At 46.0% G+C, this 63,176-nt stretch overlaps 1 protein-coding gene across 2 annotated transcripts; it reads left to right on the top strand.

Annotated features, from left to right (window-relative positions):
- The first annotated feature begins 5,175 nt into the window (after positions 1–5,175).
- Positions 5,176–42,973, top strand: GLTPD2 (glycolipid transfer protein domain containing 2). 2 transcript variants are annotated; one of them, XM_073623019.1, is made up of 4 exons: positions 5,176–5,433; positions 22,204–22,286; positions 40,595–40,785; positions 41,290–42,973. In XM_073623019.1, exons 1-4 carry the CDS (start codon positions 5,328–5,330, stop codon positions 41,813–41,815), a joined length of 906 nt encoding a protein of 301 aa, XP_073479120.1. In that variant the 5' UTR covers positions 5,176–5,327; the 3' UTR covers positions 41,816–42,973. The 2 variants fall into 2 exon arrangements, with proteins under 2 accessions (XP_073479120.1, XP_073479119.1); XM_073623018.1 differs by having other exon boundaries at positions 22,201–22,286.
- The last annotated feature ends 20,203 nt before the right edge of the window (positions 42,974–63,176 follow it).

Below are 63,176 nucleotides of genomic sequence, written 5' to 3'. Positions count from 1 at the left end.
ACAGTTGCAAGCATGACTCCCACAGGCAAAGGCATGATGGGACTTGTAGTTTCGCAACAGCTAGAGGGCCGCCCGTTTGAGACCCCTGCTCTAAGTGGATGAAGATGGTCGTTGGGGTCCTTGATGAGGGTATACAAAATTAGGCATTTGATGAAATGGTGGGACCCATCTCAGGTATGGAGTCCTCCCCGTTGGGTCTGGTTCAGTCTAGAGTACCAGAGTAATGTGGTAGGGGTCTGTGGTCAGTTAGTAAGTCCCTGAGGTGGTGTTGCGGCTGGGGACAGAATCTAACTTAGCATGTACCACAGATTCCAAAGTTGGGGAGATGGTGTCGTCAAGGATCTGCAATCAGTTATTCGTATTAGAGCTGGAGCGTTTAAAAAGTTTTATGTGTAAATATGGCTTTGAATTAATAAAAGGCCAGACGGCCATTTAAATCCAATACAGTATCAGTGTCCTTATTTAAGGAAAAGGGGGGTTGTAGGTACAATTTTGAGTTGGGCCAGTAAGTTATCTGAACTACCCTAGTCATGTGCCCCCCCCCCCCCCCCCCCCCGTTAAGGAGATTCCCTCTCTCTAGTTATCCTGTTTACCATTATCATGGAAAGTGAAAGTAAAAGAAGATCCACAAGTTTTGGGTTGTCCCCAGAAAAGTAATAAGGGGGAAATCTTCCAATAGAAACACTAGTTCTTGTGACCTGGGGTCCCCAAGAGATTCCCTTAACCACTTATCCACGCAAAACCATGTACCTGTACGTAATTTTGTTGAAGTGGTTATACCAGGGTGATGCCTGCATCCAGAGGCAGAGTACCTTTTTCTACAGCTGGCGGTCGGCTTTCTCAAGATAACAACCGATGAGGCTAATGAGCTGCTTGGCCATAATCATAAGGTGCGGGACGTCCCCCTTCCGCCGCCTTCCACCGCTATGCTCGGGTCTCCCATCCCACCAGGAAACCCGAGCAACCAACCAACACGTCCACCGGCTGGTCAGAAGACCAGAATGAAGCCGGATTTGGCTTAGATCGGGTCTCTGATGTAAAAACATGGAAGCGACATCACAACGTCACTACCGGTTTACTCAGCTGCCAATGGAACCGATTTTTTAAAAAATGTCAGTATTGCAAAACGCTGATTTTGCCGTTTTGAATACTTTGAAGTGCAGAGGAGGGGTTTGGGGTCTTTTAAAACCCAGATCCTTCCATAAAGAGTACCTGTCACAGCCTATTACTGTCAGAAAAGATGTTTACATTCCTCGTGACAGCGATAAAAGTGATCAGATTTACCTGACTCCTCCCACCAATCCAGTGCTGTCCCGGCTGTAGCACCACTCTCCTCACTCCCTGGTCCCACAGAAAACACTGAGAGCAGGGGGAGCCATATGCTCCTACCACTGTCAGTCAAACTCTGGTTAGGAGAGAGTGGGGGCTTACAGCTCTGTGTGTGTCTTTGGACGCACACAGCCCGGATTGGGAGCATGCGTGCACGTTTGCCCCCATGACACATGGCTGGCTAAGGTACAAAGAGAAGATGGTCTTGCCAGTGACACACCCCCATCCCCAAATTAAATACAATAACGAAGAATAGCGCCCATGGAACTTTAATCACTTCAATACCAGGCACTTTTGCCCCTTACTGCCAAGGACAATTTTCAGCTTCCAGCGCTGTCACACTTTGAATGACAATTGCGCGGTCATGCTACATTATACCCAAACAGAGTTTGTATAATTTTCTTCCCACAAATAGAGCTTTCTTTTGGTGGTATTTGATCATAGCTGTGGTTTTTATTTTTGAAGAAAAAAGTTTTTCTTAGTTTCTGCTATAAAATGTACTTTTCTCCTTCACTGACGAGCAGTGATGTGGCTGCACTGATGGGCACTGATGAGGCGGTACAGTTGGGCACTGATGAGGTGGCACTGATAAGGTGGCACTGATATGTAGAATTGATGGGCACTGATAGGTGGCACTGATATGTAGAATTGATGGGCACTGATAGGTGGCACTGATATGCAACACTGAAGGGCAACGATAGGCTACACTGATATTAAGCACTGATGGGCACTGATAGGGAGCACTGATGGGTGGCACTGGTGGGCACTGATAGGTGGCACTGATAGGTGGCACTGAGGGCATTGATAGGTGGCACTGAGGGCACTGATAGGGGGCACTGATAAGTGGCACTGCTGGGCACTGATAGGCGGCACTGCTGGGCACTGATAGGAGGCACTGATAGGCGGAACTGATGGGCACTGATATGTGGCACTGATAGATGCCACTGGATAGGCAGCACTGATGAAGAGCTACTGAGAGGCATTACTGATTGGCATCTGAAGGGCACTGACAGGCATTACTGGTGGGGCACCTATTGGCACTGTTATGGGCACTGATTGGCACTGTTATGGGCACTGACTGGCGTATTTGATGGGGCATAGACTGGCAGCTACTGGGCACTAATTGGCAGTTGATTGGCACATCTGATGGGGCTGTGCTGATAATCAGTGTGCTGATTATCAGCACAGACCCCCCCTCTGACAGGGAGAGCCGCCGATCGGCTCACCCTGTCAGTGCAAACAGAGGAAAGTCGTTTACCAGCACTCCCTGGTTCACGCGATGATCAACTGTGATTGGTCACAGCTGATCACATGGTAAGGCACCTCCGTCAGAGGCGCCTTACCACTATCGGAGATGCAGTGTGTACGACTGACACACAGCACCAGCGAACGCCGCCGGCATGTTATCCTGCTGGGCGTCATAGGACACCCAGTTAGGATAACAGAACCACTTCCTGTCAATCTGCTATAGGCCTGACGGGAAATGGTTAAATAAGGTGAGCACAAAATGGTCAATAAGACTATACTGGGTAAACATAGTTTATAAATGTATTAAAAATGTATAAATCATTCACCGTATATGGGATGCATAAACAAAGGTGCCAAACCCCTTGGCAGTGATAGATACAGCATACCAAGCGACCACATACATATATATTAGAATTGTTGATATACAGTAATACACAGGCATCATAAATCTCGACGCGTTTCACGAGTCACTGCTCGCTTCTTCAGGAGTAGGTGTAAATGCCGTGTATCTACAGAATAAAAATATCAATGAGAAATATATAACAAAGATAAATGTCATAAATCAAATATGGGAGTCCTTACACAAAGAGATCCCATACCCACATATGGACTAAGCCAACGTCTCAAAAGCTTGCTAAGGAGGCATTCGGAGGAAGAGTGGGGAACAGTGTCAGAGGGGGGACTGCCAAACAGGAGGTAAGAGACCAGTCTGTACAATATGCAATAAGTATAACCTCTTTTTAATTTTAAGAAAATAAGATCATCTTTAATATCACTTGAAGGGAAATCACTCCCAATGGGACACAGATGGTTAAAAAAAACAGACAGGGTTTATAAGCCTCCCTTATCTAACATGGAAAAAAAGAAACGTTTTGTCTTTAGTTCTACTTTAATAAAGGAGTAGAGGCTTTTCTCTTGCGGATCATTTTGAACACCCAATCATTTGCTAGGAAACATTTCATTTTTTTATTTCACTCACACAATTGGGTATTCAAATAAAACACAAAATCACCATATTTACTAATAATTACTAAAAAGATCATTTAGTTTACTGGATGAACAGCCTCTATTTCTTTGGTAAACCAGCACCCTTATGCTTAGTCCTGGTCTGAACAATGGCGGTGTGTCCATTAAGGGCGCAGGGGCGCCACCCCCTCTATGTAGAATTGATAGATTCATGCATTGCATGAATCTATCCATGGCCGCCGCCGACACCCCCTATTCAGGCATCCGGCCCCTTTTAGAACGCCGGGCGCCTGAATTACAGCAGCGGGGGGTGTGTTATGGAAGCACCTGATTAGAGCCATAGGCTCTAAATGGGCTTCAAGAAAGGTGAACTCGGAGTGCAGAGCATTGCACTCAGAGCCCACCCAGGTGTGTTAGAAAAGCAAATGAATATTCGCTTTTCTAACACTGAACTGCCTCTCCGCCAATCAGGTAGCGCGGGTCTGATACCCATCACCTGATTGGCTGAAAAGACAGGCGCTGCTATTGGACACCTAGCAAGAAGGAGGAAGACGAGACACACGGAGGACACTGCTCGCCGCTGCCTGGCCCGCCACAAAGATGGGGTAAGTGCCGGTCAGGTGGGGGTAACAGTGGCTGCATTTGATGGGGCACAATGGCGGTATTTGATGGGCACAGTGGCAGCATTTGATATGCACAATGGCGGCATTTGATGGCACAGTGGCTGTGATTGATGGCACAGTGGCTGCGTTTGTTATGCACAGTGGCTGCCATTGATGGGCACAGTGGCTGCGTTTGATGGGCACAGTGGCTGCTTTTGATGGGCACAGTGGCTGCGTTTGATGGCACAGTGACTGCATTTGTTGGGCACAGGAGCTGCGTTTGATGGGCACAGTGGCTGTGTTTGATGGGCACAGTGGCTGTGTTTGATGGGCACAGTGGCTGTGTTTGATGGGCACAGTGACTGCGTTTGATGGGCACAGTGGCTGCATTTGATGGTACAGTGGCTGTGTTGGATTGGCACAGTGGCTGCATTTAATGGCACAGTGGCTGTGTTTGATGGCACAGTGACTGCGTTTGATGGGCACAGTGGATGCATTTGAAGGGCACAGTGGATGCCATTAATGGGTGCAGTGGCTCCGTTTTATGGGCACAGTGGCTGCATTTGATGGGCACAGTGGCTGCATTTGAAGGGCACAGTGGATGCCATTGATGGGTGCAGTGGCTGCATTTGATGGGCACAGTGGCTGCATTTGATGGGTTTTTTTTTTCAGAATTTTTCAGTTTGTTTGCGCCCCCTCCAAATTTTGATCCCCAGCCCCCACTGGGTCTGCAGTCGCAGTGCAATCGCAGACAGGCTAAATGTAGTCAATGTAATATTTACGCTGGCCTGGCTCTCAGAAAGGCAGAGGTAAGAGGTTATATTTGCTAAGTTGCTCGGTGTGCCCCGCCAGCAGTAGGAGAGTTTTAACTGGAAAAATACAATCTAAGCATGAGTGTGTTTTTTGTGGGAAAAGTCTAAAAAAAGAGTTACTTGGACTACGCAGGTGGCCCCCAATTGAGTGTCAGAGTCCATGCGAAGAGCCAAGTGAAGTGATGAGTTGTAGTTCACTGAACATATCAATGGCATTTATATATCTCTTCCCACTAGGGCTGACCCTGCCGATCGGAGGGGTAAAGGTTGAGTCCTTATCAACTGCATTGTGAAAGACACAAGTGATTGTCACAGAATCAGGAAACGACGGCTGTCTCGGCATGGAGAACCTATAGCCCTGGAGCTAATCATGTCAAATTCGTCCCCTACACACATGGGTTGCCACAAAATCATTCGCCTCACCCTCCCGCTGTTGTTGATATTCCTTTTCCTCTACCTCAGCATAAATCGGCTCCGTAAGTAACCTTTGGGGTATCTCTTTTTTTTTATTGTAAGATTCAGGGATGATTCAAAGAACAAATGTCAACAGTTTTTCAAGAAGAAAAACATCATTTGATGACCAAAGGTCCACCTTGACCTTTAAAAAAAGGCCTGAGTGAATGTTAAAGTGTATGTAGAGGAAAAACATTTTTGTAGCCCTAACCCCCAATAGGGCCACTGGATTTTTAGGTCGCTCCCCCCCCCCCACACACACACACAGCCAGGCAACAGGAATGTTCACACTCTCTTCACAGGCTCAATAATCAGTCCAGGATTTGGTTTTGTTTATTTACATGGATAGGTAATAGTAATTTGAATATTTGCACTATTTCAAGAGATCAAGGGCACCCTCATCCCGCATGGAAATGTAAGAAGATTGGGATGAATGGGATTTTAATGGTGCGACATGGAGAACAACAATTTGTAAAAAATGTGTTTATTATAGAAAAAATCAATTAAAATCAATTCCCAAGTCTGTTCAAAAGAGCAAACAATGAAACGGAACTTTTCCATGAACTGACAGGAAATGTAATTTCTCAACTATTTTGGATGCTGTATGTATCCAAGTTTTTGAACATATCTGGTTATATATATATATGGTTGATCAACACTTTTCTGTTTAATTTTATGTTTATGAAAATGTTTTATTTGTTTTGTGCGTTCTTTTCTTTTTTTATATATTTCTTCATAGCCAAAATATACCTAATTTCTCCTGAAGAAGTTCTTTGCGAAACACGTTGAGCCTACAGGTATTTACTGTATATAAGCTCTATGTATTTTTTTGAAATATTGTTTACTATTATGTGGTGAATTGGGAATATATATCATTGTTTGGTCTTTTGAACAGACTTTGGAATTGATTTTAAACGATTGTTTCTATAATGAACTCATTTTATATAAATTGTTGTTCTCCATGTGGCACCATTAAAATCCCATTCTTCCCAAACTTCTTACATTTGGATAGGTAATAGGGATTCATGGGATCCCCAGGACTGAAGAACTTTGAACAAACACTTGAGGACTTGCTAATATCTCTGGCTGCTATAAACTAATTCCAAAGGTGCTGCCCACACATGAGAGTAGTGGTGCAGTTAAAATAGCAACAAAAAGATGCCAAACTAAAGTTGCAGGTGCAGCTCCTGGTGGAAATACCAATGCACAAAGCTAATACTACATAGCTCCCAACTGTCCCTGATTTCGAGGGAGTGTCCCTGATTTGGAACAATGTCCCTCTGTCCCTCTTTCCTCCTCATTTGTCCCTCATTTTGGTCTGATCTATATAGTTGTATAAAAAAATGCACTTTTTATCTTTCAAAAAGTGTTTCCAAGTGCTAAACCTTTCATCCAATTTCTAAATTTCAAAAAACAATATAATTATATATTGTTTTAACTAATTTTTTTGTATAATTCTCCTTTAAGGGGGCGTGACATGGGGGTGTGTCCTATGCCTACATACTTTTGCTAATAGGTGTCCCTTGTTTCTATCACAAAAAGTTGGAAGGTATGCTACTACTGTCCCAACCTAGAGGAATTTGGGGAGTTTCTGATTGTTTTGCGCTGCTTCTAAGCTGTCCTCTGCTCCCAGACATGCAAAATATTGTGCCTTACTGTCCTTTTTGTAGCCTTGGGGTATGTTGAAATGGAAGATACTTATAAAGTCCCTTTTAAGATGTTCCTTGGATCCAGGTGGCCACTGCACAGGCACCCTGCTTCACAGACTGGGTCCTGGGATTCCAGCTAAGCCTAGCTGAGACTGACCAAGGGAGTGAGGCTTCCAGCTTCTCCATCTCTCTCCCTCTCTCTTTCTCTCCTGGACTTCATCCTTCCTTAGGGGTGGAGCCCCCCAGCACAGCTGTCCTCTCCAGACGACTGGACCCTGGACTCTGCTCCCTGACTGCCAGTCTTCTGAATATTTATGGGTTGTTTCCCCACCTTCTGGGCCTTGCCTCCCCAGGGATTGGTGGAAACTCCATAAATATTAGGGCTGCATCACTGCTTCTCCACCCACTAGATTCTGGAACTATCCACGGAGTTCCATAAAACAGGGGGAAGTCGCAGAGCCACAGCCCTTGATGATCTACACAGTCAGAATACAAATTAACCCCTGCTCCTCTGCCTACTGAGGAGCCAAACTAAATTTGCCTACACTGTGTAACACTGAGGGTGAAATTTCTTTTTAAAGCCCAACTCAGGGAAACTTGAAAATTGTTATCATTGGTAAGACCTCACCTGGAATATGCAGTTCAGTTTTGGGCACTAGTTCCCAAAAAGGATATCAGGGAACTGGAGAAAGTGCAGGGAAGGGCACGCAAACTGATAAGAGGAATGGAGGAGCTCAGCTATGAGGAAAGATTAGATGAACTGAATTTATTCCCTCTTGAGAAGAGGGGATTAAGAGGGGATATGATCACCATATATAAATATATAAGGGGTTCATATAGAGAACTTGGTGCTTAGTTATTCACTTTACAGTCAACACTGAGGACAAAGGGGCACTCTATACGTCTAGAGGAAAAGAGATTTCATCTCCAAATACGGAAAGGTTTCTTCACAGTAAGAGCTGTGAAAATGTGGAATAGACTCCCTCCAGAGGTGGTTCTGGCCAGCTCAGTAGATTGCTTTAAGAAAGGCCTGGATTATTTCCTAAATATACATAATATAACTGGGTACTAACATTTATAAGTAAAGTTGATCCAGGGAAAATCCGATTGCCTCTTGGGGGATCAGGAAGGAATTTTTTCCCCTGCTGTAGCAAATTGGATCCTGCTTTTCTGGGCTGGGGTTCGCCTTCCTCTGGATCAACTGTGGGTATAGGATTGGGTATATGGGATTGTAGAAATTTTTTATTTTATTTTTTTTATTTATTTATTTATTTTTTTTATGGTTGAGCTAGATGGACTTGTGTCTTTTTTCAACCTGATTTAACTATGTAACTATGTAACTATATTTATAATGGGGCTGCATCCACACTGAAATGGTTAACTGCTCATCCAGTCTAGGGGAGAGTTTAAGCACTTTTAACTACCCAATCCTCCACTGCCCCAGCAGATGACACCCCCCCCATGATTCGGTGGTGGACTGTCCCTTGACATCAACCTGTCCAGTGCCTTGGTCTTCACAACATCAGGACCCTAGCCCTCTGGAGCATGGGGGAGGAGACACTGCAGGGACCAGTCTAGCAAAGGGAAGGAACGGAGGAGCAGGTAAGAAATTCTAGAACCTACAAGCAGCCCCATTGCAAGAAATAGTTTTCAAGGTTCCCATATTTGGCCTTTAAGTTTTGGATAGAGCGGGAACGTGTTAGATGGGAAATTCAAAATTTGAGGGTTATCTCAAAGCAAGAGGTGAGGGGAAATCTTCCACTGTAGACATCTGCTCTGGGGACAACTGTCTAAGAGGAGATTTCCTCTAGCTTCCTAATGTGGCACTGGGACAGGAAGTGAAGGGAAATCCCCCCAATGGTACAAAGACAGTAAAAAAATAACCTGAAAAGCTTTGAACTCTTCTCTACTATATCCAAAACAATAAAAAAAAGTTTTGGCCCTACATACACTTTACATCATATATACATACTGTACTTCCCAACAGTCCATTCAATAGGATTTTATGTTACATTTTAGAATACATACCCATTAGGCCTAAGTAACTGGACATTTCTAAAGGTGTAATCCTTTTAGAGCTACAATTTTTTCCATAGAACATTGCTGACTTAATCATTTATGACTTCTAATAAACCTGGGGGTGCATTGACTCCAAAGTCTAGTTATATTTACAGTAGTTTTACAGCTGATAGTAGGAGAAGAATATTGTTCCTAAAAGTGAGTGATAATCGGTCTTTTTCTAGTTAGTTTGTCTTGAAGAGCAAGTTGGGGTGGTGTGGGGGTTAGGAATCAGAATACTTGATTCTAAGTGGAACAAAGAGATTTACAGTACCATAGTACACAGCACATGGGATAGTGAGCCGCTAGACCAACAGAAACCCCAGCACTGGGTGGGGAGAGTTGTAAAGGGTAGAATTTTGATAGAAAGGGAAATAGTGCTACATCATTGGTATCTGTCAGAGGGATATTGCCTCATCATGGGTGTCAGTGGAAAGAACGGTGGCCCATCGTTGGTCTCAGTGGGGGGGGAATAGTGCCCCCTCATCGGTGTCAGTGGAAGAAATAGTGCCCCAGCTTTGGTATCAGTGGGAGGTATGGTGTCCCATCATTGGTATCAGAGAAAATGTGCCCCATCAATGGTATCAGTGATAGTAGGACTAATGCTCCATTTTTGGTATCAGTGGTAGGAATAGTGCTCCATTTTTGGTATCAGTGGGAGGAATAGTGCTCCATTTTTGGTATCAGTGGTAGGAATAGTGCTCCATTTTTGGTATCGGTGGTAGGAGTAGTACTCCATTTTTGGTATCGGTGGTAGGAATAGTGCTCCATTTTTGGTATCAGTGGAAGGAATAGTGCTCCATTTTTGGTATCAGTGGTAGGAATCGTGCTCCATTTTTGGTATCAGTGGTAGGAATAGTGCTCCATTTTTGGTATCAGTAGTAGTAATAGTGCTCCATTTTTGGTATCAGTGGTGAGAGTAGTGCTCCATTTTTGGTATTAGTGGTAGGAGTAGTGCTCCATTTTTGGTATCAGTGGTAGGAATCGTGCTCCATTTTTGGTATCAGTGGTAGGAATCGCGCTCCATTTTTGGTATCAGTGGTAGGAATCGTGCTCCATTTTTGGTATCAGTGGTAGGAATAGTGCTCCATTTTTGGTATCAGTGGTAGGAATTGTGCTCCATTTTTGGTATCAGTGGTAGTAATAGTGCTCCATTTTTGGTATCAGTTATAGGAAATATTGCTCCATTTTTGGTATCAGTGGTAGGAGTAGTGCTCCATTTTTGGTATCAGTGGTAGGAATAGTGCTCCACCCATCATTGGAGCACAGGTGTGTCAGGAGGAGGCTGTCTCTCTGGAGCTGCTGCAGATCCGTGTGAGAGGGGACTGGTGAGGAACTCTCTCCCAGCTCTCCTGGCTCCTTTCTGGGGAAGCCATGGAGGCCAGCAGGGCCTCTCCTGCTGGAAGCTCTCAGCCATCTCCTGGGCCATCAGGTAACATACCTGCCCCTATACAACCCATGGTTGGTGATCTCTCTGCCCCTGGTGAAGATGAAGGTTCCGGGGCCATCAGGGAGCGAGTGGTGGCCGGGATTAAGGTCCTGAATAGGGAAAGAGACAAGCTCTACAAGCTCAGAGCCGAGGTGAAGCGCCTGAGAAGGCAGCGTGAGGGCTTACATAGCCAGAGACGTGGATCCATGGATCCGGAGATCCAACTGGCCAAGGTTCGGGTGGAACACCAGGAGACCATTGTGGCCATGATGGAAGGCAGAGATGGGCCATTTAAAGAAAAGTTTTGTAATGAGAAAAGATTTGCGAGGATGACAAAGATGGAGGTGGAGGAGGAGACCCCCAGTTCTGACCCCCTGCCCCCTCAGGTAGAGGTAAGCAGCCCCATGCCTTCCCAGGACTCAGGAGGCATGCTCAGGGCCATCCAGGTAATGGAGTCTCCTATGCGGGGGGATCAGCTGGCATTTAATGATGAGGACATAACAGACAATGTGCCTGACAAGGTAAAGCCTGTCAAGTCCCTTATTGTGGATAAAACAATTTTTGTGCCATTCAACACTGTGACTGATACAGACAATGTACCCAGTGAGAGTCAGGCTGCTAGTCCTATCTGTAGTAATGCTGTGCCTGCTGATGCTGCAGTACAGCAAAGTTTGCTTTTAAAAAATGACATTCCAGCAGATGAACTACAAGATTCAGCAGAGCCTATTAACCCCCTTTTGGCTGAAGCTGTTTGCCCCACAGCTGCTGAGGACTCTACAGCACAGCTTCAGGAGAGAGCTGGTATTACATCAGAAACTGTGACTATTCCTGATGAGAATGTGAAGTTTTGTGTGACTGATAAAAATCATCCCAGTACCAGTGTGATGAACAATGGTCCCAGTTCAAGTGTGGACAGTCCTACCAACTCTGTTCAAGCAGTGAATAATAATAGTAATGTACAGACTGCTGTGACATCAGTGTGGGGCCTTGGCCCTGAAAAACGTACCTTTGCTCAGGTGGTACGCTCTGCTCCTGGTAGCTCTGCTCCCAAGCGGGGTTTTCCCCTACAGGCTTCCACTTTGAGCACCCCAGGATCTGGTCTTGGGTCTCTGGCTTCTGCTGGGGGTCCCAGACGTAATGTTGTTATTCTGAAATGGGAAGGTGGTGCGATCCCTCCAGCACGGCGTGCAGTGGTGGATTTGATTTTGGAGATGGGTTTTGGGGCAAATGATCTGTATGCCTTTATACATGTAGCTGGGACACGGGATTATACAGTTAGCTTCACCAGGCCAGAGGGTCTTGACCTGTTCTGGGAGAGATATGAGGCTCGGTGCAGGTCAAGACCTGAATGGGAAGGTCTGGCCCCAGTTGCAGTTTCTCAGAGGTCTACAGTTAAAAAAATCACAATTATCCTCACTAATGAGAGTGTCCCTGCCCGGGATCTAGAGGTTTGGTTAAGGAACTATGGGGAGGTTTTGACCAAGCCCAATAAAATCCTTGATGAGCGTAACATCTGGACTGGGGGTTGGTCAGTTACAGTCAGGTTGGCCAGGGATGGGAATGTTGTCCGTCACCTGCCCTCCTCAGCTTTTATAGGGAGGGATAGGATGACTGTTTTTTACCCTGGTCAGCCGAAGCTGTGTCACCGCTGTGGAGAAAAGGGGCATTTGAGTTCCTCCTGTTCAGCCTTGATATGTTCAGTGTGTCGGGGTCAGGGTCATATGGCTAAGGACTGCACCGAAATGATCAGGTGCAACCTGTGCCTGCGCCTTGGCCACCCCTACAGCAGATGTCCTGAAGCCTGGCACAATATGGAGAAGGAGGTAATTGATGACATGTCAAGGCTGGACAGGATGGAGGGTGAGGCCCCTGGTGTACCATCCTCCTCTGCGGTGACTGACTCCCCTGGTCCTGCTCAGGATCCCTCTCCAGTTCCTGTGGCCACCCCTCATGTGTCTGTAAGTATTCCTTCTGTATCTGTATCTGTCTCCCACCAGCCTACTGTACCCTCTCCTCTTGTGTCAGAACCTTCCAAGTCTGTGCCCCCTGAGTCAGTTACCCCCCAGGAGTCTACCCCTCCTAAGTCTGATTCAAAGGGAGCACCCCCCCCACCAGCAGTAGTAGTGGGTACTAAAAAGGTTGCTTCTTCCTCTGTGAAGAAGTCTTCTGTAAAGACTTCACAGAAAAAAGTAATAGATGAGGGCATCTCTGAAGCTGACCTGCAGTACCTGGAGGAGAGAAGGAAGGTTGGGAAGCGGAAGAAGCAGGTGGTGAGGACGGAACAGGCTCCAGTGCCTGTCTCCAACCGTTATAGGTCCTCTAATTGGGATATCTCTTCATCTGGAGCTTCTTCGGAGCGAAGTTCTGATTCCGAAATGGAGTTTGAGGCGGCCTCAAGAAAGAGAGAGGCTTCTGGTGATGAGCAGCAGAGGGGAGCTAAGAAGCAAACCACCCAATAACCCAAATGGCGGTTCCCCCTCCGTTAAAAGTGGTGACAATAAATGTCGCCAGCATTAAGTCAGTAAGAGCTCGTTCTATGGCCTTCTTTTTGTTCAGCCAATTAGATGCTGAAATTTTATTTTTGCAAGAGACTAGGCTCACCTCCTTGGCAGATATTCATATGGCCAAGAGAGAGTGGAGGTATGGTCCATCTTACTGGTCTCTTGCGGCCGAGCCTTACGGCGGTGTGGCGGTGTTGTTTAAAACCGGCATGGTAACTGTCCGGCGGGTTATTGAGGTGGAGATTGGGAGATGTATGGTCTTAGACGTCCTTGTGGGAGGGCAGGACCTGCGCCTAATTAATGTTTATGGACCGCACACAAAGTGGGACAGGAAATGCCTTTTTACAAGGATCAAGCCATTTCTTTTTACATCCCGGCAAGTGGTCTTTGGAGGTGACTTTAATACAGTAACTAGGCCCAAGGACAGGAAGGACTTCAAGGACAGGCTGGGATATGATAGCGTTTTTTTAAATAGTATGGTTAGGGATGCTGGTCTTGTGGATGTGCACATTAAGCACCTCCCGGATGACACTGGGTTCACCTTTCATCGAGGTAATAGTCAGAGTAGAATAGATAGGTTTTTTTTGAAGGAGACCTCTGCTTTCTCACCCCCAGTGGTGCAGGCAGTAGAGTTCTCTGATCACTGTATGCTATCTGTGGTCCTGAATGCTTCAGACGCCCCTCAGAGGGGCAAGGGCATCTGGAGATTGAATTCGACTCTACTCAAGGAAGAACATGTTAGACAATCCTTTGAGGAATTCTTTCAGGCACAGGTGACCATCCTGGACTTTTGTAGCAGCAAGGCTGAGTGGTGGGAGCTGACCAAAAAGAGGATTGCTGGATTCTTCAGGGGCCTAGCCAATAGAAAGCAGTTTAATAAATACATGACCTACCAACGTTTACGGAGGAAGCTGGATATTCTTGTCTCGAGAGGAGGAGATCCTGGGGCAATCTCCGAAGTGAAACTCCTTCTCAGGAAGTGTCAATATGACCGGCATGCCTCTTTGGTTCTGGAGAGGGACTATGGGAAGTACCACTCGCCTGACCCTTACCAGAACTGCAAACAAGGTGTAGCTGTTAAAACGGTCGTTGGCCTTAAGGACAGTACAGGTTCCTTGACAAAGTCCAGGTCAGGGATTCTGGAGGTCGTGAGGTCCTTTTATGCTGACCTTCTTGGGAGGAAAGAGCTTGACCGTGACAAGATGGAAAGCTTTTTGGACTCTACTCCAGGTCTAAATGATGAAGATGTCCCATTGATGAATTTGACAGAGGAGATCACAGTTGAAGAGGTGATAAGGGCAATTGAACAGCTTGCCATCAAAAAGTCACCTGGACCGGATGGCTTGACGGCTGAGTTTTACAAAGCTTTTAAGTCTATTCTGGCCCCACATTTGGTAGAGGTTTTTAACAGTTGCCTTGCTGAGGGGGTACTTCCCTCTTCCATGAGGCACTCAGCTGTGATTCTTCTTTCAAAGGGTAAAGATCCTTCGATGGTTGAGAATTGGCGCCCCATCAGCCTTCTTAATGTCGATAGAAAGATACTGGCAAAGATCATTTTCTGGCGCCTATCGTCAGTAGCAGAGTCTTTGCTTTCTCGCCATCAGCACTGTTCGGTCCAGGGTAGGTGCACCTTCACAGCAGTTTTAGCTGTCCGGGAGGCCTTGGAGCGGTGCAGGGCTGCAGGCTGGGGAAAGTATTTGCTGACATTGGATCAGGCAAAGGCTTTTGATCGTGTCAACCATGAGTACCTGTGGTTGCTCCTTAGTAAGTACGGTCTGCCGGGTGGTTTTGTCGATTGGTTAAAAGTCTTGTATGAGGGGGCAGAGAGCTTTCCTCTTGTTAATGGTTGGGTTGGGCAGTCCTTTGGGGTTGGCTCCGGGGTGCGCCAGGGTTGTCCCCTGAGTCCCCTGCTCTATGTGTTTGCAATCGACCCCTTCATCAGGAGGCTAGAGAGCGGCATGTTGTGTGGGGTGCCAGTGGGGCTTCCGGGTGAGCCGCCTTTGAGGGTTGTTGCCTATGCGGACGATGTGTCGGTGATTGTCACTGGGGCGGATGAAGCAGAGGAGGTGGTCTCTCTGACATCACGGTATTCTGAAGCATCAGGCTCCAAGATCAATCAGGAAAAGAGTGAAGTTTTCTGGATGGGAAAGGAAGGTGAGGGGTTTGATCTCCCGGACACCTTTCCAGTGCCCCAGGAAAGAATTAAGATTTTAGGCATTGAATTTGGACCTGGCGATTATGGCCTCAAAAACTGGGAAGGCAGACTGGAAATTGCCAATACTAAGGTGGTCAGCTGGAAGAGATGGAAGTTATCTATGAGGGAAAGGGTTGATCTGATTAAGACTTACCTGATTCCGATCTTCTTGTATGTCAGCTTTGTCTGCATCTTGCCAGTGTCTCTCTATGCTAGGGTCAGTAGTGTGTTCTTCCAGATGTTGTGGGGGAACAGACTGAACCCCATCAAGAGGAATGTCACCTATCTATCCAGGAGGGAGGGTGGCTTAGGTATGGTCAACCCAGTTCTTTTCTTTTCACTGCTTTTTCTCAAGTTTAATATTGGTAATATGCTTGCAGTGGAACCTCCTGGATGGGCAGGCATATTTAGATCTTGGTTTAGGCCTTTTCTGCGACTTTGGGAAGAAGGTGGCCAAGTGAAGAATCTCAGGGGTCATCGTGGTCAGCTACCAGCCTATGTCGCTCCGTGCCTGAAGTTACTACGGCAGTGGCGATTGTCGGCTGAAGATCTCAGATCGGTTCCGAGGAAAGTCCTTATGAGTCGAGTCTTGAGCGAAGTCTTTCATGACCCACTGGCCTTAAGGGATTGCCCAGGCCCAGTTTTGAGGGCAGGGTTAAGACTTATTAATTTGGACAGAGTACCCCCTAAATTCAGGGATCTGGCCTGGTTGTGCTTCCATGGGAGACTCTATGTTAGGGGCAATTTGAAATTCCGCAGTGGGGTGGATCGTAGCTGTCCTCGGGAGGAGTGTGCAGGTGAGGAGGAGACTATGGACCATTTTCTGCTTCATTGCCCTTTTAACATAGAGGTGTACAAACAGGTGGGGCGGGCCCTCGGTGTCCCTTTCCTCTCCAGGCTGGGTTATGCTGAGTGGGTGTACGGAGCATTCAATACTGGCGGGGTTTTTTGTTTAGATACACTTTTTCTAGTTAGCCTAATAGTCCGTTATTTCACTTGGAACGCACGGTGTCAGGTCTGCATTCGGCGTAAAATCCTTCCTGTTCAGGTGGTGGTGTATGACATTCTGCATGAGGTGGAGAAGATTCGGGTGCTCGAGAGGGACAAGCGGAGTCAGGGGGCTTGGTTGAAGGCGTGGAGGGGTTTCAAGCCTCCCTGACTGCCAGGAGTCTCTTTCCCGGGTGTGGCTGTCTGTCTCTTATCACCCTAGATTATTATTTTTTTGGATTAATTTTTGATAAATGGCTGCGTACATAGGTGATGGGTTGTGCCTCTTAGGCCCTCTCTGCTGCTTTATGTAAATAATTTTGGTAGTGGATTATGTATATATTGTATATATTCTGAACATGGATGTGTATTCCTTGGATTTCTGTTGAAGTTTTGTACTATGGTTTTGTTTTTTACTTTTGTATAAAATTGGTTGCTTGATTCTTTTAATAAAAGATCAATAGTGCTCCATTTTTGGTATCAGTGGTAGGAATAGTACTCCATTTTTGGTATCAGTGGTAGGAATAGTACTCCATTTTTGGTATCCGTGGTAGGACAAGTGCTCCATTTTATGGTATCAATGGGAGGAATAATGCCCCATCTCTGCTGTCAATGAGAGGAATAGAGTCCCATCATTGATATCTGTAAAAGGAATAGTGTCCCATTGTTGGTGTCAGTGGGAGGATTAGTGCCCCATCATTGGTATCAGTGGGAGGAATAGTGCCTAATTCTTGGTGTCAGTGAAAAAAATAGTACCCCATCATTGGTTTCAGTATAAAGAATAGTGCCCCATCTTTGATATCAGTGGGAGGAAGGAATAGTTCCCTATTCTTGGATTTTGGTGGGAGGCTTAGTGCCCCAAGGGCTGGTCAAAGGTAAGCAAAGCTACATCTGACCACAGCCCACAGTTTGGGGTCCACTGTCATCCCTATGTAACCCAAAACTAGAACAAAATTGGATAAACCTACAATTCAAGCATTGGGATTTAGTATAATATTTACTGTATGTAGAATGCCGCATACACACGATCGGAATTTCCGACAACAAATGTTCGATGGGAGCTTTTTGTCAGATATTCCGACCATGTGTAGGCTCCATCGGGCATTTGCTGTCGGAATTTCCTACAACAGATGTTTGAGAGGTGGATCTCAAATTTTCCGACAACAAAATCCATTATCGTAAATTCCGATCGTGTGTAGACAGTTCCGACTCACAAAAGTCCACGCATGCTCGGAATCAAGCAGAAGAGCCGCATTGGCTATTGAACTTCATTTTTCTCGGCTAGTCATATGCGCTGTACGTCACCACGTACTTGGGGATCGGAATTTCCGACAACATTTGTGCGACCGTGTGTATGCAAGACAAGTTTGAGCCGACATCCGTCGGGAAAAAAATCCACGGTTTGGTTGTCGGAATGTCCGATCGTGTGTACGTGGCATTACACTGGCGGGGCTGCAGTGCTGGAACAGATGGAAGTTCAGATAGACCGGTGAGTGGTAAGTGTAATGCCGCGTACACGCGGTCGGACATTCTGACATCAAAATCCTGGATTTATTTCCGACGGATGTTGGCTCAAACTTGTCTTGCATACACAGGGTCACACAAATGTTGCCAGAAATTCCGAACGTCAAGAACGCGGTGACGTACAACACGTACGACGAGCCGAGAAAAATGAAGTTCAATAGTCAGTGCGGCTCTTCTGCTTGATTACGAGCAAGCGTGGAATTTTGTGCATCAGAATTGTGTACACACGATCGGAATTTATGACGACGGATTTTGTTGTCGGAAAATTTGAGAACCAGCTCTCAAATTTTTGTTGTCAGAAAATCCGACAACAAATGTCCGATGGAGCCTACACATGGTCATAATTTTCAATAACAAGCTCACATTGAATATTTGTTGTTGGAAATTCCGACCGTGTGTACGCGGCATAATGGATTTTCTCTTGCAGGGCCCTGTCGGGTATATTTTTTTGAAGGCTGACAGGGCCACTTTAAAGTGAACCTGTTTCTTTTCCCTGCATGGGCATGTACAGTTTGTATATAGGAACTCTGGACTTTATTGATCATCATCATCACTTTCATAGGTCATAGACTAAAAAATAGATAAGTGGCATTTAATTATAACACTTTCTGGTGGTCAAACTATTGAAGATATGGAGGGTGGAATTGCTCAAACTCATCTCGATGCCACTTGAAAAAACTTTGGATTCATTTTTCATTAACCTGGTTGTAAACCCTTACATATAACCGGTGAAGTGACTATCCTCAGGTGATACACAGAGATGAAACAAATCCTTCTACATAAGTTGTACCTGTCTATTTGCAGCCCTCTCTTCTCTACATTGGTTCAAAGTTTAGAATTTTTTGACACTCGTCTGAGAGTTCAGAAAAAAAGGAATCGAGAGCTGAAGTTACACTCTGCAGAACTCAGTGAGGAGAGCTCTGAGAGCTGATTGGAGGGAAGAGACACACCCCTTCACATAGCACCCAGGAACAGAGCTGTCAATCAGCTGGAGGTCCCTCCCCTGTCTCCTTTTTTTTCTCTTGGTGTCAGGAAAAAATGTCAGAAGTGACTCATGCTGATAGCAGAGGAAGGAGGCAGCAGACAGAAATGACACTTAGTGCTCTAGATTGAGACATGTACGTTCATATTTCATTTCTGAGGTTTACAACCACACAGCACTATGACATATTGGGGGTCCCCCAGACGAAAGTTGGGACTTTAAAGGCAGCTGGATATCATAGAAGAACAATGGATTTAAAATTAAATGTATTTTATTGATAAGTCAAAGATTAAAAGGTCAGTGCATAAGATTATTGCAACTGACTCATTAATAACAATGGTGACAGAGTACAAAATAACAACAAATATAATCTCGTAAAAGAATACACATGTCAATGTACAAACACAGTTGTGGTTTCCTCTTGGAAGAGAGAAAAGGTCTGACGCGTTTCAGGAATTAATCCTTTCTTCCGGGGCTTGTTATATGTAGAAATAGGTGTACATCTATAAGAAAAACGAATCATCAGGGTTGAACAATGTGGGGACATGAAATAGGAGGAGCATCGATGAGGCAAAGGAAGACAAGATGGCCATAAAACAAGCAAAAAAAAAAGGGGGGTGGGGAAAGGGGTGAGTATGAAAAAGTGATTGAAAGTAAAAACGTAATACAAAACCTGGACATGTTTGCTGGCGAATGTTCGCTGGACGGAATTGACGGTCCATCAATTCCGTCCAGCGAACATTCACCAGCAAACACGTCCAGGTTTTGTATTACGTTTTTACTTTCAATCACTTTTTCATACTCACCCCTCCCCCCCCCTTTTTTTTTTTTTGCTTGTTTTATGGCCATCTTGTCTTCCTTTGCCTCATCGATGCTCCTCTTATTTCATGTCCCCACATTGTTCAACCCTGATGATTCGTTTTTCTTATAGATGTACACCTATTTCTACATATAACAAGCCCCTGAAACGTGTCAGGCCTTTTCTCTCTTCCAAGAGGAAACCACAACTGTGTTTGTACATTGACATGTGTATTCTTTTACGAGATTATATTTGTTGTTATTTTGTACTCTGTCACCATTGTTATTAATGAGTCAGTTGCAATGATCTTATGCACTGACCTTTTAATCTTTGACTTATCAATAAAATACATTTAATTTTAAATCCATTGTTCTTCTATGATATCCAGTTGCCTTTAAAGTCCCAACCTTCATCTGGGGGACCCCCGATATGTAAATTTGCATTAGGGATGCTGGCAACAATTTTGTTTACTTTTGGTGAAACATTTGATTTAGACACAGCAATATGAGGACAGCAGAGAACATCACAGCACAATAAGCTTTGATGTCAAACAGCCTGGGTCCATTATATACAGTGGGGACGGAAAGTATTCAGACCCCCTTGAATTTTTCACTCTTTGTTATATTGCAGCCATTTGCTAAAATCATTTAAGTTCATTTTTTCCTTATTAATGTACACACAGCACCCCATATTGACAGAAAAACACAGAATTGTTGACATTTTTGCAGATTTATTAAAAAAGAAAAACTAAAATATCACATGGTCCTAAGTATTCAGACCCTTTGCTGTGACACTCATATATTTAACTCAGGTGCTGTCCATTTCTTCTGATCATCCTTGAGATGGTTCTACACCTTCATTTGAGTCCAGCTGTGTTTGATTATACTGATTGGACTTCATTAGGAAAGCCACACACTTGTCTATATAAGACCTTACAGCTCACAGTGCATGTCAGAGCAAATGAGAATCATGAGGTCAAAGGAACTGCCTGAAGAGCTCAGAGACAGAATTGTGGCAAGGCAAAGATCTGGCCAAGGTTACAAAAAAAATTCTGCTGCACTTAAGGTTCCTTAGAGCACAGTGGCCTCCATAATCCTTAAATGGAAGACATTTGGGATGAACAGAACCCTTCCTAGAGCTGGCCGTCCGGCCAAACTGAGCTATCGGGGGAGAAGAGCCTTGTTGAGAGAGGTAAAGAAGAACCCAAAGATCACTGTGGCTGAGCTCCAGAGATGCAGTCGGGAGATGGGAGAAAGTTGTAAAAAGTCAACCATCACTGCAGCCCTCCATCAGTCAGGGCTTTATGGCAGAGTGGCCCGACGGAAGCCTCTCCTCAGTGCAAGACACATAAAAGCCCGCATGGAGTTTGCTAAAAAACACCTGAAGGACTCCAAGATGGTGAGAAATAAGATTCTCTGGTCTGATGAGACCAAGATAGAACTTTTTGGCCTCAATTCTAAGCGGTATGTGTGGAGAAAACCAGGCACTGCTCATCACCTGTCCAATACAGTCCCAACAGTGAAGCATGGTGGTGGCAGCATCATTCTGTGGGGGTGTTTTTCAGCTGCAGGGACAGGATGACTGGTTGCAATCATGGGAATAATGAATGCGGCCAAGTACAGGGATATCCTGGATGAAAACCTTCTCCAGAGTGCTCAGGACCTCAGACTGGGTCGAAAGTTTACCTTCCAACAAGACAATGACCCTAAGCACACAGATAAACTAACGAAGGAGTGGCTTCACAACAACTCTGTGACTGTTCTTGAATGGCCCAGCTTAAACCAAATTGAGCATCTCTGGAGAGACCTGAAAATGGCTGTCCACCAACATTTACCATCCAACCTGACAGAACTGGAGAGGATCTGCAAGGAGGAATGGCAGAGGATCCCCAAATCCAGGTGTGAAAAACTTGTTGCATCTTTCCCAAAAAGACTCATGGCTGTATTAGATCAAAAGGGTGCTTCTACTAAATACTGAGCAAAGGGTCTGAATACTTAGGACCATGTGATATTTCAGTTTTTCTTTTTTTAATAAATCTGCAAAAATGTCAACAATTCTGTGTTTTTCTGTCAATATGGGGTGCTGTGTGTACATTAATGAGGAAAAAAATGAACTTAAATGATTTTAGCAAATGGCTGCAATATAACAAAGAGTGAAAAATTTAAGGGGGTCTGAATACTTTCCGTCCCTACTGTACATTAGTAGTAGTGAAAGAACATTGAACCATTGCGCATGGAAGGACCCTAATGAAGCAGCATTACCCAAATACATATTTGTTAAATCTGGCCCAGTGTTTGACCCATATGGTACTACCAAATCCCTTGAGGGATGAGCAGTTCCTGCACTGGGATGGAGGAATCATGATGTTAGGGGTGAGGGGTAAGAGAGGAAATACAACATGGGTAGGAAAGTAGAAAGCAAAAAGGGAGTGCATAACTTCACATGGGAGTCCTAAGCTGTTCGAAAGCAACAAAAAGTGGACAGTTTAGGGCCAGCATAGACATGACCATGAATGTTCAGATTAGCCAAGTTCAAGTTTAGGCATGTATGTCATTATCTGAGCCCCCTATCGCCTCACCCAGGGAGCTCAGTATCATTTACTACGTGTTTGCTTTTCAACCAATGGTGCTAACTATATTTTTGTCTTCTCTTTGTCCTCCTGTACAGCAGATACTCCCCTTTATGAGTGCATTGAGGATGGGAAACCGTGTGTCAAGACTGAGAATGATGTCATCGCTAAGGAGGATGTATGGGTGAGCCTCCCTTAGGGTTTACACTCACAATTTTTTTATTCTGCAAAAAGCAAGAAAAAACAGAAGAAAAGTTTATAGCCGCGTACACACGATCGGACTTTCCGATGGGAAATGTTCGATGACAGGCTGTTGTCGGTAAATCCGACCGCGTGTACGCTCCATTGGACAATTGTTGTCGGACTTTCCACCAACAAATGTTGGATGGCAGATTTTCAAATTTTCCGCGGACAAATGTCAGTTGTCAGATTTTCCGAGCGTGTGTACGCAAGTCTGTCAGACAAAAGTCCAAAGTACAAACACGCATGCTCGGAAGCAAGGACGAGCTGGAAGCAGTCGGTCTTGTAAACTAGCGTTCGTAATGGAGAATTAACATTTGTGACGCGGCAAAATATAAAATCTCAAAATGCAGCGCACAATTCTCTTCTTCTTTAATGGGATATTAATGAAGCTGCTTTGCTGGTGATACTGATGTTATTGCAAACAAAGTTTCAAAGGCTTTTTTTTTCTAGTGATATCAAGAATAATATTATTATGTTTTTTTTTTATTTTTTTTGGGCAAGTTATCACAACACCATTATCCCGTAGTTTTTACGATGAAAGATCACACTATGTTGGTGTCCCTTGTTAATTTTACATTGTATTTTAAAAAATGTAACTGCCTACTCCCAAACTGTCATTTGAAATAAAACACATAGCCAAGTATTCTTCTCCACAATTTTTTTATTGTGCATTAAAAAAAATTATAATAAATTAGACATGATATCTGTCAATAGAACTTAACCAAAAAGTGCATTCTATGCATCCAAAAATATAGAAAATATAACAAATCAAATCATTATTCAATCAAACAAATAATGTCAAAGCAATAACTCCAAGGCCAATAATAAATAACACGTTATCTCCTCCTTCTGCAACATGACTGGTTGACGAACGACCGTTCAGAAACTAACTGAAAAGCGCAAAATGAAAAAACGTGAAAAGAAAAGCGCGAATCAAAAACACTCACCAAACTTCTACTAACCTGAAATTAGCAAAAGGAGCCCAAAAGGTGGCACTAAAGAGCTGAAAAAACACGTAGTACGTCTAGTATGTCACTACGTTTGTAATTGTTGGCCAACATTAGTGTGACCGTGTGTATGCAAGACAAGTTTGAGCCAACACCCTTCGGACAAAATTCCACGGTTTTGTTGGCGAACAATCCGATCGTGTGTACGAGGCATAAGGCTAATATTTACTTTGCTATTTATTGAGTATTTGTGTCTTCATTTCACTTTCAGTCCTCCATTTTTTTGCTGATTTCTTACTGCTAAAATATTTAAGAAGGATAAATACATATATGAGAACTGTTTTATCTCCCAAATGATAAGTGTTCTTGTGCACCCAGTTCTGAGGCTTACACAGCTCTGACACACAGCACAGCCTGATCTGGCAGGGCAGGAGACCTGATTTTTCTCTGTTGCAATTCAGTGACACTTACAGGTCTTGTCCCTCCCCCAACCTGTGACTGGACAGTGAAAAGAGAAGCAGCAGACCAATGAGCTCATCTCTCTGCTCTTTCTACCTATCAGCATATACCCTGCACTGCAGCACAACTGATTGGCTCCTTATGCTACCCTCCCCCCACCCCACCTCCCACTTTCCCAGCCTGAGCTCTGCTGTAAAAGGACTTACAATGCTTGCATTAAAAAAAATGCAATGGTGTATTATTAAATACAGATTTGCATTTATTTGTTTTATTATATATGCCTGGAGTTCAGCTTTAGACCTCCTTCACACAGGGCCTACTATATCGTACACCCTTGCAGGCAGTTTCATTGATGTTAATTGAGACCCAGCTGCTGCGTCCTAATCCCTGTGGCTGCTTATGCAGGTGTGTGTCCACACCTGCACGCGCCTGAACCCATACAGATGTGGTATTGGGACACAACATCTGTATCCATGCAGCATCTGGGTCCCCATTGACAATAATGGCACTGCCCGCGCAGGGATGCATGGAACACCTGTGCATCCTCGTGCAGGTAAATGTGGACTGGTACAGGCGTACGCTATAGTATGTTGTATGTGAATGAGGACTTACTTTACTGTATGTAAATAAATTACCTTACAAGAGTAAAGTTACAGTAACAAAAAGGGACAAAATGGAATGCTAACCCTCAAAAAGTGAATTGTAAATTTTTTACTATCTTCCAAAAAAGCATTAACCACTTTAAGACTGGGCCTATTTTTCAGACTTGTTGTTTACAAGTTAAAATCATTTTTTCTCCCCTCGTCTTTCAGGACAGCACCTGGAGAGAGCGCAGCTCCACCCACTTTTCCCAGGAAACACTGCAGTCAGTTTTTTTCTTTAAAGACCGGACACTTCCACCATGGCCTCAGTTGTAGTGTTTCCTCCGCCATGGTGGAAGCGCTGCAGGGAACCAGGGGTGTGCTGCGCTGTCTCCAGGTGGAGAGAGTTTGGGGCATACCGGTATTTCTGTTCTTTTTGTGGCAGGCCAGCCCAGCTTCCTCCCTTCACGTGCGGGGGTTGCTCCGGCGTCCTCCCCTCTTCATACCCGGCGAGGGTCAGGCTGCGGGGGGTCCCAGCTCCTTTAGACCGGCGGCTGGCTTGGAAGGAGCGGCGTCTCCTCTTCAACCCCATTGCTCAGCCTTCCGGGTTCCGGTGGCGAGCGCGTCACTACGGCCGGGGGCGGGACCTCCAGCGGCGCGACGCGGCTTCCGGTTCCGGCCGCTGGAACGCAGGGGGGGAGGGCAGGTCTCTTCCGGCTGACGTCATTTCCGGCCCTCGCAGCGGCGAGTGGACCGGGAAAGTTTGAAAAACAAGCACCAAACGCCATTGCAAATCCTGACAGTATGGAGGAGGAACAATCGGTGGTGGCAGGAGCAGGAGCCACACAAGTCAGCCAGGCCCAGGTAAGCGGGGACAGCGTGTCTCTGTAACTTACTCTATGGGCATGTTTTAGTTCCCTCTTTGGTAAATGTTTTAAAGAGCCTGCAGCATTCTTCCTGTGTATTGAAGCAGGAAGTAAATGTGTTTAAGATTGTGAAGTAAATCTGTGGGGGGATTTACTGGCTGAGTGAAGGAGGGGGGTTAAAGTGTTAGCTCTTCCACTCTTTTTCAGCATGCTGTTTATAGGTGTTTTCTGTTTGTGTATTTCAGAAGGCAAAAGAAAAGACCAAGCATTCGTCTTTTCCTGTTAAAAGAAAATGCCCATCTTGTAAAAATGTGCTTAAAGAGTCTTGGACAAAAGTGTTATGCAAAGGGTGCATTGCAGACTTAGTGAAGGAGGAAACCACTCCTAGTGCACCTATGGTTCAGCAGGACTTACTGAGCTCATTTAGGAAGGATTTGGCGGAGACTTTTGAGTCATTTAAATCCTACCTTGACAAACGTCCAGCCGCAGGCAGCTCAGTACCTCGTTCCCGGTCTTCTGTTTCCGCATATAGGGGTGACAGTGACTCGGAGGAGGAAAATCGTAGCGTGGCTACGGAATCAGAGGAAGAAGCAGAGGAAGAGAAAGAATCTTCTTCTTCTTCATCTCGATATAAGTTGTCTCTAGAGGAGGTGGATGATCTACTAAAAACTATCCACACTACTCTTAATATTACAGAGGACAAGGCCCAGCTGTCGTTACACGATAAGATGTTTCAAGGCATGGGTGAAGTGAAACACAGGATGTTTCCGGTGCACAAGTTTCTGTCAGAAACAGTTAAGAGAGAATGGAAGGACCCAGAGAGGGCCCCCTTCTTTTCTAGATCCCTCAAACGCAGGTTTCCCTTTGAGGAAGATAGCGCACAGGTCTGGAACAAAAAGCCTAGACTGGATGCGGCCTTCTCTCAGGTGTCGAGAAACACTGACCTCGCGTTTGAGGACATGGGTATCCTCAAGGATCCCATGGACAAGAGGGCTGACTCCCTGCTAAAGAAAGCTTGGGATTCCACCCTAGCAAATTTAAAGCCAGCTATGGCATCAACAGTGGTAGCCAGAAACCTGGAGCACTGGTTGGAGCAACTGAAGGCTCATATCGAGGCAGGTACACCTCGTAAGGATCTTTTAGAGACCTTACCAGTGCTTATGAAAGCTGTTGGATATATAGCAGATGCTTCGGCTGAATCAGTTAGGATGTCGGCCAGATCATCTGCCCTAATCAACTCAACACGCAGAGCTCTGTGGGTCAAGACTTGGACCGGGGATACAGCCTCTAAAGCCAAGTTATGCGGTTTACCCTTTGAGGGGGATTTGGTTTTTGGCCCAGGTCTTGAAGCCATTCTTGAGAGAACGGCTGACAAAAAGAAGGCCTTCCCCATTAAGAAAAAGGTGGTTCCTCAGGGCAACAAAAATTTTCGTCCTTTTCGGAAAACCACAGACTCTAAGGAGACAGGATATAAAAGACCTTGGAGGTCTCAGAGAGGCAGGGGCAAGTCAGGGGTACTCTTTCGCCCCCCTACCCCAAATACAAAGAGCCTGTGACGGTCCCCAGTCTGTGGGAGCAAGGTTACAAACCTTCTTCCCACAGTGGCAGAGGATAACAGACAGTCCATTTATCCTAAAAACTATAAGGGAGGGTTACGGACTGGAGTTTGCCCAACCCCCTCCGGTTCGGTTTTATTTAACTCAGGCTCCCAGAGACCCGGAGAAGTTTACGGCTATGTCAGCAATTCTGCAGGAGTTAATTCAGCAGAAGGTGGTAGTAAATGTCCCCCCCAACGAGGTAGAACAGGGGTGCTATTCACACATCTTTCTGGTGAAGAAGCCTTCAGGCAAGTTCAGATTGATCCTGAACCTGAAGATACTCAACAGAGCGGTCAGGTACAAAAAGTTCAAGATGGATACGATCTTTTCGGTAAAGGGTCTCCTGACCCCAGACTGCTTTATGGTAGCCATAGACCTAAGAGATGCATATCTCCATGTGCCTATAGCCCCAGCATCACAAAAGCACCTCAGTTTTGCGATCAGGATAGGGGGATCTGTCCTACATCTGCAATTCAGAGCTCTCCCTTTCGGGCTGTCATCCTCTCCGAGGATATTTACAAAAATTCTGGCGGAGGCCTTAGCCCCTCTCAGAATAGAAGGAATCTCGATTGTCCCATATTTAGACGATCTGCTAATATTTGCCAAATCAAGGCACATATTGGAGAGAGATCTACAAAGGACGAGGAGGCATCTGGAGAGCCTGGGGTGGTTAATAAACGAGGAAAAGTCGAACATGATCCCATCACAGGCAATAACCTTTCTAGGTTACACTATCGACTCCATACAGGGAAAAATGTATCTCCCAGAGGAGAAGATAGTAAAGCTTCAGAACGCTGTAAAAAAGGCCCAGACAAACCTGCCAATTTCTATCAGGGCAGTGATGTCCGTTTTGGGGCTCCTTACTGCAGCAATACCTGCAGTTCAGTGGGCACGTTTGCACGCAAGGGAACTTCAACAGACAATTTTGAAAAATTGGTCTTATGGAGAGTCCCTAGAAAAGATGATAACGATATCTCCCCGAGTTCAGAGGAAGCTCTGGTGGTGGAGGAGCCACTCCAATCTGAACAAGGGCCTGCTCTGGTTTTTTCCCCAGGAGAGGAGATTAACAACAGATGCGAGTTCCTGGGGGTGGGGAGCCCACCTGGAAGGACAGATGACTCAAGGCAATTGGACAAAAAGGGAAGCCAGGAGATCCTCCAATTGGAGGGAATTAAGGGCTATTCTCCTAGGACTATGGGCTTTCGAGGAAATAGTCCGGGGGCACCATGTTCAAGTGCTTTCAGACAATGCCACAGCAGTGGCATATGTTACAAGACAGGGGGGCACGAGAAGCAAGGTCTTGCTAGCCTTGTCAGTTCAGTTGCTATCCTGGGCGGAAGGCAACGTAAAGTCCCTAACAGCTGTACACCTAAAAGGAGAGCTGAATCTAGTGGCAGACTTTCTAAGCAGAGAAAGGATACTAGAGGCAGAACGGAGTCTGAACAGGGAGGTATTCCAGGAATTAACAAAGAAATGGGGAACTCCTCAGATAGACCTGTTCGCATCCCACAAGAATGCAAAGGTGAGAGCCTATTACTCACTAAACAGGCAAGATCAGGCGAAAGGTTTGGATGCACTAGCACAACCATGGAACTTCCGCTTGTGCTACGCCTTTCCCCCCCCTTTCAAATGATCCCTTGGGTGTTGAAAAAACTACAGCGAGAGACCACAAGTTTGATCCTAGTGGCTCCTTTTTGGCCCAAGAGGCCCTGGTTTGCAACCATACAGAGGTTGGCAGTGGAACCACATTGGGTTCTCCCACTTCGAAAGGATCTGCTATCCCAGGGACCCCTTCAGCATCCAAATGTCAATCAGCTCAGGCTGACAGGTTGGTTACTGAGGAGCAGCTGCTAAAAAGAAGGGGCTTCTCAGATAAGCTGGTGTCAACCCTGTTAAATAGCCGAAAGAAGGTTACCAGGGGTATTTACTTTAAAACATGGAAGCGGTTTAATTCCTGGTGCATGACTAAAAAATGTTCACCACAGGAGTTGCCCTCAATTTTAGAGTTTCTCAATGAAGGTATGGAGATGGGGCTGGCAGCCAGTACCCTGAAGGTCCAGGTAGCTGCCTTGTCGGTGTTTCTTGAGAGAAAGTTATCTCAGGAACCATTTATAGTGAGATTTTTCAAAGCATTGGCCAGGCTTAGGCCGGTACCTTTCAAATCTTTTCCTAAATGGGATTTATCTCTGGTGCTACAGGGGTTGATCAGAACACCTTTTGAGCCACCACAGGAAGCAACTTTAAAAGTATGGACGCTTAAGCTGGTTCTTTTGGTAGCAGTTACCTCAGCCAGAAGAATTAGTGAGTTACAGGCTCTATCTATAGTAGAACCCTTTTGTTTGATATTTTCAGACCGGGTAGTGCTGAAAACTGACCCGGGTTTCTTGCCAAAGGTCGCAACCTTTTTTCATAGGGCACAAGAGATAGTTTTGCCTACTTTTTGTCCTACACCATCCAACTCTAAAGAGGAGGCTTTTCATACCCTGGATGTGAGGAGATGTTTACTCCATTATTTAGAGATTACGAGAGAGTTTAGGAAGACAAATTCTCTTTTTATTCTTTTTTCTGGATCACGCAAGGGTCATTGTGCTTCTAAAAGCACTATAGTCAGATGGCTTAGAATGGCGATCAGTGAAGCCTACAGGGCTGCAGGGGCTGATCCTCCCACAGGGGTAATGGCCCATTCAACAAGGGCAGTAGCAACGTCCTGGGCAGAAAGAGCAGGGGCTTCTCCAGGCCGGATCTGTAAAGCGGCCACGTGGACAAGCTTCTCCACCTTCACCCGCCACTACAGGTTGGACTTGCTATCGGCAGCGGATCAATCGTTTGGCAGGAAGGTCCTGCAGGCGGTGGTCCCACCTTAGAGTAAGTACTCTTTTATCATCTCCAGGTGCTGTCCTGAAAGACGAGGGGAGAAAAACCCTAGTTAGACTTACCGGTAACGGTATTTCTACGAGTCTTTCAGGACAGCACCGATGACCCGCCCTAATTGGCTTATAAAAATGTGGTGTTATTGCTATGTTCTGCTTATCTAATTTCAGCATGGCTGGAGGTACTCTATGAACAACTGAGGCCATGGTGGAAGTGTCCGGTCTTTAAAGAAAAAAACTGACTGCAGTGTTTCCTGGGAAAAGTGGGTGGAGCTGCGCTCTCTCCAGGTGCTGTCCTGAAAGACTCGTAGAAATACCGTTACCGGTAAGTCTAACTAGGGTTTTTTTTTTTTTTGCTAGAAAATTACTTAGAACCCCCAAAAATTATATATATTTTTTTCTAACACCCTAGAGAATAAAATGGCGGTTGTTGCAATACTTTGTCACACCGTATTAGCGCAGCGGTCTTACAAGTGCAGTTTGTTTGGAAATAATACACTTTTTTGAATTAAAAAATAAGACAACAGTAAATTTAGACCAATTTTTTTTATATTGTGAAAAATAATGTTACGCCGAGTAAATTGATACCAAACATGTCATGCTTCAAAATTGTGCCCGCTCGTGGAATGGTGACAAACTTTTAAACCTTAAAAATCTCCATATGCGACATTTAAAAAATTCTACAGGTTGCATGTTTTAAGTTACAGAGGAGGTCTAGGGCTAGAATTATTGCTCTCGCTCTAACGATTGCTGTGATTCCTCACATGTGTAGCTTGAATACCGTTTTCATATGCGGGCGCTACTCACGTGTGCGTTTGCTTCTGCACGCGAGCTCGGCAGGACGCATTAAAACATTTTTTTTTTTTTACCTCTTTATTTTTTATTTTTACACTGTTCTTTTAAAAAAATAAAAAAAATTGGGTCACTTTTTTTCCAATTACAGGCGGTCCCCTAGGTACAAACATCCGACTTACAAACGACTCCTACTTGCAAACGGAGGGAGACAGGAAGTGAGAGGAAATCTACCCCTAGGAAGGGAAATTCTCTCCTGTAAGAGTTTTTATTGGAAACAGATGTCTCCACTGAAGCTTTTTTACCAATCCTTGTTTCCACAACAACCCAAAATTTTCAAAATCCATTTGTCATTGGGACAGAAAGTGAGGTGAAATCTTCTGAAGAGGAGCACAGACAGCAAAACAAATGTCACAGGGGTGATAACCCTTCCCTGTGCTATCCAAAAAGCGTAAGAATATTTTTTTTGGATGGAACTACACTTAAAAAAATGTACCTGGTCTGACTTACAAACAGATTCAACTTAAGAACAAACTTACAGACCCGATCTTGTTTGTAACCCGGGGACCCCCTGCATAAGAAATATAAACATCCCTTGTAATAGAAAAAAGCATGACAGGACCTCTTAAATATGAGATATGGGGTCAAAAAGACCTCAGATCTCTTATTTACACTAAAATGAAATTAAAAAAATATAAAAAAATGTTTGAAAAAATAAAAAATGTCCCTTTAAGAGCTATGGGCGGAAGGAACATTTTGACGTCGCTTCCGCCCTGCAGTGGTATGGAGCAGGGTGGGGGCCATCTTCCCCTCACTCGTCTCTATACCACAAAGGGGAGAGGACGCGATCGCCTCCGCTGGCGGCTCCGGTAAGCGGCGGAGGGTACCGGAGCGCCACGGCAGGGGGGGGGCCTCTCCCGCAACTGATAAAAGTGATCCCGCGGCGAATCCGCTGCTGAGACCACTTTTTTCTGAAAGCAGACCGTTCAGTTTATTTACTAAAACTGGAGAGTGCAAAATCTGGTGCAGCTCTGCACAGAAACCAATCAGCTTTCATGTTTTATTCTCCAAGCTTAATTGAACAAGCTGACGTTAGGAGCTGATTGGCTACCATGCACAGCTGCACCAGATTTTTCACTCTCCAGTTTTAGTAAATCAACCCCAAAGCCTCGGGTTTTCATTGTGCACCATTACAATCTTCTAGCCAATGGTTTTCTAACAACCAATGACATCATCGGTTGATAAGAAGGACATTGGGCACCTGCACGGCACCCTTGTTTGCTCCTCCCCTGCTCCTCTCCATTAGCACTGGGGTCACATTAGCTGAGTGAGGGAGAAGAGAAACATTGGAATACTAGTCAGTACCAGTGTGCAAAGGTGTTTGCTTTGAAAGAATAAATCACTGCGAATGTTGGTTGTCCTATGCAAGTGGATGTTGCTACATTATGTAAAATCATTCATTTAGTTTTCTAAATTTTAGAATGGGGTGCCTCGAGATTGTGCGGAATTGTGAAGGGTGCCTTGATTGAAAAAAAAGGTTGAGGAACACTGCCCTAGGGAATAAATTGGTGGGTTTTGCAATTTTTTATGTCACATTTTATGTCGCATTTAAAATTTTAATGCACAAAAAGACGATACATAACCCCATTTTTTTTTTGTAAAATATAAAAGATGATGTCACGCCGAGATAACAGATACCAAACATGTCATTCTTTAAAATTGCTCCCGCCCGCACAACGGCGACAAACGACTTAAAATTTTACTATCAAAAGGCGATGCTTTAAAAGCCTTTACAGGTTACCACTTTAGATGTACAGAGGAGGTCTGGTGCTAGAATTACTGCCCATTATCCGACGTTCACAGCGATACCTCCTATGTGTGGGACGATTGCAGTTTGCTCACATGCGGGACCGACGCACGTGTCCGCCTTTGCGCGCTAGCATGGGGAGATAGCAGCACTTTAAAAAAAAAAAAGTATTGTTATCAATTTTTTTTTTTTTACACTGTTGCTTGAAATTTTTTTTTTTTTAATCTTTTTTTTTTTTTTGCTGTAACAAGAAATGTAAACATCCGTGTGACAGTAATAGGCAGTGACAGGTACTCTTTATGGAGGGATCGGGGGTCTATAAGACTCCAAATTCCTCCTTTGCAGTTGAAAGAATTCAAAACGCCAAGATCAGCGTTTTTGAATATTTTTGTTTTTAAAAAAAATTGTGCTGTTTAGATGCCTGTAAACCGGAAGTGATGTCATGTCATCGCTTCCAGGTTACCATAGTAGATAGTAAGGAAAAAAGGGGGAGGACATTGGGACTTTAAATGAGGCAGTTGACAGATTGGGGTTGAGATAAAAAAGTCAAATTCATTGCATAAGACATCCAGATGTACATCACATGTAAAAGGTTGCACGTGCATAGGCACAAGACAAAACCTACATAAATACGTGTATATACAACAATCAGCATGACATCTGAGCAATGGATTTCAATGACAAATTTCATGAGGGGAATACATATACAAAACTGGGAGGTACATGACAACATAATGTAAGAGGTGAGTATAAATTCATAAAAGCGTAAATCTGAGTAGAATCCTATTAAAGCAAGAGTGGCTGCATCCATGGTGCCCGACGCGTTTCTGTGAATACACTTCTTCAGGGGCGGATGCAATAGGATGTCTGGAAATAACAAAGTATGAGAGCATCAGAAAATGAACTAGATGCAACCAGAAAGGACAGTAAGTCGGTTTGTGGATACTTACACTGCGTGCCCAGCTGTGGTGTAGGGTAGAGACCGGGCTAAAGGGGTTGTCCTCCCCCGGAGCTGAGGTGGCAAAGGGTCCAACACGGGACAGGCATGCACCGGCATCATCCCCAGAGCACAGACCATCGCTCCCACAAAATGGCAAAAACAGGTCAGAGTCATGGATATGTATCTGAAATGGATAGAAAATCCACTAAGATAGACCAATATTGCTAACAATAGGAGTAGGAGGAGTAGAATTCTACATAAGGGAACCGCTAAGTGTTACCTTCGTGTGCTTGGGAAAGGAGCTTTCCAGAGCTGTGGCGTCTGCACGTGTGCGGGAGTGAGGACTGCGCCTGGGGGAGAAAGGGAAGCGCCTTAATGTGTATCCTGTCTGCGTCGGCGGTCACCACCAATATCACGCTATGCCGACAGTGCGTGGAGCGGGGCCACAGCCTGGACGATGGAAAACCGCCCATGACTGACGTCACCACGTCCAGCTGAGTTGGCTAGATGGAAAGAGGCGCGCCTCCACAATGACACCAGCTAGTGACGTCGTGTGGGGGAGCGATGCGTGACGCCGATGCGCTATGAGCCCCCGCCTGATCCCCCACAAATAGTAGATAGTAGATTCCGGATGTCTCCGGGTCTCTGACTAGCCGGTGGATGTGCCGACTAGTAGCTTGCGTCTCCCCATACAACTGTATGTGTGTGTGTTTATATACAGTATCTCACAAAAGTGAGTACACCCCTCACTTGTAAATATTTCATTCTATCTTTTCATGTGACAACACTGAAGAAATGACACTTTGCTACAATATAAAGTAGTGAGTGTACAGCTTGTATAACAGTGTAAATTTGCTGTCCCCTCAAAATAACAACACACAGCTATTAATGTCTAAGCCGCTGGCAACAAAAGTGAGTACACCCCTAAGTGAAAATGTCCAAATTGGGCCCAAAGTGTCAATATTTTGTGTGGCCACCATTATTTTCCAGCACTGCCTAAACCCTCTTGGGCATGGAGTTCACCAGAGTGTACAAGCTGTACACTCACTACTTTACATTGCAGCAAAGTGTCATTTCTTCAGTGTTGTCACATGAAAAGATAGAATAAAATATTTACAAAAATGTGAGGGGTGTACTCACTTTTGTGAGATACTGTATGTGTATGCATGTATGTGTGTGTGTGTGTGTTTATATATGCGTGTGCTTATATATACAGTATATGTTTATATATGTGTATGTATGTTGCCTCCTGACCGCCTGTTTTAACCCCTTAAATGCATCATCACTATGCTGCAACTACATGCCATGCACACAGTTGCAGAGTGGTTGCAGTGCAGCCTCATTCACCTAGGGGTATACTTCAAGGGTGCCCTGACTGGAAAAAGATTGAGAAACACTGACATAGAGGAACCGATCTCTCCGTTTTCTTCCTGCAGCCGCTGAGTGCCTGTGGGTGGAAGAGGACAAGAAGAGGGGGGAAATGGAGAAATCGGTTCCTTTATATGCAGCCACCCACCTGCGACCGGGCCCTGGTGTTCCGCCACCGGGTTTGGAGGAAAGGGCCCTGCCCAGAGGTCAGGGGGGCCCTTCATGGTTTCTTGCATCGGGGGCCCTGAAGGTTCTAATTATGCCACTGGTACCAGATAACAAGTGAGATACCCTTATTTGCACACACCACTGCACAAAATGGAATCAGTTTTTTATTAATATTAATATGTGTGGGAATCACAATGAGTAGGAACCAAAGTAGTAACAAAATTTTCATCCTGCAGCCACTGAATGCCTGTGGGAGGAAGAGGAGGAGAAGCAGGGGGGGAGGGAGGGGGAATAGAGGAATCGGTTCCTTTATATGCAGCCGCCCCCGTTGCGACCAGGCCCTCGATGGAAAGGGCCCTGTCTGGAGGTCAGAGGGGCCCTTCATAGTTTCTTGCATCGGGGCCCTGAAGGTTCTACTTACGCCACTAGTTACTGGTACCAGATAACAAGTGAGACACCCCTATTTGCACATACCAATGCACCCAATGGAATTAGTTTATTATTATTATTATTATTATTATTATTATAATTATTAATAATAATATTATTATTATTGTGTGTGGGAATTACCCAATGGAGTCAGTTTATTATTATTAATAATAATAATAATAATATGTGTGGGAATCACAATGAGTAATAACCAAAGAATTCATCCTTTACTGACCTGGCCTCACAACTGATGTCCATATTTGCTATAAGGTATTTCATTATTTATCAGAAAAGATACTTTTGTATCAGCAAATCTTTTGCTTCTGTTCCTTTAGTATCCATTTTTCTTTTGTCCCAAACAGTGTAAACAGTTTCTGTCAATACCTCTTTGATGCACTTATTTTCCAGGTGAAATTTGAGAAACATTATTAACCAGTTGTGGACACACATCTTAACCACTTGACCTCCAGAAGATTTACCCCTCTTCATGACCAGGCAATTTTTTGCGATACGGCACTGCTATTATTTTAACTGATAATTACACGGTCGTGCGACGTAGTACCCAAATACAATTGATGTCCTTTTTTTTCCCCCCACAAATAGAGCTTTCTTTTGGTGGTATTTGATCACCTCTGCATTTTTTATCTTTTGCGCTATAAACAAAAAAATGTAAATTTGGAAAAAAAAAAAGCAATATTTTTTACTTTCTGCTATAAAACATATCCAATAAAACATTTGAAAAATCAAATGTCTTCATAAATTTAGGCCGATATGTATTCTGCTATATGTTTATCGTAATAATAAAAAAAAAAAAATCCCAGTAAGCGTATATTGATTGGTTTGTCCAAAAGTTATAGCGTCTACAAACTATGATATATATACTGGATTTTTAATTTTTTTTTCTATACTATTAATGACGGTGATCAGCGACTGCGATTTTGCGGTGGACATTCTGGCTCTAACCGACACTTTGTAGGAACCGGTGACACTAATACAGTGATCAGTGCTGAAAATATGCACTGTCACTGTACTAATGACACTGGCTGGGATGTTAAAACATCTAGGGCAATCAAAGGGTTAACTGTGTGCCTAGCCATGTGTGTGATTTTTTCCCCCCTGCTTTGTAGGGAATCAAAATCCATCACTTCCCCACTGACAGGATAGAGTTTTGCTTTGTTTACGTAGGCAGAGCTCTGTCCTGTCTCTCTCCTCGCCTAACAGGGGGTACCGGCAAACATCCCTTGGCCGGCACCCGCAGATTCGCTTGTGCTGTGTTTAATCACAGCATAGCCGGGTCGCCAGCAGTGTGCACGCGCATCCTCTACCCGGAAGTGCCAGATCATGTGCTGGGTCATGTAAAAAAGGGCAACATTGAGAAAGAAACCCTTGATTTAATTTGGCCTTGTTGACATACGTCAATATGGCGTTCGGGGAGGTAGTACATAGTGCTTCAGCAGCGATGCCTTGCTTCATGGCATTGCAAAAAACTATACAGCATGTCATGTTTGGCAGGCAGTACTGTTGCCAAACGAGACCCAGTCAAGGGAATTGGGTCGAGCTGCAACCACGAGCCAAAGACTTGGTGGTGCTCAGTTTGTAGTTCCTTGGTTACTTATTGGTACTTATTGGACAGTACTTGGACCCTGATCCAGTAGTCAGTGTTCTCCCAGGCTAGGGGCTTTCTCAGCCCTCTTAGGCCCCTGGCTTACAGGGCCGCCCATCTGCAATGTGATCCTCCTGGTGTTTTAGCGTGCCCAGGAGGGACAGGTGCAGCATCCAGCCCTGCTGCAGGCAGCCTGTCAAAGTCTATGGCAGACTATGAATGGACAGGGCTGAATGCTGTACTGTATGAAGGTCTAGGAATGGAGAGTAAAAGGCCTCTGTGAAAAATTCTGGTAGGTCCTTGGTACAGCGTTCAGCCCCATCCAGCCATAATCTGTCATAGACCTTGACAGGCTGCTTGTAACAGGGCTGGATGCTGCACCTGTCCCTCCTGGATGTACAAAACTGCTGGCAGGGACGTACTGCAGATGGATGGCCTCTAGGGTGACCACGTGTCCCGGATTGCCCGGGACAGTCCCGTATTTTGCAGGTCTGTCCCGGGCACCTTTATTCTAGGACAACACAGTGTCCCAGAATGTAACTAAAACTGACACAGCCACGCCCCCCCCCCCTCCGATCCGATGCCCAGGAAAGGGCACATCGCCACTCTACTCACTAACAGTACTTGTCCTGGCCTGGGAATGTCTGGAGAGGCACAATCCCCACCCCCTGCTTGTGATTTGAGAAATCATAAATCCTGCCTCTTGTGTCTAATCACTGGGCAGTGTGAAGCCAGCATTGGAACAAGGCAAAACGGGTCTCGGGCCGGCCAGCAGGACAAGTAATGTCAGTGAGTAAGGTGGCGATGCGGCGGCCTTTTTTGGCGGCGTGATCAGTGCTGCTGGGTAGAGCGTGCACCCGCCACTCTGGCTGTGCTGTGATTCGTTACAGTACAAGCTGATTTTTGGGATGAGGGGGTGTCCCTGAATGGCAGTTTGGAAATGTGGTCACCCTAATGGCCTCTTGTGCAAAAGGCCTTAAAGCGTATGAGAACCCAAAATCTATTCTTCAGCATATTTTCCATCATATCTCATTGTATAGAGTTTCTTAGTCCTATAACTGGAGATCCCACCAGTAACAGCAGTTCCAGTTGCAGGCTCCCAATTTAACAAGGGGACCCCCAGATCCCGGCCTCCCCCCCCCCTGTGTGAAATGGTAACAGGGTACAAGTACCCCTACCATTTCACAAAAAAGTGTGAAAATGTTAAAAACGAAAAAAACACAGCTTTGGGACAAGTCCTTTATTAAAAAATAAAAATGTCCCAAAATGTCCCAAAATGTCCATTCATCTTCTTCTATCACGCTGCCCAGACCAAAGAAGAAAAAAAAAATCTTGCGACCGAACCGCTTCCATGAGAGGCCCCCGCTGTCTGACGCGTCTTCGCTTGTGACAGCCCTTATATAACTGAGGGCGGGGCCACCCGGTGACATAACCGGGTGACCCCGCCCCCCTCTGACACCACGGGAATTCCCCATGGCTTCCTCGTGGCGTCAGAGGGGGTCGGGGGTCACCCATTTACGTAACCGAAGACGCGTCAGACAGCGGAAGCTTCCCATGGAGGCGGGTCGGTCACAGATTTTTTTTTTTTCTTTTTCTTAATTATATCCACTTATTTATTCACTTAAATAGGTCTTGGACATTTATTAACACTTTTGCAATTTTCATTTTATAGTATTCATTATTATTTATTTATTTAATTCTTTATTTTTGATTTTTTTTAATATTCATTTTGATTTTATAGCTTTGTTTTTTGCCTCACGGATGGTGTCATACACTGTTTTTCACGTGATTATATATAAGGACACTTTTGAAGCATACATTGCATAAATTTAGGATTATTAGATATATGATTCATATATGTAAAATTACATATTATTCCTTTGTCGCTTTATTTAGATGTTTTAGAACACATTTGTATTGATTTATATACCCTATTTGATACACTAATTATTCAGTGTGTTTATCACTACAATTTGCGCGAAATCACTTTATTCACTTTTATTGTTTAGTGTTATGTGATACACTTAGAGATTTTGCTGCACTTTGCTTGCACTCGTTTATGAGTTTTGTTTACTGTCCCTGAGTAGCGCGAGAGATATTTTGAACACTTGTGATAGAAGAAGATGAATGGACATCGCGGGACATTTTTATTTTTTTTATTTTTTAATAAAGGACTTGCCCCAAGCTGTGTTTTGTCGTTTTTAACATTTTGACACTTTTTTTGTGAAATGGTAGAGGTACTTGTACCCCGTTACCATTTCACACAGGGGGGAGGGCCGGGATCTGGGGGTCCCCTTGTTAAAGGGGGCTTCCAGATTCCGATAAGCCCCCCGCCCGCAGACCCCCACAACCACCGGGCAAGGGCTGCGGGGATGAGGCCCTTGTCCCCATCAACATGGGGACAAGGTGCTTTGGGGGGCCATGTTGAGGGCATGTGGCCTGGTACGGTTCAGGAGGGGTGGGGCGCTCTCTCGTCCCCCCTCTTTTCCTGCAGCCTGCCAGGTTGCGTGCTCGGATAAGGGTCTGGTATGGATTTTGGGGGGCCCCCCATGCCATTTTTTTTTTTTAATTTTGGGGCAGGGTTCCCCTTAAAATCCTTACCAGACCTGAAGGGTTTGGTATGGATTTTGGGGGGGGGGACCCCTATGGCATTTTTTTAAAAAATTTGGCGCAGGGTTCCCTTTAATTTCCATATCAGACCCGAAGGGCCTGGTATGGATTTTAGGGGAATGCCCACGCAATTTTTTTTTTTTTTTTAATTTTGGTTCGGGGTTCCCCTTAATAATCATTCCAGACCCAAAGGGCCTGGTAATGGACTGGGGGGATCCCATGCTCTTTTTTTCAATAAGTTTTATCTATATTGCCAAGACCCGACAATTCATTACAGCCGCGATCAGTTTTAAAAGACAATTTCTCTTTTAGAAATGTCATTTTGCTGTGGTACTGTTCTAACCACTTTACAGGCATACTATAGACACCCCCCAGGCACGATATTAAAAGGACTATTTCATTTTAATTTTATTTTATTAATCACTGCTCCCGAAAAAAACAGGTTTTTAAAAAAAAAATGTTTGCATTGATACATGTCCCCTGGGGCAGGACCCAGGTCCCCAAACACTTTTTATGGCAATAACTTGTATATAAGGCTTTAAAATTAGCACTTTTGATTTTTCATGTTAGTGTCCAATAAACTTTAACGGTGTTACGGCGGCTTTAGAATTTGCCCTGAACACTGCATATTGTTCAGAACATCCGACCAACCAAAGTTCAGCCCGAACCGTTCGCTCATCCCTAGATGTGACCACCACCCCACAACTCTTACAAGGGACAGCACAAAAAACCTAGACCAATGTTCTATGTCATCATCACTCTATCCAAGACAACATTCTTAGGCTTTATATAGAATTTAAATATTTTAGCAAGGTCTCCATAGTGAGGTAAGTAGGCTGAGGAGGTTGCTATCTGCTTAGAAAAAAAAATGCTTTGGGGTTGATTTACTAAAACTGGAGAGTGCAAAATCTGGTGCAGCTCTGCATAGAAACCAATCAGCGTCCAGGTTTTATTGTCAAAGCTTAATTGAACAAGCTAATGTTAGAAGCTGATTGGCTACCATGCACAACTGAACCGGATTTTGCACTCCTCAGTTTTAGTAAATCAAACCCTGTGTATTCATATTGCTTGGTGTCTCATGTTTCAAAGCAAACTGAGAAGATGTTTTACTAAAATGCAAATAAGTTTTTCATGTGGATAATTACAATACATGAACATTTTGTAATTGTGAGATTACTCAATGGTTGTCACAAAATTCTGTCTTCTTACAGGAGCAGGAAAAGGGTGTGGAGTCCTTTAAGGAAGAGTCATCCTACCTGCGAGTGATAGAACAGTCTAAGAAGAACTGCAAGGGGAAGAATTTCCAGATCGGAAAAATGTTGCAATCCTTTCATGACAGTATGACAACCGACAATGAGATCTTACTGCAACATTACTTAGATGGATGGAGAGAACTGATCAAGTGAGTTACATATCATTCCTCCTCCTGCAGGGTGATACAGACAGAAAGGAGCTATGGGTCTGTTCTCCTCCTGCAGGGTGATACAGACAGAAGGGGGCTATGAGTCTGTCCTCCTCCTGCAGGGTGATACAGACAGAAGGGGGCTATGAGTCTGTCCTCCTCCTGCAGGGTGATACAGACAGAAAGGAGCTATGAGTCTGTCCTCCTCCTGCAGGGTGATACAGACAGAAGGGAGCTATGAGTCTGTCCTCCTCCTGCAGGGTGATACAGACAGAAGGGGGCTATGAGTCTGTCCTCCTCCTGCAGGGTGATACAGACAGAAGGGGGCTATGAGTCTGCCCTCCTCCTGCAGGGTGATACAGACAGAAGGGAGCTATGAGTCTGTCCTCCTCCTGCAGGGTGATACAGACAGAAGGGAGCTATGAGTCTGTCCTCCTCCTGCAGGGTGACAAGGACAGGAGGAGAAATGAGTCTGCGCATTGACATTTACCACTTTTATCTTAGGTTCATGGATTCGATGGGTTCTGTATTCACCTTTATTTCTCATGAAACAACAACCAAAATCAACATCCTCCAGGGATATCTAGATGGCGAAAATGGGAAAAGCTACAAAACAATCAAGTCCATGATAAAATATGAATTGGAGAAGGAGGTGGTGAACTTTAAATATCTGCCTTCCAATCAGGTGCCCTCAGGCTGCAGGACACTCTTGCGCATGCACAGAGCCCTTAAATGGCTGGAAGTCTTTCTTTACGAAGTGGGCGCCAGTCCTGGCCAGGACAGGACTTCACAAATGTGTGCCGATGCCTACCATAAGACCTTGTCCCATTACCACAGCTGGTTCATCCGGCAGATAGCTGAAGTGGCATTTTTGGCCATGCCTCCTCTGGAGGAGATGTACAAATTAATATGTGTCCAGGACCACAAAGAAGCGAAAGTTGTTCTCTTCACCACCGTGGATTCCATAGTGAAAGTCTACAACATCACGCAAGACCTCTATACAATCAATAACATGTTGGACTTACCATAAAATCAACTTTGAAGGACATATATTTGGCTTGAGATACTTTATTCACTTACTAAATGTCCTCTAGCATGTACAGTATAGAACTTGAGTCAAGCTAAGGAGCAACGAGGCAAAAATGAGTTCTTCAAAATGGGATCAGAAGGCCTCTTTGATCAACTGTGGTTTCCTGGCCAAAAGAGGACAAGATGGGTTAATGCCAACAATGGGTTTTAATGTCAATTAAAGTGAAATTGCCATTGCTGGTAAAGCAAAATATGTTGTGGTACCTACAAATACCTTCAACCACATCCTTATTTTTTTATTTAGAACAAGAATAATTTCAACCACATACCAGAAGTCTTGGCACATAAAAGGTCATTTCTGCAGAAAATGCCACCCCAAATGTGCTCCTCTATAAGTGGCTTTACCATAGAGCCAGTTCCTTGAGGAAGAGCTTTATATAGGGATCTGGATATTTATCCAAGATAAAGTTGAACACATAAAGTTAAAGTTGAAATCAAAAAGAAAGATTTGCTTTGTTAAAGGGAATATTTAGACATGTCAGTTGTGCCTAAGCAATAAAGAAACTGTGAGTCTTCAAATCACCAGTCAGAGGCAGCAGTGCCTTGGACCTCACACTGTAGATGTACACCTATGAAGCTGTAGGCCCAGGCGTGCCTAGGAACCTTCACTTACCAGGATGTGTATGACTATATCTTAGGAGGAATTCAAGCCTAAAGGTGCATTTTCAAGGTATGGCTTAGGCACAACTAACATCTTAGATGTCCCCTATAACAGCGGTCCGGTCCCCAACCTCTTTGGAACCAGGGATCGATTAAGTGGCAGACAATTTTTCCAGGGACCAGGGTGGGGCGGGGGGGGGGGGGGGGAGTAGGGGAGTCAGTCCACAGCTGTGCCACAGTATCCTTGGTTCCCCTTCACATCACAGCCACCCTTTACATTACAGTGTCCTTTTACAATGCAGTCCCCTTTAAATTAATGTGACAGGGACTGCACTGTAAAGGGACACTGTAATATAAAGGGGACTACACTGGAAAGGGGCACAGGTAAAGATTAAAGCGCATCTTTACAGTGCAGCCCCCTTTATATCACAGTGCCTCTTTACATTACAGCGCAACTAACAATCACAGCCCCCATCACATTTCACCTTGCAGTCATGGACCCCCCCCACCCCCCTTTCCTGTCTAACATCACAGCGACCCCTGTAAATCTCTGCTTCCCCTGCACCATTCTACCTTTTGCAGGGCAGAGGCAGTTATCAGCCTGTGTGTCCTCTCCTGCATCTCCCGCCCCGGCCCCCCAATGTCATTCTATTAGCAGAGCAGGGGGCAGGAGGAGCTGCAGATCTGGACGGAGGGTGGGAGCTGCCCAACTTACCATGTTAACAAGTCAGTGATTAACCGCTTGTTAATATGAAAAGACCCCCGCTCTCTGTGCAAATCTGCAGCTCCTCCCACCCCCTGCTCTGCTGATAAGATGACATCGGTGGGAGATGCAGGAGAGGACACATAGGCTAAGTGGCACGGCCACACAGCAGGGGGCAAGCGATAGTGATAATCCTGTACGGACCGCGGTCGCCACTCACCTCCTGCTGTGCGGCCTGGTCATCAACAAGCTAAGGACCGGTACCAGTCCAGGGCCTGGGGGTTGAGGACCCCTGCCCTATAACATAGCAGATATTCAATTTCAGTTCCACTTTAAGTATGAGAAAACAAATGTAAGCCCAACTTCAGCTAAGACCTCTTAAGCAGGTTAAAGTGGTTGTAAACCTCTGATTGTGACTTTAACCTATAGGTAAGCCTAGAATAGGGCTTACCTATAGGTACTGGAAATATCTCGTAAACGTGCACTGTTTAGTAGATAAAAGGAATGCCACCGCTCCAGGAGGGTCATCTGATAACAATGATCTTCACCTAGTTGAAGAAGCCAAAGAGGTGCTGGTAATGTCTATAGCAATGAATGGAAAATGGTTCTGGACAGCTGCACTCCGAAAAAAGCCTTTTATTCAAAAACCACAAAATCCAAAATTACATGTCACAGCTGAACAGGAAATATGCCGTGCTTCACACTACACGCAGTGCTTAATCATAGCTATGATTAAGCACTGTGTGTAGTGTGAAATGCATCAGCTTTCCTGTTCTGCTGTGACATGTAATTTTGGATTTCGTGGTTTTTGGATAAAAGGCTTTTTTCGGAGTGCAGCTGTCCAGAACATTTTTCCATTCATCGCTGTTAAGTAGATATTTGCTGTACACTGCACCGATGATGTCATCGGCGCATGCGCTGTGAAGAAACGGCCCTCCGTGCTGTTTCTTCACTCGCAAGTGCCGTGACTGACGGCTCCCGTGCGCATTCTCGGGAGTGACGTCACGCGGCTCCAGCCAGTCACAGAGCCGGAGTCCGCGGCCCCGGAAGGAAGAGGGGCGAAGATGGATGCGGCCTCCAGCAGGGACAGCGCGGGCTTCGTTTGCAGGTAAGTGCAACATAATGGGCAAGTATGCGATGCACACTAGCCCATTATGCTTTAACTTTGCAGGGGAACAAAAAGGAAGAAAAAACCCATCAGGGTTTGCTTCCTCTTTAAGCAACAGTTTTTCTTCTTTTGAAATAAAAGTTTAAAGCGGTGTTACGCCCACCGCTGCAAAAAATAAAAATTTTAATAATAGGACACTTACCTGTCCTGGAATCCAGCGATGTCGGCACCGCAGCCGATGTTTCCATCAGCTGTCGGGTGCTGCCGCCGCCATTGCCGGTAGGGGAGCCCGGTTGTGAAGCATTACGGCTTCACTCCAGGAACCCTACTGCGCATGCGCGAGGCTCCGTTCCTCTCTCCTACTTGCCTGGTAGGCGGGGGGAGGAGGAGAGAGCCTAGCGGTGACGTTATGGGCCTCGGCCCGGACTCCCAGAAGTGGGAGCAGGATACCTGGATACCAAATATCCGCCCCCCCCCAAAGGTTGCACCTGAGGGGGGGCGGAGACAAATCAGCGGAAGTTCCACTTTTGGGTGGAACTCCACTTTAAATCAAGTAAATAAACGCTGACGATTGTAAGCAGTGTTATATGGTTTGTCCCAACCCCTGTCACTGTCACACTTGCTGGATAGCTTGATCCTGTATGTAAATATGAAGGAAAATATAAAATAATCCATGTGAGATAAAAAAAAAAAATTTACCTATGCCACTAAAGTAGTTCACAGTGCATTGAAGAAGAGAGGAACACCTTGGGTGCTAAAACACCTTGTTTTGGCACTGAAAATCCCTAACCACATACAGTTACTATAGTGCTCTATGGGGTTGATTTACTAAAACCGGAGAGTGCAAAATCTGGTGCAGCTGTACATGGTAGCCAATCAGCTTCTAACTTTAGGTTGTTCAATTAAGCTTTGACAAAAAAAAACAAAAAAACTGGAAGCTGATTGATTTCGGTGCAGAGCTGCACCAGATTTTGCACTCTCCGTTGTTAGTAAATCAATGCCTATGTGTCAAAACCCTGACAAGTGCTTGAACTTTGTGGTATGAGGTTATTTTTTGCTTAGAGGAAAGACTTTGCTGTAAAATTGATATGATGCAAATGGTTGAAAATTCAACGTTCTCATTCTGGCAGCAACGACAAAAAGAACTGAATTTTAAGATAGTGTGGTGCTTTTGATAATGATCCAGTTAACAGCTACAGTGCCTTGCAAAAGTATTCACCCCCCTTGGCATTTTTCAGGTTTTGTTGCCTCACAACCTGGAATTAACTTGGATTGTTTGAGGATTTGCATAAATTAATTTACAGAACATGCCCACAACTTTGAAGTTTTTTTTTTTTTTGTGAAGCAAACAACAAATAGGACAAAATAACAGAAAAAGAGCAATGTGCATAACTATTCACCCCCTTAAAGTCAATACTTTGTAGAGCCACCTTTTGCCGCTATCACAGCTCCAAGTCGCTTTAGATGAGTCTCTATGAGCTTGCCACATCTTACCCCTGAGATTTTTGCCCATTCTTCCTTGCAAAACTGCTCCAGCTCCTTCATGTTGGATGGTTTGCCCCTGTGAACAGCAATCTTTAAGTCTGACCACAGATTTTCTATTGGATTGAGGTCTGGGCTTTGACTAGGTCATTCCAATACATTTACATGTTTCCCCTTAAACCACTCAAGTGTTGCTTTAGCGGTGTGTTTGGGGTCATTGTCCTGCTGGAAGGTGGACCTCCGTCCTAGCCTCAAATCACACACAGAGTGGTACAGGTTTTGCTCAAGAATATCCCTGTATTTAGCACCATCCATCTTTCCCTCAACTCTGACCAGTTTCCCAGTCCCGACTGCTGAAAAACATCCCCACAGCCTGATGCTGCCACCACCATGTTTCACTGTGGGGATGGTGTTCTTTGGGTGATGTGATGTGTTGTGTTTGCTCCAGACATAGCGTTTTCTTTGATGGCCAAAAAGTTCAATTTTAGTCTCATCAGACCAGAGCACCTTCCTCCATACATTTTGGGAGTCTCCCACATGCCTTTTCACAAACTCAAAACGTGCCATTTTGTTTTTTGCTGAAAGTAATGTCTTTCTTCTGGCCACTCTGCCATAAAGTCCAACTCTATGGAGCGTACAGCTTATTGTCATCCTATGTACAGATACTCCAGTCTCTGCTGTAGAACTCTGCAGCTCCTCCAGGGTTACCTTAGGTCTCCGTGCTCCTCTCTGATTAATGTCCTCTTTGCCCGTTCCGTGAGTTTTGGTGTGCGGCCATCTCTTGGCAGGTTTACTGTTGTGCCATGTTCTTCCTATTTGGTTATGATAGATTTGATGGTGCTCCTAGCGATCATCAAAGATTTGGATATTTTTTAAAACCTAACCCTGACTTGTACTTCTCAACAACATTGTCCCTTACTTGTTTGGAGAGTTCCTTGGTCTTCCTGGCAGTGTTTGGTTAGTGGTGCCTCTTGCTTAGGTGTTGCAGCCTCTGGGGCCTTTCAAAAAGGTGTGTATATGTAATGACAGATCAGGTGACACTTAGATTGCAAACAGGTTGACATTGTTTCACTAATTATGTGACTTCTGAAGGTAATTGGTTGCACCAGAGCTTTTTATGGGCTTCATAACAAAGGGGGTGAATATATACGCACATGCCAATTATCAGTTTTTCATTTCTGAAAAATAGTTTTATGTATATATTTTTCTAATTTTACTTTTTTCATTTTTACTTAGACTATTGTGTTCTGATCCATCACATATAATTCAGATTAAAAAAACATTGAACTAAAGGCTGTAATGTAACAAAATAGGTAAAAAGCCAAGGGGAGGAATACTTTTTCAAGGCACTGTAGATTGTCAATGTCCTAAGCCCAGGAAGTGTGCTGCTACTAAACGAGATTTATCTTCCCAGGCTAGGGAAGGGTTAAGCTTTGGGTCTGTCGGTTTCCCAGGCTTTTTGGGTTCTGCCCTCCACCCTGGTCTACTGATAAATAGGGGGAAGGCCGGTCTCAGAGAGTGAGTGGGATTGCATAGGAAGCAAAGAGGTGGGGATCACAAGGAAGAAAGTAGCAAGGAGCAACGTTTGTCTTCTGCCCCAGGAGACTCTCCACCAATGAACTCTACCAGTATTGGACTTACACCTGTACAGGTATGCCTGGGCAGCCATAGCTTAGTTAGTGAGGAGAACTGAGTTTGCATTGTGACCTGTAATTGGCAGAACCGTTCAGTAAAGTTTCTTGAACTGTCCATATGCCTGGTCGGAAGTCATTGAAAGGGGTGCATGGTGGAACATGGCATATCAGGAGATCTGGGCCTGTTAAAACACTCAGGGGGTACAGAATTAAGAGCCACTATGAAGGGTTAACTCAGCAGAAGAGCCTGAGCAAGAGAGTAGTTGTCACGGTTAGCCTTAGACTTGTGGGGATGTATAGCAGCCGGTCAATAAAGCGTGGTACCTGAAATAGGAGACAGGTCCTCCTGTAGCAAGGGGGTCGGTTTTCTGGCTCCCTCCCTATCGGTCGGTTCCTCCAAAGTGTCTGGGAACGAACCCATGGTACGGATACCTCATTTACCTGGCCACATGATACAGGAGAGAGGGAAGGAGTTAAGTAAGTGCATGCATGAAGTCCACCCATTGTGCACAGCGGGACCCCATTCTGTCACTTCGAGTAAGGTGACAGAGGTACGCTGGACTGGTGGAGAGGGCACAGGCTCAGCCTTGTCCCTTCTAAATTCAACATTCAACTTGGAAAGTGTGCATAGCTCCCAACTGTCCCTGATTTCGAGGGACTTTCCATGATTTGGAACAAAGTCCCTCTGTCCCTCTTTCCTCCTCATTTGTCCCTCATTTTGGTCTGATCCAAACCTTCAATCCCTGGGCCCAAAGTCCTGGGATAAGGACCAGTGGCAGCTGGTGCTCAATTTTCTTGGGGGGCGTTAGCAAACAAGAGGCAATTAGGCTGGCCGACTCGGCAAAATGCGAAGTCTATGTGTGTTTTGAGGGGCCCCTGGGAGCGCACCTTAAATCGCAGGTCCGGGAAAAAATTTGGAAAGGTGACTATGTGGAGATATTCTCGCTGCTACCGTTGGAAAAATTCAATCTCTATTGGGTTAAGCCAGAGGAGCACAAGTTGGAGGATGAGGAAAAGAGATGGTACAGGCTCACCCCGCAGACTTTCCCTAATTGGCTACAGGCTTTCGCCATTATGGCTAGTGTGATTGGTGAGAAGAACCTGGAAAACTGTTTGGCACTCTTTTGTTATCTGGACGCAGTCGGGGAGGCATACAGAGTCTACGGGGGAACTGCATGGTTGAGGTACGACAAACAGTTCTGTCAGCGGAGGGCGATCAGCCCGTCCTTGCGGTGGGACAACAAGGACATTAGTTTGTGGATGCAACTTATGACATCGGCGAGGGCCCTGAATCTATTTTTTCAGGAGGGGGCCGGTCAATCGGCCGCAAAGAAGAAGGGGGTCTGTTGGCAGTATAATGAGGGTTCCTGCAAGTTTGGGGGTCTTGCCGATACAAGCATGAATGCTCCGACTGCGAGGTGCCCATCCCTTGTCCCGATGCTTCAAGCAGTGGAAGGGTCGTGCCGGTGAGCCTGTTAGCAAAAGGGATGATGCCAGTGAAGGTAGAAAGGATGCAGCCTTTCTTCGATAGATACCCGGATAGGGAGGCGGCGCAGTTGTTAGGCTCGGGTTTCTCCGAGGGATTTCAAATACCTTCTATCCTGTCCCGGAACTTGCGGCTTGGTCTCACAACATTCGGAAGTGGTTTCTGAGAAATTGCGAAAGTTACATTAGGCCACATGGGTGGCCCTTTCCCTTCATTACCTTTAGCAGATTTGGTCATCTCGCCCTTAGGGGTGGTGCCGAAGAAGGAGCCCAATAAATTTAGGGTAATTCACCACCTTTCTTTCCCGAAGGGAGGATCAGTCAATGAGGTGTGCACAGTATCTTACACTTCCTATGATGTGGCTGTTTTCTGTGAGCAACGTTACAGGCGAGGGGCTATGATGGCCAAATCTGACATTGAGTCTGCATTTCGAGTGCTTCCCGTTGATCCAGATAGCTTTCGTTTGTTAGGATGTCATTGGCAGGAGGAATTCTATGTGGATCGCTGCCTGCCCATGGGCTGTTCTATTTCATGTGCACTATTTGAGAAGTTCAGTTCCTTTGTGGAGTGGGTAGTTCAAGACGTCTCAGTGGTGAATTCCATCATCTGTTACTTCGATGATTTTCTTTGTGTGGGCCCGTCCTCCTCCGAGATATGCGGGGTGCTACTGGCTACATTGGAACACATCGCCGCTCGTTTTGGCATCCCCTTGGCCCCGGAAACGGAGGGGCCGACTACCATGATTAGTTTCCTGGGCATTGTATTGGATTCTGACACCATGGAGTGTCGCCTGCCGGAAGACAAGCTGGCGACACTCAAGGAAGAGATTATAGAGACTTAGCGATTGGCTAGATCGGTGGAGCGGCTCAATAAGGCTCGGAAAAAGGTTAACAGGGACGTTAGCAGATTTGTGGTTAGGAATGGGGGCTGGTTATCAGACATTTAGAGCTGGAACTGGATACTTGGCGATACCTTCGGGTGACGGGGTACACCTCAATGCAGTGGGGATTGACATGTGGCCACTGGGGCAGCAGGATGGTATCCAGAGAGCGTTGAGGGTGTGGAGGGGCACACAAGAGTAAGGTTTTCCTCTTGAGTGCTGTGGCAGGTGTTGGTCTTTGCGGGTGAATGAAGAAACCTCGGATAGGGAAGAGTTAGGGACCCATTGGTGGTATGGGCCCCGCTGGTGGTATTCCAGTTAACGGTGGTTTAGCTGGAATTTGGTTAACGGGTGCACTACGGTCAGTGGGTTGTCTCTGAGCTAGTATGTCAGCTGGAGGCCTATTAGTATATAAAAGGTACCGCAGTGCATTATTAAATCATATTTTAGTTTGGGGTTCCTGCAAAGACCAATGCGAGTATTGACTGATGAATTTTGGTTAACAGATGTTTTATACGGTTATGTTAATTTAAGTTGATTTTGTTAATAAAGAGGCTGCTACAGCAATATTTACTCCAAATTGGTGTGGTCTCCATTATTGGTTAAAGGTAAGGGTACTTTGGAGTATGGAGTTGGTCGGGCAGGTATGGGGAAGTATGGATCATCTGTTATACAATGGTCAAGAAGCCTCTTTTTTAAAACCTGAGCAGTGTTTTTTTGTTTGTTTTTTTTATACACTGGGGATGCTGGAACTAACCCTTTAATATCTTTCCCAGCCAGCTCACCAGGGCCCCCGAGCTTTCAAGTCGCCCGGCTGGTTGAGATATTAAACATCCAAAAATATGTCACCTAGCTCCTCTAGCACACCTTGCTGGGGAAGGCTCAAGCAGCAAGTGACTGAGATGGTACTCTCCATGTTTAGAAACCACTAACAGGCCGTATTACAGCCCTCTGCTTCTTTCAGAATCACAAAAAGAGAAAAAGTAATATAGCCAAATGCTGGACAATAGAAACACAGAGAAGGAGACATTTCCCTCATTACAATTAGTTTACTTTCCCTTTCTGCTGTTATGCCGAATGTTGTGTTGTACTATTCCCTCCAGTCAGCAGAGGGAGAACTATAGCCAGGAAAGCCTGTGGATTCCTATAGAGAACGCTGAGGGTCATGGGATTTACAGTCCAAAAAGTAAGCCATATTGTGGAGGTCATGGACCCTTTGCACTATAATTTCCAAGAGACACTGGGGCAAGGAGGAAGAGTGGAGCTGCTTTTATGAGCCTGTTCAATAGGTTCTTTCTCTTGGCGCAGGGGGAACAGATGAGAGCACATCTGCTGCATACTGACCAGACTGCTGAGAGGCCAAACCAGGGGCAGCGCAGCACAGACCGCAGCAACTGCATCTACACTCTTGCCGCAGGGAGACCAGAGCATCCTCGCACCCTCTACTTCCCACAGCTGAATCTCTGGAGGCATTCTGTGGGGAAACTGAGGGGGACCCCCTTCCTACAGCAAGAGTTCACCGCTGCATTACAGGGACTGGTAAGAGGACACTGCCCATTACTCACACTGCTAACAGGGGCTGAGTTACTGGAGGCAGGAAAATAAATATATTGCACTACTTTACCACACTTTCTGCATTCTGGTTTACTGAAACCGTCCTTAAAGTGGTTTTTAAAGCCACTACTATAAAAACCTCCCATCCCCTCTGTAACATAACAATATGCGTCCCTGTGCCTGTGTTATATAAAAAAATATGCCGATCTGTACCTATATTAGAGCGTCTCTGTCACGTACCTGGTAGGTTTTGAGCCCGAAGTGCAGAGAAGGACCTCCCTTACAGCTCCCACTCCTGTTCCTCTGGAATGAAGACAGAAGGCCAGGAGTGAGGAGTGGTATGGGTGCCTGGCAGGATCGACAGTCACCGGAAGTTCAGGAGTGGTGGCACCCTCTGGATACAGAAGCTGAAGAGGAAGCTGGAATGCAGAGAGGACCCGGAGCCACAGCAGGTAAGAAAGCAGGTAAGTAGGCAGGTAAGTAGGCTGGACTGGAACCAGGAACAAACAGCAGGTAGTAGCCTGGAACACTGGACTGGAACCAGGAACAAGGCAGCAGGTAGTAGCCTGGAACGCTGGACTGGAACCAGGAACAAGGCAGCAGGTAGTAGACTGGAACGCTGGACTGGAACCAGGAACAAGGCAGCAGGTAGTCGACTGGAACGCTGGACTGGAACCAGGAACAAGGCAGCAGGTAGTAGACTGGAACGCTGGACTGGAACCAGGAACAAGGCAGCAGGTAGTCGACTGGAACGCTGGACTGGAACCAGGAACAAGGCAGCAGGTAGTCGACTGGAACGCTGGACTGGAACCAGGAACAAGGCAGCAGGTAGTAGACTGGAACGCTGGACTGGAACCAGGAACAAGGCAGCAGGTAGTCGACTGGAACGCTGGACTGGAACCAGGAACAAGGCAGCAGGTAGTAGACTGGAACGCTGGACTGGAACCAGGAACAAGGCAGCAGGTAGTAGGCTGGATACAGGTATCAGACTGAGGGATGGTCAAACAAGCCGGAGGTCAGTATTGGTCGATCAGCAGAGGTACCAGGGACAATACAGAGGGATGGTCAGGCAAGCCAAGAGGGTCTGGTGCAGGTGAATAGCAGGATGGTTTAACAGGAAGCCGGGTCAGATAGCAGTGTACACAGGTCAGATCAGGTTAAGGCACACGGAACGCTTTAGAGCAGACAGCGGGGAAAGAGTGTGACAGGCCGGTTTAAATAGCCCGCCTGGCACTAGCGGGAGTGCGCGCGCGCGTGCCCGTGCGTGACAGCACCCGTGAACGCGTGCGCATGCGCAGTGGAACCCGCGGCCGTGTCCCCATGCGTCTGGATCGCTGATTACTGGCAGGATCTTCATGACAGTCTCCCAGCGCTCATGTGACTCCTTGGCTCTCTCCTCTGCCCGGCTAACAGCTCCAGCAGGCAGGGCCGAGCACTCCTGATGATGTCAGTCGGGGAGGAGGAGAGGAGAGAGAGCCGTGTAGTCATGTGAGCGCTGGGAGATGCTCTGATGTAGGTACAGATCGCCAGATTTTTTATATAACACAGGCACAGGGAAACATAATGTTATGTTACAGAGGGGATGGGAGGATTTTATTTTAGTTATGAGAGCAGCAGGAGGGGAGGGGGGAAACTGGCACTGACACAAGCAGACAAGCGGGGGGGGGGAGGGGGTGAGAGGAAGGAGGAGAGGACAGAGAAGGACAGAGGAGAGCTGCAGATGACAACGGCACGCAAACTGACCACGGTGTCAGAGCTCAGCAGCCATGGTAAACCGTAGTCAGTTTACAGGGGGGAGGGTATAGCCAGGCAGGATCAGCCAGGTTTTTTAGGTGATAGAAGGGGTCAAATTACACAGAACAAGCACTGTGCTAAGTAACTTGCTTTAAAGGAACAGGATCTGTTTGTTCTTAGGGTTACAAACACTTTAAGTGCACTAGTGCTTCTTAAAGGGCCCCATGGATAGCCGGCCGAAGAACAATATAAAAGACTGCCCCTCCTGTAAAACCATTCTGAAAGTCCCCTTTGTTCCCTTCTCTCCTTTCTTTCAATTCTGTGGGCAGTGCACATTCAATCAATCAAGGCCTAGCATAGTTGCCATCAATGCACTTTGGCAGTATGCAGGGCCGCCATCAGGGGGGGACAGCCGATACAACTGTAACGGGCCCCGGGGCTGGCATATATACAGGTGGGGGGGGGGGCTGACATATATACAAGTGTGTGGGGGGGGGGGTGGGGCTGACATATATACAGGTGCAGGCCCAGACTGGCCATAGGGCACACCGGGCATTTGATCGGAGGGCTGGGGGCCGCCAGGCCGCATGTCTGGCTGTGACATGCAGAGCCGGCCGCTGATGTTCTGCATATGCTGGTGGCGTTGGGAGGAGCGGAGGCATTCTCCACCTACCAAGCCCATCCATGGCAACCTAGGTCGCCTCTGAACAGAAAGTCCCTGTTCGCGCATGTGCCCCGCAGCCGACGGGCACCTGGCAACTAGGACGCCAGGAGAGGAGGAGGGACAGAGAGGAAGAGGCCTTATGCACCTCAGACTCGCCTCCTGCAAGTGAAAGCCAGCGAGGTGCTGCAGCCGCCTATAGGGAAAACATTGAGGCTGGTGTATGCCCACCTCCTTTCCCGCCAGTGAAGAGGTCGGATCTGATGCTCCAAGCCAGGGAGCGCTCCTAATGGCATACCTCCCAACTTTTTGAAATGGGAATGAGGGACACCTATCGGCAAAAGCATGCAGGCATAGGACACACCCCTTGCCACGCCCCCTTAAAGGAGAATTGTACAAAAAAACAAGATTGGTTAAACCCACGTGCTTTTTTTACCACTACTATTCCTTTATATTGGCTTTTGGAATTTTACAAATGCAGCAATTTAGAAATCAGATGAAAGGTTTAGCGCTGGAAAACACTTTTTGAAAGATAAAAAGTGCATTTTATATACATCTATATAGATCAGACCAAAATGAGGGACAGAGGGACATCGCTCCAAATCAGGGACAGTCCCTGGAAATCAGGGACAGTTGGGAGCTATGCTAATGGTAATTTATTAACTCAGTAACTGCAGTCTGATTAGTGCTTAATTAATGTGCAGTGCACCCACCTGCTGTCTCTGGGCACTCATCTCCCTCAGCAGCCATGTGCCTGGCTCAAGCTGAAGGGGAGACCATTCTATCCGGAAAAGTTGACAGTGGATGAAGTCTTTAACAGGCTAACAAGCACTACTAAAAGTAATACTCAAAAAGCCAGTTATTAAGCAAAACTCGTTTATAACTGGCTTTGTAATGTTTTTAACTGGCTCTGTGAGTAATGCTGTAGCTAACAAAGCCAGTTGTAAAGCATTACTCACAGAGCCAGTTATAAAGGAGGTTTGCTTAATAACTGGCTCTCTGAGTAAAGCCCAGTACACGTGTGTACAGTAGCCGGTCCGACAGAAGCCGGCCATTCAGCCTGGCTTCTGTCGAAGGCTCATGAACGAAAAAGGTCAACGTTCTTAGCCAATGGCTGAGAGCGCTGACTGGAGGGTTCTGGTGGGGGGCCGTCCTCCTGTCAGAACACAATAGCTCAGCAGGGGAGATCGCTGTACTAACATTTGATTGTTAGTACAGTGGCTCCGACCTGAGCTGTCAATTTAGTGGTGTGTACAAGGCTAAAACATTTATAACTGGCTTTTCAGTATTCACAAAGCCAGTTACTTGCAGGGATTGGGGCTGATCTGAGGTGTGATGGTGAAAAGCTCAGTTGATTTCTTACTATTATTCAAGTGGTTTACAGCATTTACTTAAGATTCCTTTCCGTGTGAAGTTGACAGTTTTTTTTTCAGTTTTTTTTTTAATGTATCTGGCACTCTCAATTTCTTTGAAAACATTTTTTCACACACTATGCCCAAAAGGTTGCCCCTGGATTAGAGCAACCCTCATCGTGCTGCTTCATACTATTTTCAGGATTCCATTATCAAAACCAGAGTTAAAGTAATCAAATCCACACATCATGAAACCCCACATCCCGCCATCAACCGCCCCGCAAACAACCCCCCCCCCCCCCCCCCCCGGCTGCTAAGTCTAAAATGCCCGGCCCTATTTTTTGTCCCAGTCCGGGCCTGTACAGGTGTGAGGGGGGGGGCTGGCATATATTCAGGATGGGGGGGGTAGGCATATATACAGGATTAAGGGGGGGCTGACATATATACAGGATTGAGGGGGGCTGACATATATACAGGATTGAGGGGGGCTGACATATATACAGGATTGAGGGGGGGAGCTGACATATATACAGGATTGAGGGGGGGAGCTGACATATATACAGGATTGAGGGGGGCTGGCATATATACAGGATTGGGGGGGGCTGACATATATACAGGATTGAGGTGGGGAGCTGGCATATATACATGATTGAGGGGGGGCTGGCATATATATAGGATTGAGGGGGGCTGGCATATATACAGGATTGAGGGGAGGGGGCTGACATATATACAGGATTGAGGGGAGGGGGCTGACATATATACAGGATTGAGGGGGGGGCTGGCATATATACAGGATTGAGGGGGGGGGCTGACATATATACAGGATTGAGGGGGGGGCTGACATATATACAGGATTGAGGGGGGAGCTGGCATATATACGGGATTGAGGGGGGCTGACATATATACAGGATTGAGGGGAGGGGGCTGACATATATACAGGATTGAGGGGGGCTGACATATATACAGGATTGAGGGGGATGCTGACATATATACAGGATTGAGGGGGCTGACATATATACAGGATTGAGGGGGCTGACATATATACAGGATTGAGGGGGCTGACATATATACAGGATTGAGGGGGGAGCTGACATATACAGGGTTGAGGGGGGGGCTGACATATATACAGGATTGAGGGGGGGCTGACATATATACAGGATTGAGGGGGCTGACATATATACAGGATTGAGGAGGGGGCTGACATATATACAGGATTGAGGGGGCTGACATATATACAGGATTGAGGGGGGCTGGCATATATACAGGATTGAGGGGGCTGACATATATACAGGATTGAGGGGGGCTGGCATATATACAGGATTGAGGGGGCTGACATATATACAGGATTGAGGGGGGCTGGCATATATACAGGATTGAGGGGGGGCTGACATATATACAGGACTGAGGTGGGGGCTGCAGGTGAAGTGGGCGGTGTGCAGATTTGGTGGGATGTCCCGTGGGCAAGCCCTGGGGAATGTTGGTGGTCAGGCTCAGGGGGGGCCCAGGCCTAAAGCTGTGTATAAATTTCGGATGGCTGCCCTGGCAGTATGGTTCCTGTGTTCATAAAAATCAAGATTTATTACTGCTGCACTGTATGTGACCTCGCTACTGTTTATGCTGATCTGGATGCCAAGTGTCATCTTATTCCTAGTCCTTGTTACTAATCACCCTGTATGGTGAATTGTGGTATCATCATTGTTAATCTATTTCTATGTTATCTTCTTTACCAACGCTATCAGGTGACAATATATTAAGGAAAATACAGAAAAATCTGTAAGGTGAACTTACACAGGAGGCCCTCCTCACCCCCCCCCCAGTCCCGCTAACCTGAAGTGCGGCGTTCACCCGCCAGGAGACATCGGTCGCCGCCTCACCAGTCCGGGTGGTTTAGAAATGTTTACATGCTACAGACATACTGAACGGAGGGGTGGTGCACTACTAGCTCTGTGGTGGTGTATTTGAGAGACTCCTGAAGTGCCTTTGGTTGAATGCTGCTGAGGGTTTCCATGCGATTCTGGGAACTACGGATGGTTGACTGCAGATATGCACTATATCAGTGGCAGCTGATGACCCCCCCCCCCCCCAGCGCTTGTTTGCATGCACTACCCCCCTCCCCGGCGCTCGATCGTACGATCGGGAAGGCAGCGATCCATGGCTTTACCTTATGCTGCAGTAGAGGTGTGGGGAAGAGGTTGCAGAGGGAAGAGCTGCGACCGTTGCTTCTCCTCCCGGGCAAACAGGAGGCGGATCCCAAAACCCGATTGGCCGGGAGTCCTAAGACTCCCTGGCCAATCAGGTCTCAGGACCCGCTTCCTGATTGGCCTGGAGGAGAAGCAGGAAGACATTATCAAATATGAATTTGCTAATGTCACACATGTGGGTGGGCTCGGGCGCAGAGCTCTGCGCCCTGTGCCCACCCTTTGTGAAGCCAATGAGAGGCTCAGTCTCTAATCATGTGCTTAAAAAAAAAAACCCACATTGAAATCCAATGCGTCCGGTGCCCTGCATGGAGATTAGGGGTCAGGAGCATGGATTAAGGGGCCACTGCAGTATATTCTCATTTAAGACCACCTATAATGCGGGGTCTCATCATTAGGCATGTGCGTTTTGTTTTGTTATTTTCGTAATTTTTCATTATCCTGAGATACGGATACTGTATATCCGAATACCCAAATTACAGTATAAACGAAGTTTACCGGATGCTCCGAATAACTAAACAAAATCTGTCCGAATTTCCAAAATTCTAATTGAAATTCTAATCGAATTTCACATCGAATTCCAGTCCAATTCGAACTGTTAACATATTGCTGAAATCAAAGACTGTTCGTGTTATTAGAGTAACATTTCCAAATAATGCTGTTTTTTGTTAAGCCAAAAGTGATTTAAAGAGTCATTGCAGTGATTTGATGAAGAATTTTTTTTTTGCTTGTTTACTTTGCTGCATTCGAATCAGAAAAATAGAAAAATTCTAAAGTTTCCGATTCGACCGATTCAAAATTGATCAAATCGAACGTTTCGAATCAAGAAAAATCTGTTAATTAAAAGAGAATTCAAAAAAGGCCTAAAATAAATTCCCAATACGAATCGTGAATACGAATTTAACTAAACTAAATTCACTAGATTAACGAATATAATTGAAAACAATTTTTTTTGTCATGCACATGTCTACTTATCTGGTAAAAGACCATTGCAATGGGTGGTGGTGATTTGACGTGGTGGTGTATCTATGCTGCAGGTGGACACATTGCATACGGGTGAATGGTGGTAGAACCCTCCCTTACATTGTCTGCATTTCATTATCTCTAACATTTTGTTAGACTTTTTTTTGTGAATTGTATTGATCGATTGCAGGATCATTTATCACTTGAGATTAAGTGTGTCACTTTTTATGTATTTCATTACTTGGTTGTTATTGTTGCACATTAAATGTTAATTTATGATTTCTTACACTTTGATTTATTTATTTTGTGCCAATTTGGATACACAGCGCAACAATTTATTGAATAGCAGTTTGTCATTAGTATTAGGTATTTTTTTGAGTGCGGCTGTGATTTGTGTGTTTACACACACACGTCCCTCTTCTGGCTCTCGTGCCCGCGATCGCGCGTGGCATCGCGTCCGTGGCATCACCTCAGCCGGGCCACACACATCGGGTTCCCCATTGTGCAGCGGGCGCGAGGGGGCACCTCCGGCGGCACGCACGCGCCTGCTATAGCTGTTTAAAGGGCCGACGTACAGCTATGGCTGCCGCTGTAGAATGACGGCAGCTGGTTGGCTAGTGGTTAAACACTATTATAAGTATTAAACATTAATATAGCTCTGACATATTCTGTAGTGCTGTACAGAGAATACTCGGCCAGTTACATCATTATCTGTACCAGAGGAGCTTACACTCTAATGTTCCCATACAGTCACACACTATTATTATTATGCTACATGTATATAGCTCTATTATTATACCTTTATATAACTCTGACATATACCGCAGTGCTGTACAGAGAACACTGAGCCAATCACATCAGTCTCTGTACCAGAAGAACTTACACTCTAATGCCCCCCCCCCTAGTCACACACTATTATTATTATACATTTATATAGCTCTGACATATACTGCAGTGTTGTACAGAGAACACGGAGCCAGTCACATCAGTCTCTGCACCAGAGGAGCTTCTCCACCAGGTGGTGCTGTTTTGCAAGGTGCTTTTGGCTCACTCAACTTTGGTCTCAGCTGGAGGAAACATCAAGCCTGGGCCTGTCCTGCAGGCTTCTCCCCCAAACACCGTGCAGTGGGTGGGCATAGTTGCCAACATTGTAAAAAAAAAATGTGGGACACTTTTGTGGCTGTAGGCGGAGCCGTAAATCGGTTATGGGGCGGGGCATTTGTTTGTAGGTGTGGCTTAAGAAAAATATATGTGACAAAAAATGGGCGTGGTTTACGTGAAATAGTATGCGTGGCTTAAATGGGCGTGGCTCAAGAGGGTGTGGTTAGAGTCTGAGATGAATGAGGGATGGAGATGGGGAGAGGGGGAGAGGGGTAAAGGGGTAAAGGGGGAGAGAGGGAAAGGGGGAGAGGGGGAGAGGGAAATGACGGGACAGCAGCCCCAGATCCTGCACAATAAAAATGTGTGTATTCTAGAAAGTTTAACAATCAAGATAATCAACAATAAAGATACTCCAAAAACCTGGTGTTAGCACTTCAATCATCCCGGCACCATGGTTGTTATGGTGTCAGGATGATGGAAGTGCATTATTTCTATTATTAATATAAAATGAAATCATTCAACTCACCATAATGCCGAATCAGTGGGATCCCTGAGCGTGTCACTAGCCACGTCGCCTGCCACCAGCCGTCCGTCCTTGCGTCAGATGTCTCAGCAGAGTCCGTCCTTGCATCAGATGTCCCCAGAGGAGCCCCCCCTCACACCAGGAGTCCCCGGTGGAGCCCCCCCTCACATCAGGTGTCCCCGGTGGAGCCCCCCCTCACATCAGGTGTCCCCAGTGGAGCCCCCCTCACACCAGGTGTCCCCGGCGGAGCTCCCCCTCACATCAGGAGTCCCCAGCGGAGCCCCCCCTCACATCAGGTGTCCCCGGCGGAGCTCCCCCTCACATCAGGTGTCCCCGGCAGAGCCCCCCCTCACATCAGGTGTCCCCGGCAGAGCCCCCCTCACATCAGGTGTCCCCAGTGGAGCCCCCCCTCACATCAGGTGTCCCCGGTGGAGCCCCCCCTCACATCAGGTGTCCCCGGTGGAGCCCCCCCTCACATCAGGTGTCCCCAGTGGAGCCCCCCCTCACATCAGGTGTCCCCAGGGGAGCCCCCCTCACATTAGGTGTCCCCAGTGGAGCCCCCCCTCACATCAGGTGTCCCCGGTGGAGCCCCCCCTCACATCAGGTGTCCCCGGTGGAGCCCCCCCTCACATCAGGTGTCCCCGGTGGAGCCCCCCTCACATCAGGTGTCCCCAGTGGAGCCCCCCCTCACATCAGGTGTCCCCAGTGGAGCCCCCCTCACATTAGGTGTCCCCAGTGGAGCCCCCCTCACATCAGGTGTCCCCTGCGGACCCCCCCTCACATCAGGTGTCCCCAGTGGAGCCCCGCTTGCATCAGGAGTCCCACAGCGGTGCGCCCCCCCCACCTCAGAGGTGTCCTCCACATGGCTAGAACCCCCGCCCCTTTCCATATCAGACTGGCAGTGGGGCGGGGGGGTAGGCGGGGCAAGGCGGAGCGGGGCGGAGGGTGGGTGGCGACGCAGGAGCTCCGTCTAGCCCCCCCCAGCCGTCTTCCTAAACTTCATTAAAATGGCGGCCGGCGGAGACAATGTCTCCGCCGGCCGCGGACTTCTAGCGGCGGCAGCGGCGGCAGCGGCGGCAGCGAAATCGTGAAGAACCGGATTCTCGGGACATTTACCGGGACGCCACAAATTCGGGAATGGCGTCTAAGTCCCAGGAATGTCCCGGGAAATCCGGGACAGTTGGCAAGTAAGGGGGGGGGGATGACGGTGAAGGCTCCCCAGCGGCACTGAGGACTACACCATGTGCTCAAACTGCAATGGATGCTGGCAGAGGCGGCTCTAGGCTTTGTGAGGCCTTAGGCAAGACTTGGACATGAGGCCCCCACTCACGCCCATAACGGGAAAAATAATTCAAGTGATAAAAATGAACTGTATAAATTGAATATATTAAGAGTCTTAAATCCTTTGAACTATGAATTCACAGTTTCTAGATTTTTCTCTAACAAATTCTTTTTTAATCAAAGATCATTAAACATAGGGTCGGTATGTGTATAAATGTGTGTATATATAGATATATAATACATGCACACAAATATAGATAAAATTTGTGCAGCTGCAATTAGCAACAAAAGTCAAAAACAATATTTCTCCATTTACATGAAGGTCAGGGTAATATAACCAAGCACAGAGTTCCCCCTTACACCAGAGTGTGCAGGATTCCTCCTTACAGTGCAAGGGAATCTTTGATTTAAGGGGGAATGCAGCAGACTTTCTTGTAAAGGGAAGCTCTGATGTAAGGGGGGCTCTGGTGACCAGAGATCACCTTATATCAGAGTGCACAGCATTCCCCTTTACATTAGAGTTCCCCTTTACATCAGGGTCCACGGAGTACCAACGGGAACTATGATGTGGGGGGACTCTGGTGACCACAGACCATATTCCGCAGAGTTAATGCACTAAGGTAAGGGGGGGGAGGGTTACTGAGGGGGAACCTTTATATCAGTGATCCCTTACCTTACTTTATTCACCCCCCCCTTACATAACTTATCCCCCCTCAGACTGGCCTTGCAGCACTGTCACTGACCTCCTCTCAGGTGCACCATGTCAGATGGCCCTCTCTGGGCTCCAGCTTGGTGTCTCATCCTTTATTCTCCTCGCAACAGTCCACATGTCTGACTTCTCCCGTGACCCCTGTCCTGGCAGCGCTCCCGCTCCTTACTCCTCTGTAGGCTCCCCACTGAGACAGCAGATGTCATACAGGAGATGGTTACAGAGTGTGCGGACATGATACAAGAGATGGTCAGAGACTGCAGACACGATACAAGAGATGGTCAGAGACTGCAGATATGAAACAAGAGATGGTCAGAGAGTGTGCAAACATGATACAAGAGATGGTCAGAGACTGCAGACATGAAACAAGAGATGGTCAGACACTGCAGACATGATACAAGAGATGGTCAGAGACTGCAGATATCAAACAAGAGATGGTCAGAGACTGCAGACACGATACAAGAGATAGCCAGAGACTGCGAGCATGCTACAAGAGATGGTCAGAGACTGCGGACATGATACAAGAGATGGCCAGAAACTGCGGGCATGATACAAGAGATGGTCAGAGACTGCAGACATAGACCAGGAGATGGTCAGAGAATGCAGACATAGTACAGGAGATGGTCAGAGACTGCAGACATAGTACAAGAGATGGTCAGAGACTGCAGACATAGTACAGGAGATGGTCAGAGACTGCAGACATAGTACAGGAGATGGTCAGAGACTGTGTGGACATGATACAAGAGATGGTCAGAGACTGTGTGGACATGATACAGGAGATGGTCAGAGACTGCAGACATACTACAGAAGATGGTCAGAGACTGCAGACATTATACAGGAGATGGTCAAAGACTACAGACATAGTACAGGAGATGGTCAGAGACTGTGTGAACATGATACAGGAGATGGTCAGAGACTGTGTGGATATGATACAGGAGATGGTCAGAGACTGTGTGGATATGATACAGTAGATGGTCAGAGACTGCAGACATACTACAGGAGATGGTCAGAGACTGTAGACATAGCAGAGGAGACGGTCCGAAACTGCAGACATGATACAAGAGATGGTCAGAGACTGCAGACATACTACAGGAGATGTCAGAGACTGCATACATGATACAGGAGACAGTCAGATACTGCGTGGACATGACTCCTGTACTTATACTCGCCTTTCTTCATTTGGGGGTAAGTAGAGAGTCATTTGCCCTGCAGAAACTCTTAAAGCGGTTGTATACCCGCACTGAAATTTGAATTAAAAAAAAAAAAAAAAAAAACTTGTAAGGCAAAGGCATAATGAGCTAGTATGCAGCACTAGAACGAGGCCTCGGCATCT

Source organism: Aquarana catesbeiana, linkage group LG03 (assembly GCF_042186555.1).
Source record: "Aquarana catesbeiana isolate 2022-GZ linkage group LG03, ASM4218655v1, whole genome shotgun sequence".
Taxonomy (NCBI): domain Eukaryota; kingdom Metazoa; phylum Chordata; class Amphibia; order Anura; family Ranidae; genus Aquarana; species Aquarana catesbeiana.
This window is presented reverse-complemented; position numbering and strand designations above follow the sequence as displayed.

Excerpts from the sequence above, each read along its gene's own strand:
- GLTPD2 (XM_073623018.1), top strand. The coding sequence starts at position 5,328 with ATGTCAAATTCGTCCCCTACACACATGGGTTGCCACAAAATCATTCGC. Across the intron at positions 5,434-22,200 it reads CCTCAGCATAAATCGGCTCC|CAGATACTCCCCTTTATGAG; the intron begins GTAAGTAACCTT and ends CCTCCTGTACAG. Across the intron at positions 22,287-40,594 it reads TCGCTAAGGAGGATGTATGG|GAGCAGGAAAAGGGTGTGGA; the intron begins GTGAGCCTCCCT and ends GTCTTCTTACAG.